Source organism: Watersipora subatra, chromosome 10, assembly GCF_963576615.1.
Source record: "Watersipora subatra chromosome 10, tzWatSuba1.1, whole genome shotgun sequence".
NCBI classification, from domain to species: Eukaryota; Metazoa; Bryozoa; class Gymnolaemata; order Cheilostomatida; family Watersiporidae; genus Watersipora; species Watersipora subatra.
In genome coordinates, this window is record NC_088717.1 from 40270427 (window position 1) to 40339666 (window position 69240).

General features: G+C 36.4%; 2 protein-coding genes and 1 long non-coding RNA gene across 5 annotated transcripts; 1 reads left to right on the plus strand and 2 right to left on the minus strand.

Moving 5' to 3' along the window:
* Positions 1–16042: 16042 nt before the first annotated feature.
* On the plus strand, positions 16043–50874 carry LOC137405603 (F-box/WD repeat-containing protein 7-like). Of its 2 annotated transcripts, XM_068091919.1 has the most exons (15): positions 16043–16100; positions 20922–21064; positions 31095–31273; positions 33166–33357; positions 38650–38809; positions 40130–40290; positions 43892–44090; positions 44421–44556; positions 44999–45189; positions 45899–46012; positions 47108–47289; positions 47463–47583; positions 48012–48116; positions 48374–48584; positions 50010–50874. In XM_068091919.1, exons 1-15 carry the CDS (start codon positions 16094–16096, stop codon positions 50345–50347), a joined length of 2439 nt encoding a protein of 812 aa, XP_067948020.1. In that variant the 5' UTR covers positions 16043–16093; the 3' UTR covers positions 50348–50874. The 2 variants fall into 2 exon arrangements, with proteins under 2 accessions (XP_067948020.1, XP_067948021.1); XM_068091920.1 differs by lacking the exons at positions 16043–16100; positions 20922–21064 and adding an exon at positions 23394–23414.
* A 3706-nt stretch (positions 50875–54580) lies between these two features.
* Positions 54581–60394, minus strand: LOC137406634 (turripeptide Lol9.1-like). Of its 2 annotated transcripts, XM_068093244.1 has the most exons (4): positions 60322–60388; positions 59243–59362; positions 55015–55137; positions 54581–54728 (listed from the first exon to the last, which is right to left on the minus strand). In XM_068093244.1, exons 1-4 carry the CDS (start codon positions 60380–60382, stop codon positions 54643–54645), a joined length of 390 nt encoding a protein of 129 aa, XP_067949345.1. In that variant the 5' UTR covers positions 60383–60388; the 3' UTR covers positions 54581–54642. The 2 variants fall into 2 exon arrangements, 1 of the variants encoding a protein (XP_067949345.1); XR_010979924.1 differs by lacking the exons at positions 54581–54728; positions 55015–55137 and adding an exon at positions 57552–57695 and having other exon boundaries at positions 60322–60394.
* Positions 60395–64536: 4142 nt separating this feature from the next.
* LOC137405564 (uncharacterized) lies at positions 64537–67754 on the minus strand. The gene is made up of 3 exons (XR_010979781.1): positions 67715–67754; positions 66559–66681; positions 64537–64672 (listed from the first exon to the last, which is right to left on the minus strand). It is a non-coding gene; the product is annotated as an uncharacterized lncRNA (long non-coding RNA).
* Between the last annotated feature and the right edge of the window lie 1486 nt (positions 67755–69240).

The window sequence follows — 69240 nt, forward strand, 5'->3', positions numbered from 1 at the left end:
CTTATTAACGTGTAGTCAAAGTATCAGCCAGTGATATTGCTTACAAGTTTGATGAAGAGAGCTACTTAGCTAAAGTTAAAACAATAGCTGGTTTATAGCTGAGAAATACCTGCATCAGCTGATAATGTTTTGTTAGTTTATGTTAGTGGTCAAATTTTAAGTTTTAAAATATGTTAAGTGTTCCTTTTTAAAGAGCTCAGGCTATTTGGCAAGTCCTAATACGCGTGAAATTTTATATTATGAACTCTTTTAGAGGTTTGTGGACATTAGTCTTGAGTCAGCTGAAGAGATCTCTGTGTTTATAAGCTCGCTATACCGAGCAATGATTATCTAAATAATCTAATAGTAGTAATAAGCAGGCATCTAGTTACTTGCTAGATACTGAGAGAGTTAGTTTAAGAGCTCAGGCTTCCCTCAAGTACTGCTTAGGAGCAAGTATTGTACTAGAAGAAGCTCATGTACATAAAAGTGTCATTAGTGTTTGACATCTTGTTGCCATATCAATATTTTTCATGCAGTGATTCTTTAATATAATGTACTAGCTGTGCTTCCCGGCGTTGCCCGGGCATTAAAAATTAGCTTATAAACAATGAGAATTAATGAGAGTTGCCTGCTACTTGCTATTAGCCTGGCATATTGCCAATGGAAATTTTGAGTACACATACTAATGAGAGCTATTAGTCTACGTGGCATTACGCAATCACTCTGCGTATTACGCAAAGCCGTTGGGTATTTGCTCCCATATAGCGACATATATCGGCCAGTGAAGAAATCTATCTCTGTGGCTTAATTGGTATGGCTTTGGACTGACAAATGGGAGCGTCCGAGATCAAATCTTCGTCGGTATGGATTATTTATTTTATGATTTTGATAGCTATAGCCGGAATGCAGACAGACATACATTGTACATACTTTGAGAAATATATACAGTATATAGAATATAGATATATAGATATAGATTAAAAATTATTTATCATTAGTCTGCATCAACTGTCTGCCATAAATATGAAACATTGAAAAGTTTAAGTGAAAGCCAGAATAATTGCTGACCTTTGACCTGTTAGAGCCATAATAATTGCTTTCATGGCACACTAGATGGCCAGGGTACTAACAACCAATAACTTTGAAGTGAAAAAGTATTGCTAACAACTAATAATAACATATTGTTTGACCAACTGCAGTGTCAGCTGCAACTCGTTCACGTAACCCTTACTTATTCTAAAATCAAACCTACATGTTATTCACAAAATCACAACTTCACCACGGTTCTTTGAGCTACAGCACAGAATTCTATGGAGTTGTTCTTCTAATCCGCACAATTACTAAATGCGTACACAGAAAAATTTCTGTAAGTAAGCTTTTGTTTTTCACGCAACAAACTGAATATTCAGAAAGATTAAAACAATGGCTAGAATAGCTAATAGGAATAAGCTTTAGTATTTTGGTGCATATTGTGTAATCGAGAAATTAAAAACAGCAAAAATGCATCAAGTAATAGGCTAGACTTTAACAAATTAACAACTTTCGCCAAATGGCAAGTGTGAGCAAGTTCTTCTACGTAGCCATTGATCAAGCTAGTTAAATATAGATACCGGTACGTAGTCAATCATTAAATAAAAAAATAATGTAAGAATGCAACAAAAGTATCACAATAAATAAGTTTAATTCTGTCAGTATAACAAATTGAAATCACTCACAAATTAAGCACTTTTCTCACAAATATTTATATAGCGTATCTAATAACTATAAACTAATAACTATTTACTGTCTGTAGATCATAAGTAATGTTTACTAAGAGTTGCATAAGTAATACTATATAGCAGTTGTGTGATGTCACCTGCAGTACAAAACTTAACTTTTACTGAATTTGATGATATTCCAGCAGCCGCAGAAGCAGTGGCATGCAGATAAACACTATAGCTGCGTTGGACGTAAGTTTTTATTTCCTAAGTCATCTAAAAAAATTTGTTGTTGCCTTTCAACTTAAGTATATACAGTGTACCTACTTCTTAGGTTCTGTTTAGCTTTGTTTACTTTTCTGATCGCATGAAGCTTTGGGGTTGCAGTATCTGGGTTTTAATTCTCTGGAGCACAATCTAGTATGTGATTCTGTTTTTATGTCAGTTTTATTCGTTACTTCGCCTTGAATTATGTTTTTGGTAATGCACTTGTTGTATAATAGCCATTTGTCTTTCTGTCACATTTTCATATACAATGTATATATATATATACATATATATATATATATATATATATATATATATATATATATATATATATATATATACATTGTATATGAAAATGTGACAGAAAGACAAATGGCTATTATACAACAAGTGCATTACCAAAAACATAATTCAAGGCGAAGTAACGAATAAAACTGACATAAAAACAGAATCACATACTAGATTGTGCTCCAGAGAATTAAAACCCAGATACTGCAACCCCAAAGCTTCATGCGATCAGAAAAGTAAACAAAGCTAAACAGAACCTAAGAAGTAGGTACACTGTATATACTTAAGTTGAAAGGCAACAACAAATTTTTTTAGATGACTTAGGAAATTTTTATCTTTAAATTATTCTACATGTATATGCACTGCCTTTACGGCATTGAGCACTTTTTTAGTCAGAAGATTTCCACTAGATATTTTAGTATGTATATATACATATATATATATATATATATATATATATATATATATATATATATATATACATACTAAAATATCTAGTGGAAATCTTCTGACTAAAAAAGTGCTCAATGCCGTAAAGGCAGTGCATATACATGTAGAATAATTTAAAGATAAAAATTTTGACTATTGTATTAGCACTAGTAATAGTTTCGTGTTAAAAAACACTCATCAGGTGACATTCATCAGGCAGACAAAACTTCTAATTTTTATAGAATAAATACACAACAATACCAAACCCCACTCCAAAACACCATTACAAATGACTATGAAAAATCCAACAAAGAGACTGTAAACAACATCATCAAAAGCGAGAAGCACATTGCACAATCCCTCCAACTAGACGACAGAATAGACGTTATAGCCCAGAAGAACGCGTTTATAACATTGAAAGATCACAAACAAAACTATGAAAACAGACCTACTTGCCGCTTGATCAACCCAGCTAAGACTGAAACAGGAAGAATGAGTAAAACTATACTCGAGATCAACAATAAAATCGTCGCAACAACCAACATCAACCAGTGGGAAAACACCAGAGCAGTCATAGAATGGTTTAATGGTGTGACGAACAAGAATTCGCACCATTTTATCACTTTTGATGTGGTAAGTTTTTACCCATCAATAACCGAAGACCTGCTCAACAAAGCATTGGACTTTGCTGAAACGTACACCAACATAACTGAAGAACAACGCAGTATAATCATTAACACTAAAAAATCACTATTATTCCATAATCAACAACCCTGGAAGAACAAATCACATAACAACACCTTCGACGTGACAATGGGCTCTTACGATGGAACTGAAACTTGTGAACTAGTTGGCAGTTACTTACTAAACCTGCTGACTAACAAATATGGCAACAACATCAGCCTTTACAGAGACGGCGGCTTGGCAGTATTTAATGAAACAGGACGACAAATTGACAATACCAAGAAAGATATATGCCGTATATTTAAAGAGCATAAACTTAATGTGACCAATGAAGCCAATATGAAAGTAGTTAACTACTTGGACATAACACTAGACCTCAAGTACAGGAAAATACCACCCATATTCAAAACCCGGCAACATACCCGTATACATGCACCAACAATCTAACCACCCACCGTGCATCCTAAAAGCTATCTCTGAGAGCATAAACAATAGACTATCAGAACTGTCCGCTGATGAAGCTTCATTCAACAAGCACATCAAACCATACCAAGAAGCAATAAACAAAAGTGGATATAGCCACCAACTGATATATAGAAAGAATAACACCAATAAGCAAAAAACAAGAAAACGAAACATCACTTGGTATAACCCTCCGTTTAATAAAGAAGTCAGAACTGACATAGGGGGACGATTTCTCAAACTAATAGCAACATACTTTCCTCTAACGAGCAACTTACACAAGGTCTTTAACAAAAACACTGTGAAGATTAGTTAAAGTTGCATGAAAAGCGTTAAAGGTATTATTAACAACTATAATAGCAAGAAAATACCATCAACCAAGACCGGGAACAATATAAACCCATGCTGTAATTGCAGACAACCTACCAAGTGTCCATTAATGGTCAATGCCTTACTAAGCAAATTATATATCAAGCTAAAATAAGCGCAAATAATAATAAAGAGATTTACATCGGATTAACCGAAAATACGTTTAAGAAGAGGTACGCCAACCACAAGTGTTCCTTCACCAATACCAACAAAAGATCAGCAACCAGGTTAAGCGAACATGTATGGTCTCTCAAAGAGAAAACATCATGCATACCATCAAATGGAATATTATCCACAGATTAGCAGCTTACAATAATGCTGCCAAGAAGTGCGAACTGTGCCTGTGGGAAAAATTCTACATTATGTACAAGCCACATATGGCGACACTGAACAAGAAATCCGAAATGGTATCTGAGTGTAGACACTCAAGTAAACTTTTGCTAATAAACTGTTAATAGATTAGCTTTTCTCACCCCATTTTTATTGTTTAGAATTTTAGTACTTAGCCTTCGCACTTTTACTACTGCCATCAATTTGCGAATTTACAGTGCTTGCATGCCTCATTATAAGATCACTGCCTAGCTTGTATGTTCCTACGTGTATATAAGCTTCTGAGCATAAATGAATGTCACCTGATGAGTGTTTTTAACATGAAACTATTAGTAGTGTGAATATAATTGTCAAAACTCTTATCTTCTTTTAAATTATATATATATACATGTATATGTGCAACACACACGCATGCACGCACACGCGTGTGTAAATATATATATGCTTCATATAGATCAGTTTATAAACAGTGAGAGGGAATGTAGTGCCATTAGCCTGGCATATAGCTAATGGCTAGTTTGAGTAAGCTTAGCTTACTAATAAAAGCTGTGAGAGCAAGCATAACATTATTCCACGCCGTGACGAAGAGCGGTAGCATATTTTCACCTACATAGCAATATATATCGCCCAATGAATCCATCAATCTCGTGTAGCTTAATTGTGAAAGGATTTGCCTGGCGAACGGGAGGGTTCGAAATCAAATTTTCGGCGATATGGATTTTTCATTTCTAAATTTTAATAGCTTTGGTTGAAAAACCGAACTACCCACAGACCCGCATACAAACCTTGAAATGAATATATATATAGAATTTCGAAAGAAAAGCCATGTCAGATTCCAGCAAGCTAAGAAATGTCGACAACCATCGATGAAGCTGCAATAGTTTTAGATAGATTAATTTGAGAATTGCATTTACTCTGAGCAAAGGCTCAGAACTCACAGTGGAAGAGCTCCACCTCACCCAGACTAAAAAACTTGGATATTCATATCAGATATCAAGACTATGATTGCGACTTTCTTCAATTCTGAGGATCTAGTGCGCAAGCAATGGTTTCCTCAAGATCAGACTATTACCGAAGATGTGTTTTGAGAGCACTGCGCCGTTCGATAATGCTAAAGCAGCCAAAAAAATTGAGAAAAAAGTTCATTCTGCATAACAACAACACACCAGCACACACTGCCATCAAAGCTACTGAATTTCTGGCTCAAAACAGTATTCCTGTAGCTCTCCACCCTATTTGCCAGACATGGCACCAAATAACTTTTTTTTGTTCTCCTGACTCAAACACGTGTTGAAAGGAAAACGATTCGAGACACTAGAGACTGTGAAAAAGGCATGTTTGGCACGACTTGATGGCATACCAAAAAATGAGTTTCTCCGGAGTATGGAAGCCTGCAAATGTCATTTCCAGCAGTGTACCGCAAGCAAAAAATGAGTATTTTGAAGGATACTATCACTAAAATGTGGTGAGTCAAATATTTTTCAAAATATTGAACCTGTCTTAGAACTTTTGTATCATACCCTCATATACATTGAAAAATTTTACAAGAAATATTGTGATAGCATCAAATGCATGGGTGGGCGCCCAAGAATACATAGGCCAACTAGTAATTGTTCTCTCTCTTTAGTCTTCCAAGTTCACCATTTCTATTAGGAGGAGGTAACTCAGACTCACCAGCTCATGTTAGCAGCAAGTCAATAAGTAGTGCATTTCTTTGCTAATCACGACAAAAGCAGGTAACCCTTAAGAAAGCTTGGGAGATTATATGCTAGGAATTCTACATAAACTAGTGATGTCACAGAGTTTGCTAACATTACCTATACCTGTCTGCAAACCCTTGCTGTTGCCTATGATAAGATTACAGTCAATACTCTCTTTTAATTGTCTTATTTGCCGCTTCTCTGTGACTTTTGCATAACTTAACTGTAAGTATTGCCAAGTTACTCTTTTAAAGAAACTGATTGAAATGTCTCAGGTAACAAACTCCTAACTTTGTTAAAAATGACGCTGACAAAATAAACAACAAATAGGACTCGATTGGTTTTCTTTTTGGTATATATTTATATTATATACATGTACTAGCTGTGCCACTCGGCATTGCCCAGGTAATAGAAGAGTCTTTGGACAGAAAATTGATTTGTATTTAACATATAACAACATTTGCCATTCTAACTTTCAAACTACATATCATAAGAAAAGTGTTTTGTCTTATAAACAATGAGAAGTAGTGAGAGTTGCTCGCTATTAGCCAGTTTAATAACGTGAGCGAACAGCTTCCCGTGACGTTATGCTACATGTATGACCCGCATCATACGCAAAGCAGTTAGGTATTTGCACTCATATAATGACTTATATTGGCAAGCTAGCAAGTCGATTTCTGTAGTCTAGTGGGTAAGGCATCAGACTGGTGAATGGTAGGGTCCGAGGTCGAATCTTCTTTGGTATGGAATATCTATTTTAAGATCTATAGCCGGACAATCAATCCTACAAACGACAAACTCTGAGAAATATATGGAATAAGAATATGCAACTACATGTATGTTGTCTTCACATTGCAGAGCACAATGTCAATACTAACAAATAGCCCAACAAATTTGGAAGAAACTTTGGTGACACCAAACATTAGTGTTATTTACTTCACAAATGCTACTCGTAGCTTGTGATTAACTGAATTATATAATTTGTGCGCGACCGCTTATTAACAGTAATAAATCGAAACTTATACAATTTTGATAAAGAAAACCTCTTTTTATAGATAGAACTAGAATACTAACCTCGCTTCATACTGCTCCAGAAAACAAAAAGCTCTTAACTACTGAGCGGTACTGCTGATATTTATAAAGTTTTGGTCTTTTTGGTTTTGACTAACTTTATATATGATAGAATATTCTTCTAGTAGTGATCTCATAAGGTAAATAGATCAAGCTGATAAGCTTCCTTCTGGCGCAGTAATCTTAGTATGGTGGCTCGTTTTCTCTTTTCTTCAAAAATGAAATCTTAATAGCTAATTTATTTAATGTTTGATTCCCTTAATTTTAAAGCACTCCATTTTAATCTAAGACTTCTTTTTATAGCCCGCACTGTAATTTACCTGTTATCAAAATCTCCATCAATCTTGACACATAACTTTTATAGTTTTAATTCATGATTCACAGCAAAATAACTAATTACAAATAAATGCAAAACAGCAGAGATCTTCCACAATGTGTTGCACTACATATTAATCACTTGAAACCATGTACAGAGGAACCAATACACTACCATATTTTCTTGATAGATGACCTTGAAGAAATGACGCCGAGCACATCACAAATATCCCTAAGTTCTTCTCTATCCTCATCGCCAACTTTCTATTTATCATTTTCAAATCCACCACCCATGGCAGGGTTCAGTCCGCTAACAATATATCGTGAATATGCTAACGAAAACGGTTTCTGACCTTGCATCTTAACAAGATGGCACCAAATTCTGTTCACCAATTCTATTAAGCCTAGACATCAACGACTAGACTTGTGGAACAAAACTACACAAGCAAACTTTATTAGAATGACTGCTGACAAATACAATGCTGAATACGACTGACCATGAAACGATGGCTGACATAGAGACAATCGACCTCCCTACATTTAAAGACTGGGCGAGTGTCAAGAGTCATTCTAATACTAATGAAGTTCACCTGTGTTATTTCATTCCACAAATCCAGTCATCAAGGTCTAGTGTAAGTACAATTGTCAAGCAAAGTAGTTTGTCATCTTGGTGAGATGTAAGTTCAGAAACCTTCTTCGTGGGTAATCACGTTAGTCTGTCAGAAGACTGGGCCTTGCCAGTGGTGGTGGATTTGGCAATGAAGAAGATGCAATTGACATTGAAGAATTGGATTTGACAATGAACAAGTTAACGAAGAGGATGGAAAAAACTCCTGAAATGTTGGGAGCTACTAGGTCTCATCTCTTCAAGGTAACTCAAGAAGGAAATATGGTAGTGTTTTGGTGTTGGTATACAGTCAAACCTCGACATATGAGTGCCCCAACATATTAGAAAATCAAGGATCAAATAGAAGTTCGAGCAAGTTACTGCCTTGAGATACGAGAAACCTTTACAATACAAGCATTCGAGCCGGTTCTCAATGGCCAAGTATGCGAGAGGCCGCTTTTGAGAACAGCATCAATCGGTCTTTCTCGCCGCACCAGTTTGAAAACAGTTTCAATAAGGTCGGCTAAAAGTTATAGTGAAAGCAAGGGATAAAGCTTCAAGGCGGAAACAAATAATAAAAAATTAAGACAGAAAAAATTAAAGTTAGGTTTAGTAAAAGATTCGAAGTTACCTTTAAGTGTATTAAGTGAGCTAAATTTATTTAAATTAAATTTGAAGTTTATTTTATGTTACGACGCATCACAAACAGTCTAGTGTATTGAACCCATTGCTGTCAAGTCTCTCTCCCACCACCATTAACCACTATGTTTGTTTCAAAGGTAACAACTCCAGACTGTATATAGTAGTGTTACAATTTATTGCAGATCATAATCATTAAATAGGTAATTGTTTGGCGAATTTGTGAGTGCAGGTACTGAATTACAACAAATAAAAACCCATTTCACCATCGTAATATCCTGATTTTAGGTCTGTTTTTCATAGAAAGACAACAGACTAATATGCATTTGGTTACTTTGTATAGGAAATATTGCATTGACATATGAACAAATTGACATTCAAGCTCAATTCTAGAACAAATTAAGCTAAAGGTCAATTATGTCGAGGTATGACTGTAGTCCTACAGGGTTTCATAAAAATAATAATATTCAATGGAACGCATTATGGAAGCTCTTGACTGCTTTAAAATTAGTTGATTAGTTATTTTGCTGGAAATCATGAGCTAAAATTGGAAAAGCAGTGTGTCAAGATTGATGAAGATGTTGATAACAGGTAAACTGCAGGAGAGGCTACAAAAAGAAGTTCTAGTTTAAAACAAAGTACGTTAGAATTAAGTAATTAAAATGTTTAATTAATTGGCTATTAATATTTTATTTTTGAAGAAAAGACGGAACACCAAGTTCACTGAGTAAGAAGAAATGTTAGGATCCAGCATTATCAGACTCTGATCTAGCTACCTTTTAAGATCACTACTAGAACAATATTCTATCATATCCAAAGTTAGTCAAAGCTCAAAAACTTTACAAATGTCAGCAGTACCGCTTAGTATTTAACAGTTTTTTTTGTATTCTAATTTCAAATTTTCCAAGTGTTTATTTATTAATGTGAATAAGCTGCCAAGCACTAACTGTGTTTTTTGAGGTATTTCCACTTTCGCTAGTTATTTGACAAAATCCTTTTAAATTAACCGCCATTTTCGCTTTCCGATAAATAGATATGTGACGGCAAAAGACATCTTCAGTATCAGGTCTCTGTTTTATTGTGAAAATTTGTTGAGGTTTCTAAAGTTTGGTGTTTTTATAACTACCTACATATCCGTGGTTCGTGGTTATTATTGGTAATTACCAACTGATGTTGTAGTTTGTCAGCGTTCGCAAAGCCTAGTTATATGACTGACCAGCCCTAAACTTTCCATATACGGTGTACAAGAAAGTTTTTCCAGTTGTGTCTTCACGCGCCTTTTCTCGTCTGCTAGTTACTGCGCATGTGCTGATTGTGTGGGATTATTACTGCTGGCAATATTCGTTTTCTAACCTGTTGTTTATCAGAATGTATGTAATAAGTTTCTAGTAACCAATAATACAACAGCTACCACATCCTGTAATATCAATTTTAGTTACTACATTATCTATGTTGTTGATATCATCTTTTCATTTTGCCTACAAATAGAGAATTTCTTCTATTCTATATATTGAAATATAATCATGCGCGACTATGAAAATCATATTATTTCCATATACATTGATATATGTCACTGCATTTTGGAGTGGTATTCTCATATTATTTTGGTCACGTCTATTAATGTCAAAACTATGATAGCTGTACCTCTTTTTTTTCTTTTCTCTTAGCTAACTTCCTGTAAATAGAGGGCAGTGATATACGCGTTTTTTTCTTGCAAGATAATTAATAGTAAATAATACAGTTAGATTCAGCATAACTATCGAGTGGCACATTCCTTCATTAATTTATCTGCTACACATATACTTCTAATAGGATAATGTCCTCAATGGCAGGATTTTGAAACCTATATATAATTCATCATTATAATTATAGAAGTTTAATTTTTAGTTAGATAAACTTGTTAGTTTAACATTAATAGTTTATGGTGCAAAGAGCCATCATTCACGATTGGTCAACAGTGCGGCTCTAACTACAACTGATTAACAAGCATCCGGCCAATCTTCAACTACTGATTAGCATTGCAGCATATTCATCCCTCACTCCAAAAGACATGCGAGTTGAAACTTGACGACCTTTTGTTGCGATACTTGAAAGCAATGAAATCAATTATTCCGTTATTGAAAAGCTAAAGACTATATTTTCATCATTCATTAAAGCTTTTTAATACTTATGCTTTTTCAAGCTATAAAACAAACAAATTGCTATATAAATGGAATCACATTCTGTACTCATCAGTCTGATCTGAAGTTACGAATAAACTAATAATGTTATTCAAACACTGGAAGGACTCATTCTTTCAAACCTTTGAAATATCAACATTATAAACTTCAAGTTATTGAGAAACATAACATACATGTAGGTTTATTGGCGACAAGGACTAAAACCTGCAAATCAAGCAGGAGTACTTGCTTACACTATATCATCCGATAATGGCAGAAGCAATTGACAAACTGATTAAGCTGATCCAGTTGCAGCAAGAAGAAACTCAACAAGCTAGGCAAGTACAAGAGCAAGCTAGACAAGAACAAGAGCAAGCTAGACAAAAACAGCTGAACAAAAATAGAAAATTAATAGAACTAATTCTGAAAGATGCTAAGGGGAAGAAAACATCGACATCATCTGTACCAAAATTTCATGAATTTAATCCAACAACAGAGTTACGAACACACTACATAGACAGATTCAACACCTTCATTGAAGCTAATTCAATTTCACCTGAGAAGGCGGCAGGGTTATTATAACCAATCAACGCCCAGCACTATATAAACAACTAAGCAACATGGCAGCACAGCTAGGTACACCTAAAGCTATCAATGATTTAAACATGGATGAAATAATTAAGTTTTTAAAAGAAAAATTTGACCCAGCACGACTCATAGTAAGAAAACGCTACCGATATTGGAGTGATAGGCAGCACAAACCAGGAGAGACAGTTCCAGAACTTGCAGCAAGAATACGCCAAGATGCTACAACTTGTGCTTTCTCAGACATCATAGATCCATTAAATGAAGCGCTGAGAACAAGATGCACATGTTCTGTCAACAATGAGGCAGGACTAAAATCATTTTTTAAGTCCAAGATGGGAAACTAACTTTTAATAAAGCCATTCAAATAGCTCAGGAGACAAAAGAAGCAGCCCAAGTTGCCAAGGAAACTGTTTATCGAAAGCAGCCAAGACTGAACAAAGTTTTGACCCAGAAGAAGAGCTATGCACCATCAACACAACAGCACAACAGACAGGAAGAAACTAGATCATTACAAAAGAAGCCATGCTACAGATGTGATAAAGTTGGACACCTGCCAGGAAACTGCCGGTTCAAATCCGTAACTTGCAATTTTTGTTACAAAATTGGACATATTAAGCCAGCATGTATTAAAAAAAGACAACTTCATAACCAGTGAAAATAATTGAAACTCTACACATGACAAAGCCTTTCCCTAATTCAGTACCAAGATTACATGAGGAAATAAAACTACAAGGACAAACTTTCACCATGGAACTTGACACAGGAGCCTGTACCAACTTCGTAACTCAACAGATTTGCAGAACAGCTAAGAAAACCTGACCTTCAACCTACACAAGTGGACTACAAATCGGCTTCACTACACATGATAAAGACTACAGGACAATGTAACATTGGAACCAAACTACCTCTAAAGGAACAGAAAAGTCTACAGTTTGTAGTAAGCACTGTCTAAGACCTCAATCTACTAGGAAGAACAGTTATCAAGCAATTAGAAATCTCCATTGATGACAAAACAAGAGAGAACACAATTTCTACAATCACCACAGACAAGCCAGACACATCATTACAGAAAAATCGCAAACAACTATATGAAGAATTTTCTGACCTTTTCAAGAACAAACTTGAATGTCTCAAATACTGCCAACTGGAGATAAACTTCAAAGCTACAGCTACAACCAAAGTTTTGCAGAGCGCGACCAATACCATTTGTAATATTTGACTTAAATAGAGCTTATGATGCAGGAATAGCCAAAGGAATTTGGTAGCCAGCACAATTTAATGATTATGGCACACCGGTGGTACCAGTCAGAAATCAGAAGCTACCAAGACACAACTCCGCAGACATTAGAGTATGTGGAGACTACTCCAAGAAATTTAACTAACAATTGAAGATCCACAGATAACTCATTCCCCTCCCAGATAACATAATTCAAAGACTAGAAGAAGGATATGGCTACAGAAAAATAGACTTAGCAGATGCATATATCCAAATAACCTTAAAACCAGAGAGCCAAAAAAGCTAGCATTATCTACACATAAAGGAGTTCTGATACAAAAAAAAACCCTTTTTTGGCATTAGTTCAGCACCAGGTCATTTTCAAGAAATTATGGAACAACTCCCAAAAGATGTACCAAGAGTTGCAGTCTACCTGGATGACATTTTGGTCAGTGGATCTGATGCTAACAGCCATCTACAGAATCTAAGAAAACTACTACAGAAGCTATCTGACAATGGACTGAGGCGCAAGTTGGAGAAATGTTGTTTTGCACAACCTACAGTTGAATATCTGGGACACAAGCTCACTCCTAATGAAATAACTAAAGGAGGGAAAGCAGAAGCAGTCATGCAGATGCCACCACCTACTAATGAGCCAGAGCTATGATCTTTCATAGGATATACACAGTTCTACAGCAGATTTCTAACTAACTCATCAACAATAATAGAGGCACTACACAGATGGACTCGAAAAGATGAAAAATGGAGTTGGGGCCCACAGCAACAGACAAGTTTTAACAAGATTAAAGAGATGCTTTCAACAGACCAAGTGTTAACCCATTTTGATCTAGAATTAGAAATCGGAATCTCCTGTGATGCTTCAAAAACCGGAATAGGAGCTGCACTATTTCACCAGTATGCTGATGGTAAAGAGAGACCAATTTCCAACATCTCAAAGACCCTAAGCAACACGCAAAAGAAGTATGGACAAGTTCAAAAGAGGCACTATCATATTTGCTCTAAAGAGATTTCACCATTTTCTATATGGTAGACGATTTATTCTAGTCACAGATGATAAGCCTCTTCTAGCCTTTTATGGATCAACAAAGGGAGTTCCAGCACTAGCAGCCAATCGATTGTCTAGATGGGCATTACTACTCAACCAATACAACTATACCATAGAACATAGATATGGCAAACAGCAGCAAAACGCTAATGCACTCAGTAGATTACCAGTAGGACCAGATGAGGAATTTGACAAGATGAAAGATAAAGAAGATGCCGATATTGTATGCACCATTCACACCATCAGCCGTCAGCTCAATCCTACTAATATATAGAAATATAATAGTATAGGAATAGTATCTCCAGAGACTTTCAAAGACCCAGTTCTAGCAGCAGTGATGAATTACACTACAGAAGAATGGCCTTATAACAAGGAGACAATAAGAGCAGCATACAAGAAGATGGCAGACTCGCTGTCAGTAACATGCATATGCATATTATATGGAGTATGCATATTATATGGAGTCAAATTGATCATTCTTTGGAGCCTTCAAAAGCAAGTTCTCCAGATTCTGTATATTGGACACTGGAATGGAGAGAATGAAGAAACTGGCTCGTACAGCAGTCTACTAGCCAAGAATTGATTCTGACATAAAAAATACCTGCCGACAATGTACATCATGAGAAGAACATCAACGCCTACCACAAAAGTAGGCAATTCACCCATGGATGCTTCCTGAAAAGCTATGGAGCTGACTTCAATTGGATCATGCTGTAAATTTCATGGGGAGCAACTGGCTAGTAATGATCGGTGCATATTCCAAGTACCCATCTATTCGCAAGACCTCTTCAACGTCTACCAAAGCAACAACTGACATATTAGCAGAAGAATTTGCTCACGTTGGATACCCACACACAATAGTGACTGACGACGCTGCTAGCTTCACTTCAGAGGAATTCCAAACTTGGTGTAGGGAGCGAGGTATAGTTCACTTAACAGGAGCATCTTATCATCCAGCAACCAATGGAGCAGCAGAAAGACTAGTACAGACATTCAAGCAAGCATTAAAGAAATCTGAACATTCACCAAAAGCAGCTCTACAACAGTTCCTAATGCAATACAGGAGAACACTGCTACCAACTAGATTCTCACCAAGCCAACTACTAAATGGAAGACAGATCAGATGCAAGATTGACACCCCACGTCCATCTCCAGCTCACTTGGCACAACAAGACCAGTCAAGAGTGCCAAACTAGGCAAACCAATCTACAGATCAATCTCGCAAGATAGCAGCAAAAAGACACATATAGGCTTACTCAGTAGGATATGCTTGCTATGCACGCTATTATGGACCAAGACAAGTAGGACAGCCTAAATGGGTTCCGGCTATAGTTACCAAACTCTATGGAACTCGCAGTATGAATGTGAACGTTGTTCCAAGAGGGCCTACCTGGAGACGACATGTGGAGCAGTTACCAAGAAGATACTCTACCGATGAAGATGGTAACCCTGGTGAGAAACATAAAATGTCCAAGGAGCCTCAACCATCAGTACCTGTACCACATCCAGCTGTACCAGATCCAGTTGTACCACAACCTATACCCCCTACCCAAAGAAGTCAGAGACGCAATTACAGACTCCCAGACGGAGATGAATATGGAGCACACAACCCTCGCAGATCTACACGAAACAGACAGACCTAATACACGAGTTTAGCTTAGTCAGAAGGTGTTGAGCTACTTGAAAGCAAATAAATCAATATTCAATTGTTGAAAAGCTAAAGGATATATTTTATCATTCATATGATAAATATGATATATATGACATATAGCTTTTTGATACTTATGCTTTTTCTAGCTATAAAGCAAACAAATTGCTATATAAATGAAATCACATTCTGTACTCATCAGTCTGATCTCAAGTAACCAATAAACTACTACTGTTATTCAAACACTGGAAGGATTAAGTATTTCAAACCTTTGAAATAACCACATTACGAAGTTTATACTTGAAACTTCAAGTACTCGAGAAACGACACCTTTTTAAACCAATGACGCTGAAAAAGCGATTCAATGATTAACATTATTCACAAGACATCCTAATTGAAACTAGACGATTAATGCATGACTTTCCTCAAGCTATGTATTCATAAATGACCTTGAACCTTTAACGTAATAGCATGGAACTCATTCGCTGCGATTGTGTTACAAATGTTCTTGGCAAGCTTGCTTTGTGTGCGTGATGGTCTTTAGACAAGCATTGCTCTAGCGTCACCAGCTCATCGATGGAAAGTAAGTTATGAAGATAGGAGAAAAATGAAACATCGAACACTATAACTTAGTTTTAGATGATTTCTTTAATCACTTTATATTTAGTATACTTCACTTGCAAATTGTTATCCATGTTGGTTTCTATATATAATTTATACTGTATTTTTTCTATTAGGTTTACGTTTTGCTTATAGTCCCATTTGTCTGTAAGTCACACAATGCAATGGAATAGTAAGTAGGATCATCAATCTCCTATATAGTTTGGCACTGCTGGCTAGTAAAAACGTAGTAATTGAGACCTCATAAGTTATATAGCTTGAAGTTTCTCTTCGCTGTCACTACCAAGTCGCTTTAGGAATGGCAAATCTTAAACACTTGCAGCGTAATGCTTTTACCTTATGTGAAAGTACTTTTGACTGGCTGTTTTACTCAATAGATTTTTCCTCAAGTTTTCAAACATAGTGCAAGTGTTACACGTTATTCGCATACGTTATTCTTCGAAAACCAGAAAAATTAGCTTTTGAAAAGCTGTAGATTGCAGTTTACTCGACACAAATGTGTTAGATTAATTTTTAAGTTTGATTAAGCTTTTTAGGTTTATATTTAGTGTACTAAGTATAAAGGCTCTGGCAAAAATAAACAAATAGTAGCGAATATTAGTAAACATGCTTTATGGACACGACTTACAAGCTCGATCCGGGATTCTTTAGGATATTAATATTTTTTTATATTGTGTTATTTATTTTATCACTTTGACGAATCACTTGTTGAGTCTGTAACATTAATTAACTGATCATCTTCATGGTATAGTAGGATGGAGTAGTAAGATACTCTAGATTTTGTATTACTGCGCATGTTGTCAGTTGTTGAACATATTAATGCTTTGCTATTTTCTACCTCTATTTATCTCAACACTGTTTGCAGTACAAAACCTACATTTTAGCTAAATGCGAGCGTCATCAGCATTATTGTTAGTTTTATTATCGGCAGTTGCATCATTTTATTCAAGTCATAATCGCTCTAAAATGTATTGTTACTCATTAAAAATAGTCCATCAATCTGCTACTAAAACTTTCAGAATGACTGCAAGTGAAAGATCAGTTTCTTTGGTAAGTTTTTTGTTTGTAGGCATTTATTAAATTAAGGCACTTGTATCGCTCTAAGACATTGATTCAAATATCCAGATAAAAATAAAGTAGAAGTAATAAGTAATACATTCTAGTAAGTTCTGTTCTTAGAAATCTTAAAAGAAGTTTTGTTGTGGAGTATAGGCCTACATAGTATTATCCAAAACAGCAAGGCATTTGGCGAAAAGCCAACTGACACAACTAAATAGTTTAAAGCAACTATTTCAATTAGTAGTACAGCGGAACCTCAGTTCTTGAACATGATCCGTTCCAAAAGGTTGTTCAAAAACCAAGTTTTTCGAGATCCGAAACAATTATTCCCATTATAATTAATGTATGTAAATTTTAATCCATTCCAAGCCAAGAAAACAACTTCGGTAAAATATTTTTAAACATTGCGCCATAAACTATACTGTATACTACATACTATAAATAAAAGTGGGTAGATATAGATCGTGTTTATTTTTAATAAAAGATGTTCTATCGATGATGATGAAAACAGAAAACAAAAAGTAAACATTTCGTATGCTTTGCTCTTAAAACATCGAAAACATTCTAGGTTAAGATACAATACCAAAAATTGCAGAAATTCATAATGAAACAGCAAAGAATACAACAAATCATTTACATCAAAAATTGTGTGAAAAAGAAAATATAAACAGCAATAGCACGCTTACTTCACATATTTGAAGGATAATCTTCCTCCAAAACAATTTAGAGTAACTCGACTGGGGGAGTTGTCTCCCTAGCAAATATCTTTGATAGAGGGACGTCATCTCAGATGGTTCCTTCCTTTTTGTAAAGAATTTATGAAGTGTAACTTGCTTCTCTCTTTGTTAACAAATGTTTCCATGCTGTTTCCGGCGCTGTTCCAAACATTTAATTCTAATTCGCATGCTCCGGTTTGGTCGAGAACCGAATTTATGAGATCCGAAACGAACAAATCTCAATTTTTTTGGTCAACAACCGATTTAGTCGAAAACCGAAGCGTTCGAGAACCAATGTACTGTATACCGTTTACCAGTTTACACGAAGTTTGGTAAATAACATATTTACTGGTGATGGATTTTACTACATACCGACATGTTTATAATTTGTTTGAAAAATATATTGTAGCCAGTCAAGCTGATGTTATGTTGTTATTTTTAAACATTAGCAGAGCAAACCTCCAGTATCAACCGCAGTCATGCATCTATCACTATGTTTGAGATCATTTTAGTTACCGCGTGATGAGTGCTTCAATGGATATTCGCGTAATGCTGTTTAATGCAAGCTCTTTGTTAGAAAATAAGGATTTCTACATTAGAGGTCTAAGTGCCGAATTCAAAACTTCACAAATCGAAATAATTACGACTGAAGTGTGGAAATGTTTAGATTGAAATGGTTTGCGTGGCATGTTCTTACGCTTCATTCCCAAGAGCCATTTCCATCTGTTGCAAGCATGAAACGTGGTAAAAATTTGCCAGGAACAAAACTTGATTGAACCTAGGGATTTCTCTGTTTCAATCAAGCGGATAGCGCAAACTTTGGGATTAACCGCGTCATGACAACATAGTGATAAAGTCTGACTTGGTTTACAGCTTTTAAAATGCTATCATTATTTAGTCTTATTTTAAATGGCCCGGGAAAACGAAAAGTGCCTATCTATATATATATATTTCTCAATGTTGGTCGTCCGTCGTTGTATATGTCCATCTATTATCTAGCTATTAAAATCTTGAAATAAAGAATCCATATCGTAGAAGATTTGACCTCGGACTATCCGGTTTGCCAGTCCTATGCCTTACCAACTCAGTCACATGAGCTTGATGGATTCACTAGGTGATATATGTCGCTATATGGGAGCAAATATGCTACCACTTTCCATCACGGCGCAAAGTGATGGCGTAACTTCATGAGAAGCGGTAGCTTTTATTAGTGAGCTTACTCAAATTATTCATTGGCAATGTGCCAGGCTAATAAAAAATGGTAGGCAACTCTCATTACCTCTCATTGTTTATAAGCTGTTTTTATACCTTAGCAACACTGTGTAGCACAGCTAGTATGATCCTATTCAAGTATTTTAAGAACATCCCAGAGCAACTAATAACCTGTCAATTTATCAGTAAAGATACAATACAACATATACAATGTACATACGAAAAATCATTACCATAGGAGGGCTTATTTAAAATATTAGACTCAGTTGCCACACACCCACAATTATACTGGCAGTGGGAGTATTCATAGTATTCGTAGGGAGTATATAATTCATGACTAATATTAATTAGGCTTTCATAAATAAAGTTGTACAAAAGCCATAGATGACGAAAATGATGTGGTGATATTCCATTGCTCATAGCATGGAATTTGTTGGTTAGCCTGTTAGGTAGTTGACTAAATAGCTATCATGGTAAAACTTTACGTTTCTCATTGACCTATGCTTCAGCTTATGTGCCGACATGGCAAACGCTTATAAATGTTTCAAGAGGAAATTATTCCCGATTAAAATGAAGGTGTTGTCACCTGAGTCATTATTTATTAATAATGTAGACTACAGTTGTCACGCGTCCTCTAAGGTTACTCAACATCAAGTATAGCAAAGGCTTACTAAGTTAACTTTTATTCGTACAATCTGGGTTGCACCTAATCGACTTCAGATCTATCCTATACCGTTGCATCTCTCTTCAGCGTTCAGCTTACTGTGCATATGGTACTGTTTGTGGTGCACATGTTCTCTCTTTGTTTGCAAATAGTTTTGTGAATGAAAATGTCACGTTGAACCTAATTTTGTCCCTTCAGTCATAATGAACTCCTTTGATGGATGTTCTTATGTATCAGCTCAGATACTATAAGTCTCTGAAAAATGTGTTCTGCCATCAATAGTCATGAATAGCCATAGAACAGGCTGTTGCAGTTATACTAGAGCGGTAAAATATGCATTCAGTGTCGGTGTTTGCTTGTAAATCAGCTGTGATGTACAACTGATAAAGTCACATAGCACATTTTGTAATTTGGTTACGTCTTGTAATGTAGTTTTTTTATAGATATCAGCTTTCACATGCTTGAACCTCGATTAAACTAACCTTGTTAAAGCAAATGTTAGGATAGTTGATGTTGTACAGTTCTGCTAACATTTTAATAAAAAATAAATGAGCTGTCAGCTGCTCATCATATTTCATGTGTCAACGCTAGCTGGCTGTTTCCTACATTTTGCATACTGGTTCACAAAAGTGCTTAAATGCTGTTTTAATGGCTCCTATTATCTCTTTGGAAAGTATTCTCGAGCATCTCACATGGCTGCTATTGTAACTCTTACCATAGCCAATTCTTCAATCAGCTGCATTTTCATAGATAGCCTAAGGAACAAAAACACTGTTGGGGAGGGGGTTTTAGGCACAAGATGATAATTGGCATGCATTGAGTAAAAATTACGGTTTGGTAAGAGATAGCTATCAGCATTACACTTCCACTCATGGAACATATATTTATTACTGTTTTTATGCAGAGGTTAAGTGAAGGTCAGATATGAGCAATATTTTGCATCTCGTGGGTTTTTGATGCATTCACTATCATTGACACGCTCTTCACACTGTCTATTCCCATTTATTCCAATGTCACGTCATTTTAAATTGCATAACCTCGAGAATATTTGGAGTGGCAAATTTCCAGGAACTTTGTGTCATGTCACCTGTAATCAATTGTAAGCTAGATAGATGTAACTTTGCTGATGCAGGTGCAGAGGAACGGGCAATGCATGATACAGCCCCTAATTCTGATCAAGAGGATGGGGCCGAGTCTGAGGTAGAAGCTGACAGTGCCCCTATTGTGGTCAACGAGATGAAGATGTCTGAGCCTATGGATGAGGTCCCTGACCAGGTCAGTTTATAAATTTGCGTTACCTACATGATTCCACCTCTACTAAAAGGAATTATATATTCTCGTGGCATCAGATTGTTGCTGATCTATAAAACCATCGTAAACTGGGCCTCGCACTAACGAAGCTGTTTATTTTCAAGACTTCTCTGTTTACTATTTAGTGCATGTTCAAAACTTTTGATGTTTGATACTACAACCTTCATCAGAGGCGCGTCAGCTGTCAAGTCCAAGCATTTTTTACGGATATTAGCATATATCTAAGGTTGACATTGTTGTATGCTCAGGAGGAGCTAATAGGGAAAGGTTTTATCTGCGAACTAGTAAGTCATCGGAATCTGTTAACCTTCTAAGAGTAATTGTTAAGCTTTTGTAAATCTAATCATATCAGGAAGTATGAAAAATACAGCAACTTTCTGGGCACATAGTTGTGTAGGTGTACATAATATGAATTCTCAGATTTCAATTGTCGATAATCAAATGGTACTAGATACAATATGTTTGGTTTGTCCTTGAACATTTATTTTTCCTAATGTAAATGTCACATATAGTCAGTGAGAGGTTGCACTGGTTGAGTCGATAATATGAAAGCATCAACTAACAGATAAGTATAAAACCATTACTGCGGTTTCATTGTGGTCCGTGTGGATTTATTACTGCGTGATCTAGGCTAGAGAGATCACATAAATCTCTTATAATCCTCATGCAAGACTGATGGTTTATGATTTACTTGCTGTGACAATTCTGGTCTAACTACTAACCCTCTACAGTTAGTTGATGGTAAGTTAGCTTATCGGTAGGGTGTGATATATCTGCAGTTGAATTTAGTAGGACAGAAAATCACTTCGTGCAAACTGCTGTCTATTATTTTCCTTTTATACGTAGATATGTGTTGTTTTATTTCTATTCTTATCTCTAGTATTGATTGTCTCACGCTGTGTTCTCACCAAATTGCCATCAAAAACTGTAATTATCTTTCCTTGCTTTATTTATCACACTTAACTGATTCAAGGGCAAATAACTCTTCATTTTCACATTTTTCATTAGTTCTTTTATTAGAGCCAACTCGTTGTGTATGAGAAAAATGGCTCTTTATCAAGTACTCTGTCACAACACTTTGTTGTCTGTCACAGGCTAAGCACGAAGAATCGGATGATTCTCAGCCATTGACACTTGGTGATAAGATAACACAATGAATCTGAGTGATTCAATGTTCTTGTTTGGGTTAAGTCTGAACAGACATCGGGGAGAGGGCACGCCGCGGTACAAACTGATTGATAGCAGTCCTCAACGATCAGTCCATGTATCATGATTTTGTATTTAAATTCGGCCCCCATAGTCGCAAATTACGAGCGACGACTGACCAAACAGTTTTTAACAACATTTTGTACAAACAACGAGACAAGAATTTTGAGCAACTTTTGTATCCTCGCTAGGGATTTTAATTCAATACACTCTAAACTATTTCAGGCCCTGTTCTGATGCAGTTAAAATGCCATACAATTCCTTCCTTTCTATCATACAATTTCTTCGAGCATTCGTAAAACACTATAAACAATATCATGTTTTCACTGGCCATATTTCTTTTTCTAAGCTGCCGTATCTTAAGTAACTTAACAGAGTCGAATTACCTCAATTGTTTATATATATTATTTGTGGGGTGTGCCACTGAGCATGCAACTCCAACATAAAACAATGATCTAGTATAAATATCATTGGTATGCTGGCCAGTCTTTACCAGGTGAATTTGCCTTAGTAGTTAGTTGTGTTAGCAATTCAATACTCGTTTGATTGCTTTGTGGGTTTAATTCGTCTTTATATGGCTCCGGTTAGATACAAAATTCCATGTAGAAAAAAATCGTTCTCATGCGACACTAGGTTGGATTGTTGAGATGAAGTTGTTTGCATGCGGCTGTCAGAGATACCTGAGTGTATTAGCTGAGAGCTGAGTATCCTCATATCTGCTGTGATTGCTTCGTTATCTGACGGTAAGACAAGCTAATGAGGAGGTCTTTCGCTTACATAATATTGCTAATAGATTGTCAATGGCTCTAGTGTTATTGTATTTATTCTATGGGAGAGGTTGGGAAATTGGCTTTACCATCCAATCATCTTTGATGCTTAAAGAATAGACGCATTTAATTGGCTGGCTACTCGCCTCTCCAGCTAGTGATCACTATCTCATCAATTGCTGGTCCAAATGCAGGCTTTATTCAATTTATTGCTTTTCCTTGTTGCACTATGACTTTGGTACAGAAGCTCTCGCAAAGTCGACTTTCTAGTTCGGTTCTTTTGTGCTGCTTGCAGTGACTTCTAGGATAATTAAAGACTTCGAGGGTCGCTGCTGTAGGAGGTTTGTTTATATATTGAAACAATTATACTCGCTTTATATTTCCGACTTGGCTCTTAATTGTGTTATACCTTTGGTATAATACTGTTATTCAGCTCGACCAACTTAACTGAGCATTTTGGGTAGCCTATCTTTATCAATATTATTTGTCATCGGAGGTAAAAAAAGTAACAAAAAAATTGCCTACAGCAAGCCTTTTCCTGATTTATCTAGTTGAATATTAGGTTTGTGTCTCTCAGTGAATCTAAATTGTGTGCTGACTTAATTCATGACTCAATTTTGCCGTTTTTATTAACGAGTAGTATAGGTACCAAATAATACAACAGGGTGTTTTATTGAGCCACATCCTTGTTGTTAAGTGTCAAGTCTCCATTCTCGTGTCATAGTGAAAGTGAATATTGGCTCAACAAGCAAAATCGTTGTCAAAAAACATCGTCACTGGCGAGATTGGACACTGGGATAGTTGTAGTGCAAAGGAGGCTGGCTTTGCCATTTTGATGTGAGTTCCATCGCTGTCAGCGTTTAATTCATGTACCGAGATGAAAAATACAAACTTTATTCCCTTTATTTGTCAGCAAATGTATTTGTATAACAAATGTATAAAACAAACGATTGGAAGCATTCATTTTACCGGAGTTTCCTTAGACCTTGTCCACTTGTGAACATTTATAATATTCGGATATTTGAAGATATTTCTCTGCATAAAATTTATCGTTATAAAGCATTTGCTGTTCAGATATCGAGTATTTGGTGTATTTCATGAAATTATATTCAGTACAAGTACTAGAAGGTTGTCTCCATGATCATGTCTGGCTACTGAAACATTATACGAGAGCACGGATGAAATCAATATTAATAATATTACTAATAATCTGCTGCCGGCAGCTCTACGCTTTTGGTACCGCTAAGATAATTTAAAATTGTAATCATATCCTTGCCTAGAATGAGCGTTGAACTAACGACCATATGGTTTGTATATTAGACATTAATAGAGTGTCAACAATACTGAAATTAATGCCAAAATGGCGAGCCAGTCGCCGCTTTTCCCGGTCGTTTTAACCCTCGTTTTCAGAAGCACTGATGTTCATTTTGGACTGATGTTCTCAGCAAATGTTGGTCTAGTTTATAGTCATTTGAACTGATGTTTACATCAATTCACTTTTACCTATTCTCTTGTCAGACGCTGAGCTGACATTCGCTATGTTTCCATGTGCGCAGTACTGCGAAGCAGTCCCCTCCGAAGTCGAGGGGATTGTACGTTTCCATACTGCGCAGTGGTTTTCAGCAAATACTGCAAATTAGCCAGAGAAGAGAACTTGTATAAATCGAATCGCCTGATGGAGAAATAGAATCGATCACGGATACCGAACGTCATAAACGGTCTTTTTATGATTCTGTGGTCATTATACTTTTATTTACAATACACATTCACAAGGTTTTACAAACCTTAACACACTTTTTACATAGTAATATATTTTTAATAAGTATTTTTAAGTAATATATTATTTAAACGTTAATTTAGGACTTGCCACCTATTTTTCGAAAAGTGTTGGCATCGATAACAAAGTCCAGGAAAGTAATTACCTCATCATCCTAGTGAATGCAGACCATAATTAAATTTAGGTGAAAAAAGATCGGAAGAATAGTAAAAAAACAAGATTAGCAGGACAACCTTTGTACTAGTTTATGGCCCTCGAAGAATCCGGCTCCACGGCATGAGAGCTATGCGCAGCCACTGTGCAGTCGCTGTTTCCTTGCTGCGAATTTGCACTGGCTTCGCACTGATCAGTGCGCAGTGATTTCAGTGCGAAGACGCCGTTTCTATGATTCGGAGATAGCGCAACTCCGAAGCACTGCGCATCATGGAAACATAGTGCTTTACAAGCATTTATAAATAGCTCAACATTTGGTAATTACATCGGTGACTTCTGAGATGAAATGTCTGAAACGTATAATAATGGACTTTCACCAGGACTTGTCTCTGAACTTCTTATCAAAATGAGAAGTTGTTCAAAGTATCATAAATGTGTTTCTTGATGATTTAGTTGGTGTTTTGTTTACTTCACAAGAATCGACCAAGCAATGTGGACTATAAGTTAGTACTTTCACTTACTGACAAGAATCAGTTATTTAGAGAAAAAGAAGTTTCATGCTGAGCTCTAAATTGCTCATACTTAAAAACAAGACATGGCCGAGTTCGCTTGCTGTTCATTCTAATTTCCTTGAAGTGAGAAGATTTTATATGGTGTTTCTTTGCATCGCTGCATTACAACGTTGTTGTTCAAAGATATTGATAAAACATAACACTGAGTCCGTAAGATATCTTTTGTTTGTCTCTCTCTTGTCCCTTTGACCCAGTCCATTTCTCCATAGATACTTGCAGTCTGCGGTCGCTATAAGATTTTCTCTGACGATTGTAAGTTTTCGCAATCTCCTTTATCTTGCTTGCCATGACAACCACCTCAACATATCTCCCTGGGAATTGTCCCTTTGAAAGTACGGTCAGATTTTTTATGCATATTTTTACAGGGAGGACACATTTAAAAAATAATCTATTGTTGAATGGGATATGATAAGCAATTGTTTAAGCCTACTCGTATGCTTTAACTTGGAGTTATTCTCTACTCACCGCTTTTGATCATATGTTATCAACAAGGTACTCATTCTATTGATTAGAAAATGAATTGTCAGCAAATACAAGAAAATTTGTCCAAACTTATCAGTTGTATGAAAAACAGTCGGTTATTGTACCCCGCAAATAATTAATAATCTACAAAAAATTCTGGTACAGCTTTTAACCTGCATCAGGAGGCATAGCTTACCCACAGCCAACATGCCACACCTGATTAGGTTATCACATGCTCTACAACATACTCCATACACATTCCTCAAGGTTTAGCCAATCCTAAAGCACCTTACTGGCTGCTGTGAACTAGTTTAAAAAGGATAGAATGATTTGGAAGAAAATGCTTTATTGCCAGGAAGTATCCAGCATCTGCTGCCACTTTACTAGTTGAAATGCTCATTTGTGCAGACCTTTGTCCCATCATGAACGCACCGCCATGTATGTTTGCGCCAGGAAACAGCCTACTTCAAACTCTAATTGATTTTATCTGTTTATATAACATCGTTTCTTTGTTATGGACTTTCCCATTGAAGTGGCTGATCGAGTGTTGTATTATTGGGCTGCCAGGCAATGCTGACACGTTTGCTGCTGAAGCCATCTGTCTCGCTCATGGCGGGTATTTAGGCTAGCTCCTTGGTGTTTAATTAATCAAGTCATTGCTCGGTGTATCATCAAATAAGTATTAACGCTTTATGGGTCGTCTGCCCTCGTTATTATCCCTCTACTCCCTTGGCTAATGTCTACTATATTACACATCTGACTGCATGCATAATGAATTACTTTCTTACTTACAGTTGTATTCCGTTTGCCGTTTTTGTTGCGCCACTCTTCAAGGGTGCACCGCAAATGCTTGCAAGTAGCTATTGTTCTCAAGAGTTGATCTAAGGTGATAGTAACAGTAGAAGTAGTTTTAGCAACAAATGGCTATATGTTGCCTGTTACACATGCTAGAAAAGTAAACATTTCTTTATTTTAATGAAATATCTGTTTAAACACCAATCGGTTTTTGTTGTAAATTAGCACAATTAGATGAATTCTTATAGCAAAGTAAAAATATAAACTGCATGGCTGTAAGCTATTTATAAACTGCATGGCTGTAAGCTATTTATAAACTGCATGGCTGTAAGCTATTTATAAACTGCATGGCTGTAAGCTATTTATAAACTGCATGGCTGTAAGCTATTTACTGCCACCAACTTTCTATTTAACATTGTTTAAATTATTTCTCTACAAGCAAAGTCCAATTTAAGTCTACAAAATTACCAACGCTTGCATTTTTGGCCATGTTATCGATTTAATTGTTTTTCTGCCAGATAGTCAGTCTCACCTTTACCTACACTGCTGATGCCATAATTCAGTTCTTACGTCTTTACAATATTTCTCATTGTGCAATTGATTAACAAGAAAACTTCTGCTTCGAACTATTTGAAATTTATTTTGGATCATACTAAAATATATATTTTATAAAACTGGCTTTCTACCTCGGAAGCAAAATAGCACACTGAAGTGTATTGTACAATCACATACAATTTATAAAAAATTCTTCTACACAAAGTGTTCATCTTTAATAACCACCTAAAATACAATTTGAATGTGTTTTATGTAATTTATAAACAAGCTACATGAACACAATTGCGTTGGGATTACAGTCGTAATTTCAAAGATTTATTTTCAAAAAAAGCCTTAACAATGTTTAAATGGCTTTCGTTAAACGGTAACTTCTCTGGTCACATGACACGAATAGCTGATGGGTAGATGGGAGATTTATGTGATTACCTTCTCAGATATTAATTTTATACTAAGATTTAACATTCAAACTTGTTCCTAACTCTGTAAAAGTATTTTCAACAAAAAATTAATTATTAACATTCTGCTAAAAGTTTCATTTTTCCTAGTCATTACCAACTGGTTAAAAATTTTCCAACTCGAGAATTGTATTTTAAACAGAAGCATTTGTCTCAAACTTCATGAGACTATTGATGAGATTCTTGGCACGCTAGTTTCTTAGGTTTAGTGTCCACCACATATAGTAAAACTTAGACCAAATATTCTTAGAATGGCACTTTAATCTTGTGTTTGAGTTTTACTGTGAACATATATCGCAGGCGTGTACTGGTTTTCAAAGTGTAGTGATTAAAATGAGAAGTTGAAAAGTGAGTGCGACCTCTTTTTACATACTTTTACTGGATTGGTCCAATGGCAATATGATTTCTCCATTGTGAAGCACTAGCTGGCAATTCTGACAAGGAGTTACAAGTAGAGGTAACTCTATACGTGAAGGCAGGCCTCTCAAGCTACTCAATTACTCATGATGTAATGCATTTTCATAATCTAGGCCGCTCAATTATAGACTGTCCATAGTGCTGCTGTCACGGAAATTCATACCAGAACAATGCTTCTCAAATAGTGCTGCATACGGATCTGTCAATGGGTGTGTTTGATCTCGGCAATCATGCTTTTTATTTTGTTTTTCACTGTAGTAGAAATAGAATATGAAGGAATAGAATAGGATTTACATCTCTAAATTAAGGCGCTCTCATTGTCAGGTAAAGATGTTGTCTTTCTAGCGGCATGACCAAGAATACTTGAGAAGCACTGCACTAGAGCAACACGCTTTGTATGCATGAAACACCTCGTAAGAAGACAGTTTGAGTAGCCGGGTTAAGAGCGCCTTGAACCATGTAATATTCATCTAATTAGCTGTCCGTGTGGTCAGACATCTGTTGTCTAGCGTGCCTCTGTGTTTCTCTACAACTGTAATAGTCCTTCAAACAAGCATGATATCAGCATGCACTGGGTGTTGACAAATTGATTATAAATTCATTATAATTTCCTTCTAAATTGCAAAATTGTTGTTGGATTTGTTAGTTGCACTGATGGTCGGTTTAGCTTAGTGTCTACCTGCACTGATGGTCTGTTTGTCTCTTTAAATTTGTTGTCTCCAAAAAACCTTTTTATAAGCAAACAAACCAACTTAAAGGTTGACATGCAACAAAATTCACATTACAGTTATTTAGTATCAAACGATTCACCATGTCTTACTCTGTTGTGTTGTAGGTGCAAAATATGTGGGAATGTGATTACAAGCTCATAAAAGCTCAAAAATGAACAGTTAATCGCAGCCACAGCCACATGAGGCCGCGTAGTTTGGATTCTCTTTCCAACACGGCTCAAATGGGACGGCTCAAATGGGACGTAGTTGTTACAAGATGGTTTCTGTTTACACTTTCATGCAACCTCATTCGTCGAAATATTTTCACAAGTATACTTCACGTATTCAATAAAACCATGTCTATTGTTCTTATGCGTCTATTTTATCGTCATTGTAATGCTGCCACTCTTAGCACTGATATCTTATAACTTAACGTAAAAATTCGTTTAATTTTTTAACCTTAGCTCGAAGGAGTGCATATCATTGTCTGATAAACATGACGGGCCTGTTGGTCACCTGTGATCATCGAAAAGTGCTGCAAAAAGTATTTGCGAAGTATTGGGTCACATGATCAGATTTCGGCTTGACAATTGGATCAAGCCGAAACAAAACTGTAAAGTAGCGAGCATCTATATTTGACACGGTGTTTTCGGTAAAACCCGAAGTGTTTGTCATAGACTAGTGCTACGATAAGTTTTATGTTGAGCTTTTTATTGGCTTTTCAATTCACGTGAGAACTTCACGTGACAAGACAATAACCAAACTGTAGTGACTACGTCAGAGAAATAAACAGATTCCAATCTACGGCGGCTTTTCATTTTTGAGCTTTTAAGAGCTTTTAATCACATTTCCACATATTTGGCACTTACAACACAACAGAGTAAGACATGGTGAATCTTTTGATACCAAATAACTGTAATGTGAATTTTGTTGCAAGTCAACCTTTAACGCCACGGCTCAAGTTACAAGTGCTCTTTATTACCAGACCGTGGTATTTTATTGCACTGCTAAGTAATATCTTTTACTTATGTAGCTAAGGCAATATGGTGCAGGTCTGCAAAATTTGTTACAGTTCTATGTTATAATTAACATCTATTTGTAGATAACCTAGAAAGTAAAAACAACTGTTCATTGCATGTGCATATATTAACTGTGTGTCTAGTCAGCATCTCCTAAATGTCTCCTGAAGTGAATGTGTTAATGAGCAGTTGTCTGCTCAAGGAAGACAAATCCCAATGCAAGGTTATTTGTAGTTAAAAATTATGCTCATATGCCATTCTTTTTCCTGTAAGAATTATCTGTAAAGGATTGAGTTCAGTTACTGCTCGCCTTCATCTGTTGTAGGCGGTGCTATTTGGTATATTAGCAGACCCCAGCCATTTCTCAGAGAGTAACTAAGTCTGTCTCATATGAATTTTCATGTGAAATAAGAATCCTTCTTGTCTATGACAAATACATTTTTTAGATAGGTAGTGTCTGCCACAAGTTGTCTTATCAATATTACAATGTGGTTACACCAAGGCTTACGAAGGTTACCAGTGCTAAAAAGGATGCTGGAGATGATGTACTCTAGAGTATTTGCATTTCATTGGTTAACACCTTGGTGGCTAGCCAGACCCTTTTCTTTTGTCTTTGTCATATGGTAGCTCCTGGCAATTAGCAACTGACTTTACCGAGCATTTCCAAACCAACAACGTCATTTGTACAACCTGCCGGTCTGCAAGTGTTATCCTGGGTACTTTTACAGCATTGGTTTGTTTTATCATCTCACATCAACCCTCACATCAAATAATCCTGAGAGCATGGTCGCAAGTCCTAAAAGAACTTCCTAGCAGTTTCAAAAGCTACAAAAGACACGGTTGCATTAGATAATCATATGTTCCTATGCTCCTATATACGACATTTTCGCCTGACGATCCCAACATCAGAACGAGTTATTATCATATGGCGAGGGTCCGCTGTATTGACCTTTCGCTCAATCAAATTTTGTTTCACCGTGTCTCGGTTCCTCCATCTGTTGCACTAGTTTTTCAATGTAAACAAACTGATTTACTCCACCATCAAGGAGGGTGATAGAGGCTTCTATAAAAAGTTTATTATTCATCATATCCTGTTACATTTACAGCTACTCGTGTTGGCCGATGAACCCGCCATTGGCTATGTAACAGAAGAGTCAGTGCAAGCCTCTGCTGGAGCCATTTCTGTCTCTGAAGAAATGCTCTGCTGTGGGAATATACGTATCAGCTCACCTAATTTCCTTTCTTCCACTAAAAGAAGGTTTTCCGGCGCAAGCAAGCATTCTAGGTATGCTGTGTACTTACCGAGAGAAGAATCTCTTGTTCTCTCATTGTCTGCTGCTAGCAGGGCTCAGTGGTAATGCAGTTCTGTAAGCTAGCTGGGATAAACTTTCCAAAGGGCTGTACTATGGTCACTTCCCCACTTATATTAGTTTGGGAATCATGTATAGATCAGAGCGAATGGAAAATGAAGGCTTTCTGTTATCCATTGTCCTGCTCTAATTCTCTTGGATGCACATGCAAGTGGCTAGCCAGGGCCACTTGAGCGGCTCACCAAGCAATCACCAGTTCGCACTAGTCAAACATCAAGTTTTTTTAATTGGGATTTTATTCACCATGCATTGAAATTAGTGACAAACTTCTACTTTTTCAATAATAGTTAGTCAGATAAAAACAAAAAACAAGTATTTTTGAAGGTAAACAAGTATTTTTGAAGGTTAACTAAGCGCGATCGCCATTGAAATTAAGAGGCATCATTTTAGGACAGTCATAAAATCAAAATATAGTACATCGCCTAAAGTTAAATGTCTGTTTTCTTACAGTCGGCTTTGGTTGTTAATCTATATAATATTTTTATTATTTGTTTTAAAGTGGGAAACTAACCTTTGATTGCCATGTTGATCCTTGGGTTTCGGCTATAATTATTTTCGTAAAGGTCAGAAACAGATCAAATCTTATAATGCTACTAGTGGAATGCTCGGCGTTGCACAGGTAGTAAAATCAGCTTATAAACAGTGACGTATTTTATAAACAGTAATGTAGTTGCTTGCCATTAGCCTGGCACATTGTCAATGTCTAACTGATCAAGCTAGTAAACTTACTTAGAAGAGCTGTGAGAGCAAACATAAAATGACGTTATGCCATAACGGAGAGCAGTATTCACATTTTCACCCACATAGCGACATATATTTTGCAATGAATCCATCAATCTCGTTTAGCTCAATTGGTAAGATATTTGCTTAGCAACCAGTAGATTCTGAGATCAAGTCCTTTGCGATACGGATTCTTCATTCCAATATTGCAATAGCTATAACTGGACTAATCGAAGTACACACAAACTTTGTGAGATATATATACAGTGTATATATATCTCACAAAGTATATATATATACAGTGTATATATATAGGCTCTATCTCACAATATATCTCACGGGATTTGTTTCCCTTGCCTGAGCTCTGAGCTGCACTTATGAGGCTTCAATAGCCGAAACAGTATTGTCTGTAGCATGAGTATATATATAACATATAAAAAAACTGTTTCTTCACCCCGGATACCCCGTATGGGTGGTAAATTCTGCTCTAACTCGGGTCTCCTACCAGAGACCTGGGAGTTTGAACACTCGCCTCAAGATCTTAGCTGTTCCCAATAGCGCACTTTTCTGCAACTCACCTGAGTTGATTGTTGTTGGTATTTGGGCAAGCCACATTTTATGCGCTGGTGTTATTGCGTATATATATATATATATATATATATATATATATATATATATATATATATATATGTTTGAACAAGCGATATTGAACCTTGCAGACTTTCACACTATTGCAGAGATGCTGCACTATTGTTGGTATCGGAGCTGCTTGTAACACACAAACTAGTTGATGAGCTGATAGCTGATAGCTAGAGAGCTGCATTCATAGCTAGAGAGCTGTAATTACAACAGTTTGTATATCTCATTGGCCTGCGCTGCTGCTTATGCAAAAGTACGCAGAACAATTATGAATAGTTTTGCAAAGGAGTTATTTATTATTGAAGTGCATGTCTCTCCGCAGGGATCTTCACCAACTGCTGAAAGTTTTTTTTTTGTCAAACTTTTTATAATAGATGTTTTTTCATTGGATAACAAATGGTATTAGGGAGATAAGCGGCGGAGCTACATAATTCTTGTGCCATTTCAGTTCAAGTAGCCTATCGTCAGCTGGAACAAGTCTGTGCTCTCAAAGCGCTACTTCTAGCCCTCTAGTCTTATCGTCTGTTGGCTCATCAGGTCCTGCACTGGTCGTTAGTAGTCATACATCACCATCTCACAGAGTCACCGCTGGTCTTACCGTAGACACGTCATTAATATCTTCAGAGACATCTCAGCAATCGTGAGTATCCAAAGTTATACGGATCAAATTGTCTGTAAAACCGTTATAAGGTGATGTAACAAAATAGATTAAAAAATCTATCATAATCTTATCCAGAACGCTATCATCTTACACCGGTAAAAGAGGAAGTACACTTGAGAAATATTGAACAAACTTGCTGGCAGCTAATGCTAGCACGGAACACCAGCTAATTTGCGTATGTGTGTAAGTAGTGCTCAATAGTTTTTCTTGTCACTTTGCCATGATTTACTAGGTAATTGTCGTAAAGTTTTGTCTCAAATGAAACCCAGCACGTACCAAAAGAAAGTAGCTTGGCTTATAAAGAAAACTCGTTTGATCAAAGACGTATAACACTATTCTGAGTTGAACTTGTTTTCAGAAAAAATTATTAAAAATTCATACTAAAAACATAATTTATATTTAAAGCGTCGCAATAACAATTGCTTTCTGTAAATGTTTAGGACAAATGATTTGGATTGTGTCTGAGGTCTCGCAACGCATTCGTTACGAGGCTGAAGCTGGTACTAGGCTTCAGCAATCAACGCCTCTTCCGCCTCCAGTGTGCTTCAGCTTTACGACCTTCAAAGGTCTATTCTGATCACATGGCTTTGCTTTTCACCAACAATTGAACATTTAACCTGCAGCCACTTTGCCACGCTAAGGAATAATCTATGTATATAAATCTCAATGTTTGTTTGTCTGTCTGTTTGTCTGTTCAGCTATAGCAATAAAGTTTTAGTGACAAAAAAATCCGCTGAACAGAGGATTTAATCTCACAACCTCCACATCTGGAGGTATCGAGCTTATCCATTAGTCTACAGCATTTAAACCATAACTGCCACGTACAACTTTTATTGTATTTTCTAGGTAAATCAGACACGTTGATTCCGATTTTGTACTTAAAATAAAGATTGGTCCACTAACTTTCAAAGTCATGGAGGCTTTTTTAAAGCGTTTCAATATCTGTCTCGAAAACGACACAATCGGCATAACAAGCTCCACCCATAAATATGTGACGTAGCCTAGCTTTTTTGGGAACAGAAGTTAGGAATGTTTAGTCCGATTTAGAATGATAGAGATGGGTGTCTTAAAACCCATTATTATCTAAATTCAGTCTTCAAAATAATGTCAGTTTTTTTTAAAGGTAGATAAGCTATTTAACATTGCGTTTTTAAAAATGAGCTCAAAAAAGCGCGATAACAACGCTAGCTTGTTATAAAAACTTTTCTGAGCTCATTTTTTTCTGCATTCAGCCTAGTAAACATCCTTTAACAAGCTACTAGCAATTTTAAATAGTTTATCTACTTTTCATAAAAGACGGAGAAGATTTTGCAGGCTGAATTTAGAAAATAGTCGGTTTTAAGACACCCATCTCTATCATTCTAAATCGGACTAAACATCCCTAACTTCCGTTCCTAAAAAGCTAGGCTACGTCAAATATTTATGGGCGGAGCTTGTTGTGCTGATTGTGTTGCTTTCAAGACGGTTATTGAAACGGTGTAAAAAAGCTTTATTACTTTGAAAGTTAGTGGATCAATCTTTATTTAGAGTACAAAATCGGAATCAGTGTGTCTGATTTACCTAGAAAATACGATAAAATTTGTACGTGGCAGTTATGGTTTAACTAAGTACAGTGATCAATAACGGTGAAGATATTCATTACATGGGTAAAATACACATAAAGACGGTGTGTCACACATAACGATTAGCGGCTGGCCTCACTATGTGAATGCTTGGCGTTGCACAGTTAATAAAAACAGCTTATTAACAGTTGCAGGTAATATAGTGTAAAGGTAATGTGATAGGTAAGGTAATGTAATGTTTATAACCTGTTTTCATTACCCAGGCAATGCAGGGCATTGAACTAGTTGTGCATATAATCATTGCACATCATTATCATGTCACACTGGACTGCAAGCATGCTATTTGAACCAATTGCTATTAGCTGGACATCCGCATGCTATTAACTGGACATACAACTTTTATCGTCTGTGTGCTATTCGACTTTCATGACCTTCATTTGTATTTCTTATAAATATAATTTTACTAGCAGAATGCCCGGCGTTGCACAAGTATTAAAAAATGAGAAAATAATATGTTTATGTAATGAGGTAATGTAGTTGTCTGCCACTTGCTATCAGCCTGGCACATTGCCAATGGATAATTTGAGTAAGCTTACTAATAAGAGCTAACTACTTAACTAACAGCTCTCCATGATGCTGCGTCGTAACGGAGAGCGGTAGTGTATTTGCTCCCATATAGAGACATATATCACCTTATGAACTCACCAAGCTCGTGTGGCTGAATTGGTAAGGCACTGGACTGGTGAATGGGAGGGTCTGAGATCGAATATTCTGTGATACGAGTTCTTTATTCCAAGATTTTAATAGCTATAGCTGAACAAACACAAACAGACCAACTTTGAGAAATATATAATTTGATATGATTTATAAACTTGTATGTTCAAAAACTACAACATAAGTTTGAAACAGTAACTTATTTAATATTCAGTAAAACAAAACAGCTGTGATCCTGTGCGTGAGCGGAAATTTCCGCAAATAGTTTGCCATTAGAAAAGTTGTTTAATTTTTGTTACTGTTTTAAAAAAATTTTCTGTTTATAAAAGATTTTTCACTTGCTAGTTATTTTTAAATATGTATAGTATAGAGTATATAGTGCAATGTGTATAGTATAGAGTATATAGTGCGATGTGTATAGTATAGAGTATATAGTGCGATGTGTATAGTATAGAGTATATAGTGCGATGTGTATAGTATAGAGTATATAGTGCGATGTGTATAGAGTATATAGTGCGATGTGTATAGTATAGAGTATATAGTGCGGTGTGTATAGTATAGAGTATATAGTGTGGTGTGTATAGTATAGAGTATATAGTGCGATGTGTATAGTATAGAGTATATAGTGCGGTGTGTATAGTATAGAGTATATAGTGCGATGTGTATAGAGTATATAGTGCGATGTGTATAGTATAGAGTATATAGTGCGGTGTGTATAGTATAGAGTATATAGTGTGGTGTGTATAGTATAGAGTATATAGTGCGATGTGTATAGTATAGAGTATATAGTGCGATGTGTATAGTATAGAGTATATAGTGCGATGTGTATAGTATAGAGTATATAGTGCGGTGTGTATAGTATAGAGTATATAGTGCGATGTGTATAGTATAGAGTATATCGTGCGATGTGTATAGTATAGAGTATATAGTGCGATGTGTATAACCCTTATGCGATTTTCGCTGTGTATATAGGCCTATATTATAGACACATCGTCTAAACCAGAGCTTACAACTCTTATCAGTCTATATTAATGACAGTCGACTGTAGTTATGCGCTGTGTGTTTCCTGGTCAGACCTTCATAATCCACACAACAACTGATAAACAACTGATAATCAAATGATAATCAACTGATAATCACAGAAGTTTCTAACTGGCAGAGAATAGCTCTAAAACCTAAACGTACAGAGTAACAGTTTTGTTCATTGTGAATTTCGGCCTAGTCTTTAACATAGTACAAGATAGGATTAAAATATGGCAGGTAAGTATTATTATTATTATTTGACTAAGATTCGAGATTGAAAAATAATGATAAGCATAAAAATACTCGTTTAAACCAATCATTTTTTCAGATACGGACATGAGGCAGCTTTCTGATTCTAAAGGTTCAAGTAATATACTTTGGTTGTGAACGAGCAGTTATGCTGTTCCCTTTCAGGATTTAAAGTATGGTCATGCAGTCATGCTGCATTTCTTAGTTCTCTGCTGACTATATTTAGTACTTGATATTTCCTCTCAGTAGGGTGCAATATAGATGGTATACAACTTGTAGCTTTTACGTTTCATGTTACATATTTTACCAGGGTTAAATAAATAAAACCACAAGACTATGTCTGACCACCTACAGTTACAATTTAATCAGCAGACACAATGCGGGCTTTTGACTGCCAAAGTACGGTCATATAAGTTTTCATATTATAAATTGAATTGTAGAATTTTTATTCACCTTTTATGCCATTTCAAATCAAGAGGCCACAATGCTGAAGGAGATAGTTGAAGTACCATTCCAGCCCCAACATGGCTGTGAATAGATACACTTTTCAGATTCAAGGAAATGTCAAACAGACTTGGTTTATAAGAATCTGTCTGAGGCAAAGGCTTTTGCTTAGACTGCCTGCTATGAATAGCTCAGTGCAAAGAAAATTGGAAATAATTAATAACCTTGAATTACTGCCTGTTTTTAGTCGAGCTCGTACGTGTATACACTGTATAACGTTGATGAAGCTCTGTTTATTGCTTCCATAGACTACGAATAGAATTTGCTAACAAATTATATTCGTAGTCTATAAGAGTAGACGTTTTCAAAAAAATCAGTCACTCCAAGGGTTATTATTTATTGGAATAAAAGTCCGTTACAAGACCTAAAATTTAGTTTTTTGTTTTATAATAATAACAATGATTTTGATGATTCTCCTAAATCCCAATTCTATCTTAAGACTTATCAGACTATAGCGTCATATGTCGGTGTTATCCTATCGGCGATTGTTCGTCAACTATTTGCACTGTAAACCGATGACATCGTCGAGGCAAGGCAGGTATCTCGGGAAAGGTTGCAGCTGTCAAACTTTCCGATAGTTCGCCGAGCGTCAATAGCAGATTGTGCAATGTGGACACTTCATCGATGATGGTTTGCTGTCACAGATTGCTTGATATATATTTTTTGGCGTGACAGTTGCTGCGGGACTAGTATTTTATCGTTTTTGTGACCGCTGATGTGAATGCGCAAGGGTTTGTGATAGAGTGAACAATGTTATCACAGATGATCGCCCATGTACTGTGTGATTACCACCGACACACAGATATATAGGGAACCCACCTTTAGACAGACCTCATTGTTACCGTTAAAACCTGTGGTACAATGTGGTAAAATTATGTCTGCAAACATATTCTTGTATATTATATATTAAAAGAAGGCAGTTCAAATGCTAATAAATTTAGTTTTCAAAGTTGAAAATGAAGTGCTTGTTACAATTTGGTTGTGAGTTGGGTGTTTCACCAGAAGATCTCCTTTATCGTTGGCATGAGCAATGACCTACTAAAATGTTTCAAATTAGTATGTATAGTTGTTTGCTACATCAGGCTTGTTGCCAAGTCATAAGGCTGAATAGCCTTGTAAGGAGCAAGCAGTTCACTGTTCTTTCTCTCTATAAGGCTGCTGCAAGAGCATTCAGCTTTTCTGTATTATCAATTTCCAACGGTTATTGCCCTTATTGCAGACATCTCACATCTCGGGGCGACATCATTAGTGCCCGCTCCTCTGCATCCAGTATTAGTAGTTGCGAGGAGACAACTCCGCGTAAGCTTTCACTCAATTGTCTGAGCAGGCAGTTCCAGTCGCCATCTGATAATGACCTATCTGCATCTAGTGAGCACCTGGTGAGCTTTGCGTCTCTTCTAAATGCTCATTGTGACCTTGTTCATTAACACTGTGTGTCCATGCTTCGAATTGGTTCGGAGTTGCTTCCATTCCGAGTCATAGAAATGGTATAATCCAAATGCCTTTGACGCTTAAATTTTATTTCACTAAATTTTTGCGAAAGCATTCGCTGTGATCAAGTAAGTCTACTTTACCAAGTTTTGTTTTGAGGGATGCATCATGAATCTTGGAAAGATGTATATATATATATATATATATATATATAGCCTATGGTAACTCGGAATCGTTGAAATGATAGGGTGTGTATTCGTTTGCAATGAGCAACTAGGAACTAATTTGAAGCATGGGAACACAGTGTAAGTGTGTTTTTATACTATTCTTCAGTTTGTCTTTTATGTCAGTATTTCAGCACCATGAAAGGCTCTCATCCATCAGAACAGTACTCGCCCATCTCATTGCGTGTAGCTAATTAGGCAATAGGTTAATCATATGGTGCACTGTCAGCTATTCCGAGCACTGCCCTCCGCCTCGATTGCTTACATTTGCTCTTAACTTTTCTCCGAGTCACTGATCAGCCGCTGCCAGTCACTGATCAGCCGCTGCCAGTCACTGATCAGCCGCTGCCAGTCACTGATCAGCCGCTGCCAGTCACTGATCAGCCGCTGCCAGTCACTGATCAGCCGCTGCCAGTCACTGATCAGCCGCTGTCAGTCACTGATCAGCCGCTGCCAGTCACTGATCAGCCGCTGCCAGTCACTGATCAGCCGCTGCCAGTCACTGATCAGCCGCTGCCAGTCACTGATCAGCCGCTGCCAGTCACTCTGCAGTTAATGCTTACAGTGCTCTTGAAGATGAACTTGCACAAAATCTTGGTAGATTTTATTAAGAAGTAGCGATATTTTTGTAATTTTTGCGATTTTGTTTATTTTTGAATTAATCCGACTGCTTCGATGTTTTGAGATTAAAATCAACAAAACTTATTCGAGGCTAAAATGCTCAGATCAAGCGAAAGTGTGATTATTTTTATAGTTGTAAAGAAACTGACAGAATAGAGACACGGAATGCTGTAAATTGAACGTAATAGCCGATATCAACTTTTGCAACGATAACAACTTGTGACGCCATTTTGCACATATTTTTCTTCTGAGTATTTTAACTATGATAAAGTTTTGTCGACTTTAATCTTAAACCATCCCCGCAGTCAGATCACCTCAAACATCAAAAATAATCACAAATGGTAGAAAAATTTAGATACTTTTTAATAAAATTCACTTAAATTTGGTGCAAGTTCATCTTCATCTTTTTGCTAATCATTACAGTGTCACAAAAGGAAGTCAGACCTAGAAAGGGAGTTGTCATCACCTGGCAAGAGAGTTAGAGGAATGTCCGACTCTAATGCCAGCCTTTTATTGCATATGCAGTCATTCCAGAGTCCCACAAGTTACGGACACATCCCAGTTTCTCCACAAACTCCTTCTAAGTAAGCCATGTGTTAGGTTGCTATGTTTTCATCAACAAGGTAGCATGTAGGTGGCATTAAACTGAATGAGGTCTGAAAAGCCATACATTAGGCTGGTGTAGACGCTGGCTAGATAAACCTGTACTAGGTACATAGCTGTAAGTCTCATCCGTGTCAGCATTCAGCACGATGATGGAGGTTTGTGGGCAGCGAAGTTTGAAGTAAGAGTTGTTTTTCCTTGGATATTTGTTTGAAGAAGGCCATAACTGCTCATACTATTGTAACTTAGGCATATTTAGGCATATTTAATACTTTACAATTGTAGGTGACAATAAAATGGAGTTCAAAGATATGCTCCATTAATTACATGTAAAATGATCTAAAAAAACAAGTGTATGAAGTAGTTGAACGAACGCTATTGGTCTAGCCTGTCTTGACAAACTGTTGTTTTTGCGGAATTGTCACCCGTCGAGCGGGGCGAGCAAAACAACAGCTTGTCACGATAGGCACTGCACCTGATGCATCAGCTGCACTGAAAGGGAGTTGTTCTCTTCCGTCTATGCGACTTGGCTGCGATGTTATGTCGGTCGCTTCATTGGTAATCATAACGGATTTAGCGCAAAAATTTATGTAGAACAAAATAAAACAAAAAGTTTAACCAGAGACCCGTCTCTGCGGTAAACTTTAGTAGAGCTTCAGAACTTAGGCAACAACAGCGACTAAACATGGTGTTATTTGTGCGCTCAGTCAGTTTTATTTCTATTTTTGTATCAGTCAGTTTTATTTCTATTTTTGTATCAGTCAGTTTTATTTCTATTTTTGTATCAGTCAGTTTTATTTGTTCTTATTGATTTTATTTTTGATTTATTTTATTCTAAAGTTTTACTAAAGTTTACCACACAGACTGGTCTCTGGTTAACCGCTTTTATTTTATTTTTTCTACATAAATTTTTGCGCTAAATTCGTTATGATTACCAATGGAGCGACCGACATAACATCGCATAGACGGAAGAGAACAACTCCCTTTCAGTGCAGCTGATGCATCAGATGCAGTGTGTATTGTGACAAGCTGTTGTTTTGCTCGCTCCCGCCCGCTTTGCCACTCCCGCCCGCCGGGAGACAACTTTGCAAAATCAACAGTTTGTCAAGACAGGCTTACTATTGGTCATAAGGAAGATAAATGGTTGTGCAGTAATCCTTTGCTAATTCTCTCTCATATTTCACAGCTTCTGTACATCACAAATTTTTCAATAGTCGCAGCTTGATTGTACGAGACAAGGAGTGAGGTCATGAAATCAACATAAATTCAAGAATAGCTTGAACAAACGACAATATCAGCCATTAGCTTAAGAACTTGTTAACTTTACAATAAGATTCACGAAACAAACCTTTCTGGACTAGCTTGTCATTTTCTCATGCTTACATAAATGAAGGTTATGTATTAGCTTGTTTTAATTATTCGTAATTAGCTATGTATATATTCTAGTAGTGTAATGTATCCATAGAGGCAATTAGCTATGTATATATTCTAGTAATATAATGTACCCTAGGTCACTTATATTTCGCTAGTATTTAGTTTCGTGAGTAGCCCACAGAGTAAAATTTCGCTGCAACTTAATTTCGCAGCTCTGATGAGTGCGAAAATATAGTGATGTGAAAATAAATACAGTGGAACAAACAAATTAGATTCCTCAGGTCCGGTCCTCTAGTAAAAAAAGTTTTTATATTTGCGACTAGTTTGTATTTGTAACCCGCAGGTATAAATGTATGGCAGAAATCGATAATTCAACGTGATCGCTTGCTGCCATTTGTGTCTTGGACTATCAATGACGTCTCGGTCCTTTCCGTCCTGACCAATATGGTACCAATATTAGATCTCAAGTATTTATAGCAAGCGATGGCCATGGCACGTTTTGAGTTCACAATATTTCAAATTAAACAAAAATCAAATACAGTAAATGTCTCATAAAAAAGAAAATAGATAACAACCAACATCACAACCAGAATTGTATAACGTGGTTGGACCTGGTGAGGGTTGTTATCGTTTTTGGTTGGCAGTAAAATTCATCACTACAATAAGTATTATTTAATTGTATGACTTCACCTACCAGACTTTCATCTTCATCAGTTACCAATTCGGTGACTAAACTGATATCATCATCTTCTTCGTTTGCCTTGGCTTTTCCAAAAAAACTAGTTATCTTAATTTGCTTTGCCATGCTGCTCATTCGGTGTATTAACGAATTTACTAGAAATTTCCCAATGAGCTCAATCATACACAAAATTATCTGCATTTCTAATATCACGATTTTGTTGTGGATATCAATGAACTACAGGGCCGTATTCCCTTAGACAGCTGGCCGGCTAAGACGCCCCAACTTTTTAGGAATTTCATAGTCCAACGGCTATAGAAAGGTTTTTATCGCTGTAGAATATCACTTTATTCGAAGCCATAGATACAAACATCAACTTTTAGTAGTTCTTAGGCGTCATTATTATCTTCATCAGCGGCAAAATATTCTTGTTAACGACTTTTATAAAGGTTTGCAAAATATCAAGTTTTAGCAAACATCTGCTTGCCCATATCCTACTTAATGAACTTGAAATAAAATCGGCAAAAATGATATTTGTTAAAACGCTTAAAAGAAAAAGATGTCTTCTTTCTGAGCTTTTTAACTGCATACAAGTTTTGCCTGTTTTAATTTTAAAACGTTTTGTCAGTCACATCAGCTAAAACAAAGCAAATCTCAAAAAATAGAAAAATGTTGATACATGCCAATAAATTTTTTAAAACTTCACGTGAGAGGCCCGGCTGAGGCCCTACATAAGAGAAACCTGTTGGGAGCTTACAGCACCCCCCCTCCTCCTCCACACCCCAGATGTTCATAACTAGTCGTCTAACATTAGCCCCCCAACTTGCAACCAGTGAATACAGGCCTGTGTAGAACATAGCTATTTAATTTCGAATTTTCGCTAGTTCGTTATGATAGTTTAGTTTCGCGCATGAATTTTTCGCGTGATGATGACTCCGCGAAAACGCGAAAGTTAGATGCCGCGAATACTTAAGTGTCCTAGGGTACCCACAGAGGTAATTAGCTCTGTATACATTCTAATACTATAATGTATCCATAGAGGTAATTAGCTCTGTATATATTCTAGTAGTATAATGTATCCATTGAGGTAATTAGCTCTGTATATATTCTAATAGTATAATGTATCCATAGAGGTAATTAGCTCTGTATATATTCTAGTAGTATAATGTATTCATAGAGGTAATTAGCTCTGTATGTATTCTAGCAGTATAATGTATCCATAGAGGTAATTAGCTCTGTATATATTCTAGTAATATAACATATCCATAGAGGTAATTAGCCTTTTATGTAATCTAGTAATAAAATATATCCATAGAAGTAATTAGATCTGTATGTATTCTAGTAATATAATGTATCCATAGAGCTCTGTAATATGTCCTGTCTAACCATAGGATTAGTAAAGTTTTTATTTCCTGTCCATATGATGATGGCCTGGTTGCTCTATAAGTCCTCGGCTACATTCATTCATTAGCTAGTAAGTCATGAAAGCTACATTGGGTAAAAGCAGTAATTTAAAGTTGCCTGTTTAGGAGGAGGAGTTCTTGTAAGGGTAGAGTGCCTAAGAATCTTGAGATGTGGCTGCAGATGTTCATGTCTTGGGACGGAGCAGAGAAAACACAGGCTTTGAATCAGCTTATAGACTCTTGCGACGCGCCTCACGTGCGACACATTATGGCCATCATAGAGCCTCAGTTTCAGCGAGACTTCATCTCGTTGCTCCCCAAGGAGGTATATGTGTAGATTTTAGACTGTTTGGGCCCATTCGTAACACTGATGGATTTGTTGTACCATTCCTTGTATCCGTCGCACTCTCTCTGCTAGTTAACCATGCTTCTAGTAATACCGAAGGGTGATAGTGGTTCATGCATTAGTATTTTATAAAAGCAGCCTTTTTATTACTATCTCGTTAGTAAATTATATTCGTGTTTGGTAATGTCGGTGCTGATCATGTATTGAAAAGGACAAAATATATTTTACGTTGGGAATCCTGAGCTTGCTAGTAGTATGTCATACCGTGTTGTTCCCTGCAGTGAAACACTCGATGTGTGTGTGTTACAGTTAGCGCTGTACGTGCTCTCATTTCTCACGCCAAAGGATCTGTTGAGGGCAGGACAAACCTGCCAGTACTGGAGGATGCTGACGGAGGATACGTTACTTTGGAGAGCCAAGTGCAAGGAGAGTGGCGCTGACCTAGGTTAATATGTCATGTTATTCTAAGTCACTTCTAAACCGTTCGCTGTTCTTTTGTATAAAATAGTCAGGTTGCGCTAGTGTCTCCATGGCTAGCAAAGATATTTACCTCTTAGACTGTGTCTTGGACTTATCGATTGACGACCCAGTTAGAAAATTTTTTGTATATTATTCCTTTCAAAGTTTTAATAAGGAAGGGGGACATAACTTCAATGACGCCGTAATTTACACCTGACCTTGATGACGCAAAGTCAATACATGGCGTGAAAACATTTATTCGATCTACATCGGCATGTTAATCCAGCATCATAACAATTAGCATCGAGACGCTATCATATGCGAAATCTTCATGCAGGATTAGTTATTGAGGCAAAGCAGGGGTTTGTCACTCGGTTCCTCGCAGCTACTATCAGCGCTGACTGTAGAGGCATTGTGTTTATTTGCAGGACTGATGTACAAGACCTTACCTCTTCTCCAATCTTCTAGCTCAGCATCGTCCAACATGACCACGAATGATGCCGCACCTGTTATGTTCGATGATACAGAAACGGATGAGAACATAGACTGGAAGTCTATATACCTCCGAGCGCATACAATAGAGCACCACTGGAGGTGTGGGGAGGTAAAACCTCCAAAGGTGAGTTTCCCTGTTTGCCCTCTGGTTGTTTGAAATACACAACTGTTGTCTAAAAATCATAGTATTTCAGTCTATTAAAAAGGCTCTTTTTTCTCCTTGCTGTTTAATTAGAGCTTGACGATTTCAAAAAATGACAAGATGATTTGATATTGCAAGATCAAAGCGCGATATATCACGAATCGTTCATTTATAGAAGAATCGCGATATAATTATGTAATATGTTAATATTTGTTTGTAGATTTTAAAATTGAAAACTTTAAAAAATTAATTTCAAGAAGGCCTGTGTAAGTTGAAGGCCATGGAATAAGCTTATTATAAGACTAGAAGGCCTGTGTGTTTTAGTTCCAGTATCCCTCACTCTGAAAATTGTCAAGTGTGAGATAGATTGCTATTGCACGGTTATAGCTTTTACGGTTGGCCGAATCTCTTTAAATGTTGGCGATTTTCGAATTGTCTACCTTCAAAATCGCCAGCAAACAATCAAATCACCATATCACGAAGCGCTAGTATTAATGCAGTCATTGATTTGTTGGAGAAAAATGTTAAGCTGTTAGATGAGATCCACTCTAACAACTACTTCAAAGCTGCCATAAAATATCACGCAGTACTTCCTGCAGAGAGATAATTTTTTGGATTTGTCTTCTCTTCACCGATAATTTTGGTTCATTGCCATTGCACAGCCTACTTTGACTAAGTTTCATTGTTATAGATCCTGAGAGGACATGATGATCATGTGATAACCTGTTTAGAGTTTTCAGGCAACAGGATAGTCAGCGGATCAGATGACAACACTCTCAAGGTTTGGGACGTGGAGACCGCTCAGGTGAGTCCTTAGTTTTACCACTGATTACCATAGCAGTTAATAAACAATTCTGGTCAAGTGAAAAGGTTGTTTGATTGAAACCACCTTTCCACTTGACAAACTTATTAGCAAGGTGTTAGCTAGTAAGTTTAAGTTAGTCCATATCAGTTCCTAAGTTGAGTGTAACTTGTCTGGTTGCTGACTCTAGTTTTTATCACTCTACGCAATATATACATATGTATTACTTTATTGATATTACTTTATTGACAATAATTTCATTTCAAATAAGAAAAAATTTCAAGTCATGCCATACAACCATAATAAACCAAAATACAGTTAGCCACTAAAATCAAATAAACAGTTTGACAAAAAGTGTTTTAAATGCCATTCTCTGTTAAGAGAATGGGTATTAGGTGGAAGGTTGTTAAAGCAGCTAGTAATAATATTTTCAAAATAATTATTAGATATTGTATGCAGTTTGTTCATATCACATAAGTTGAAATTAGTTGACCTGTGAAAAAGAAGATTTCTAAAAATACTATATTTCATTCTGAAGGTTGTCGTTGGTAAGGAGCATGCATGATGTATAAACAGTAGCTATTACAAGCTGGTAGTTGTAGAGAGACATTCAGTGAATTGATTTCGTAGGAATATCAAGCAGTTATAGCATAGTTGATGTAGGGTTGGTAATAATACCGATGACAGGAGACAAGTAGTTGTCTTGCCTAGCAACAATAGAGGAGTTGTGTAACAGCAACAGCAGGTTAAAGGGATATCAACCTTGGGAGTTGTTTATCCATTCTCTGTTTCATTTTATTTTAACTGTTAAGCTTTAGATCAAATGTTTTATATCGGAGTAAAGATAAATTTGTTAAATTGAACACAAGATAAACTCGTTTAAATTAAAATATTTTGTTCTTTCGATTGGCAAGTCTACCAACATTGATGTTGAACCTTACAAGAGCTCATGCAATGACCTTATTTATTACTTCCTGCATCTCAATAAACTGTCAATGCTCGGCCACTGTCAGTCTAGTCATGATCAATACCACTGGCTATCTATTGGAGAGGGTCATAATATAGTGTGGGTCTGTTATCTATCATTTATTCCTGCAGTGCCTGCGCACTCTTGTTGGGCATACCGGGGGAGTCTGGTCATCACAGATGAGGGACAACATAGTAATAAGTGGTTCAACTGACAGAACGTTGCGTGTTTGGGACACAGAAACAGGTGAATGTATGCATACACTGCATGGCCACACGTCGACAGTCCGATGCATGCACCTCCATAAGAACATGTGAGCCTCTAATATCTTCCTCATCAGCTTCTCCCATGTGCACCTCAACTCTTATTAGTGCCCGGCTTTTGAAATGGAATGTTCTAGGAGTTTAGCTGCTGAACCAGTCAGACGCTACTATATCCTTGTTCATGTAGCATCTACTTATTGATAACAGCTTCATAATATTGTAGAGTGGTGTCCGGGTCTCGGGACGCTACATTACGTATGTGGGACATCAGCAATGGCGAGTGCGTACATGTGCTCATCGGGCACGTTGCGGCTGTACGCTGCGTGCAGTATGATGGAAAGAAGGTTGGTAGTCGCAGTGTTCTCTTTCTTGGATTATCAAATATCGGTGACCTTTACGGTTTTTCTGTATTTAATTGTTGTTTATGCTAAAATTCGCTGTCAATTTATGAATTGAATAAATTGTTGTACCTGTTTAGGATTATTTTAGTTGGTCCCGCAGTAGTCTTGAAAAGACTTGCTGGATGCTTGAAGAAGTCGAACCACTGCACCAAATTGATAACAGTATTTCTATTTTGTAACGTGTGTGACTTGTTTTATCTTCAGGTCTAACAAAGTGTTCTAGAAAGTTCCTCTTCAACTCATATATGAAGCTCTTGCTAGTTTATTATCTGGTCATAAAGTCTGAATTGTGGCTAGTATTTACTGATTAACCCGTCTGTTTACCATGTCGACTTTGTCTCTCAGTTTAATTGTGCTAGTAAATTGTTCAGGTTGTGAGTGGAGCCTATGACTATACAGTAAGAGTGTGGGATCCGATCACCCAAGCCTGCATTCATATATTGCAAGGTCATACAAATAGAGTCTACTCTCTCCAGGTTTGTACATTGTGTTCTCACTGACAATTACCAAAACTTGGCTAGCGAAAGGCGAAGAATGTTCCCTGCTGAAAAGCTGTAGTCTCACTGATTAAAAATTGATATAAAAATTCAATTCGGCACTTTTGCTAATTTTTAACATGTTATCCAGATACTCATTGCTCAAAAGGTATGACAACTACCGATCTTTTTTGTAACTGATTTTCTTTTGCTAAAGAACTTCAACCATTGAGAGCGGTCTCTTTTATCTCTTTCAGTTTGATGGCAAGCACATTGTCAGTGGGTCTCTAGACACATCCATCAGAGTATGGGATGTAGACAGCGGCACATGTCTTCACACCCTTACAGGTCATCAGAGTCTCACGAGCGGCATGGAGATACAAGATGGCCTTCTTGTGTCTGGCAATGCTGATTCCACTGTCAAAGTTTGGGATATAAACACAGGCACATGTCTTCAGACGCTAACAGGTAAAACTCTTAAATAATGCTTACTAGCGTCTGCATAGAGCTGTTCATTATGTTGCATAGTCTGTATAGAGCATATGAGTTACTGTTGGTCTGCTCTATTATTATTAGTTATTATTATTGGTGAACTGCAGGATGATTATCGTATTTTCCACCCATTAAGTTGCACCGAAGTAAAGGTCATGCCAGCCATGAAATGCATCGTAAAAATATATATACATTGCTCTAGAGTATACATCAACTTTTTTGGGGTAATTTATTTGATAAAATCCAACACCAAGAACAGACATGTTATTTAAAATTTAGACGATGGTCAGTTTAACATAGAATAAATTCCTGGTATGTTAACATAACATGTTAACATACCACAACTGTTAACATATTATGTTAACATAACATGTTAAGAGTTATTCTAATAACTATATCATAGATAACACACTAAAGAAGTTTATTAATTATTACTGGTACACCAGTAATAATACATTAATAACTTCTCACATAAGCAACTCCAGATTGTAAGGCACATCCTTGGCCAAACGATGAAAATAACTGTGACTTGTGGTCCGGAAGTACAGCAGATACACATGGCCAACAGAATTCATTCTACAATGTCTTTAATACTACTTTACGAGCTATTATGGCAAGAAGTTCTTGTAAATCTGTTTGATCACACTACAGCATCGCAGAGAACAACACATTTGGTATACGAGTTTGAGTAGACTGCACTACCAGAATTTTGAATGCTGTGATAGTGATGAACAATATTATAATTACAGTCGGGCACTCCCTACATATTTATTTATTCTGAGGCCCACTTGGTCACTTGGTATGTTAAAGTCTTCATATGTAGGTTCATATACACCTATGGGAATACATGTAATTTGTTTCAAACCTACAGTGAGCTTTTAACAATTTTTGCAGATACTTACACGTTGCTATAAATAGATGTATTGCAGCGAGTTGTTAAAAATAGATTATCAAACGAATAAAAGGAAAGGTAGGAATGAAAGTGCTAGAGACAGAATGCTGGAGACAGTGCAGGGTTGGGGAGATAATAAAAATATAATGTGTAACTTACTCTGGTTTATAGTAAAAGTTTCAACTATCATAGGTTCTTTTTTATTATTTTTTGCTGTTTTGTTTTCTCTTTGATTTTCCCCTTAATTGTCTTCATTTTACTTATGAAATTGAGATGTTTCAAAAAGCTTGTAACGTCGTTTGTTGAACATCATTTCTGATGTTGAGTCAAACGATAGCTTGAATTTCACATCATAATTTGGCAGTTCGTATTTTCATTATTGTATGTAGAAGCAAGACTGTATGTTGGTCATTGTAAATGTTATTTTGTGCAGCAAGATGCATAGGTTGATGGCTGGTTGCATCACTGATTGAGAAAAAGGTCTTATTAGTTATCACGCTTTATTTTAGGCACACACAAACACCAGGGGGCTGTCACTTGTTTGCAATTCACACGCAAGTTTGTGGTTACATCCTCCGATGATGGAACAGTAAAATTATGGTCCTTACAAACCGGGGAGTTCATACGAAATTTAGTTTCTCTGGAGAGCAGCGGCTCGGGGGGCGTCGTCTGGAGGGTCAAGGCTGACAACACTCTTCTCGTCTGCGCGTCAGGTAGCCGGAATGGAACCGAGGACACAAAATTAATAGTATTAGACTTTGGGCTAAAGGAAAGCCAACAGGAGTTGTTAGCGGATGGCCAACTCTCAGCCTCTCACTACAGACTTGACTTAGATTCACATTCCTGATAACAGCCTTTGACGTAGCACCAACATTTTGCATGACGGTTATAGCTCTATTTATTGAATATCCACTGAGCAGGAGTTTACCGACCTACAGAATTTTATAGCTTTAACAATTCTGTATAATAGCCTACCTAGGTTTTCGATACATTTAATGTTGAATATTCCTTCTTGAGTCTGTCTTATAAAACTGGTGCTAGCATTTGTATACGGATATGACAACTCCTATATGCATTCTTGCTGAATCCTCATCCTGCCTTGGAGAGCATAATATTCCCGTTTTTCATGAAAAATAGGTTAGTGACTTCTACACTTTAGGCTTATTCTTCATGAAACATTACGATATTTTATAAACATGCCAGTGTTGTGTTACAGAGCAAAATCACTCTTTGATTCTCCTTTAAGGCAGATGATCAGCCAGCTTCAATCTTTTATTCAAAATAGGTGACATGGAATGTTTTAGTTTTTTGTACAAAACCCATTTTACCATTCACTGTTGTTTAGTTTCAATAAACTGACCATTTGTATGTTTAGATCTGATAGCAATATGTGTAATAGCCAAGCCATGCTGCACTCGATATGGGTTATGTTATATCCTAAGGAGCCAGGCCTTGCTGCACTCGATATGGGTTATGTTATATCCTAAAGAGCTAGGCGATGCTGCTCTCGATATGGGTTATGTTATATCCTAAGGAGCCAGGCCATGCTGCACTCGATATGGCTTATGTTATATCCTAAGGAGCCAGGCCATGTTGCACTCGAAATGGGTTATGTTATATACTAAGGAGCCGGGCCATGCTGCACTCGAAATGGCTTATGTTATATCCTAAGGAGCCAGGCCATGCTGCACTCGATATGGGTTATGTTATATCCTAAGGAGCCGGGCCTTCTGCACTCGATATGGCTTATGTTATATCCTAAGGAGCCGGGCCTTCTGCACTCGATATGGCTTATGTTATATCCTAAGGAGCCGGGCCTTGCTGCACTCGATATGGCTTATGTTATATCCTAAGGAGCCAGGCCATGCTGCACTCGAAATGGCTTATGTTATATCCTAAGGAGCCGGGCCATGCTGCACTCGATATGGGTTATGTTATATCCTAAGGAGCAAGGCCATGCTGCACTCGATATGGGTTATGTTATATCCTAAGGAGCCAGGCCATGCTGCACTCGATATGGGTTATGTTATATCCTAAGGAGCCAGGCCATGCTGCACTCGATATGGGTTATGTTATATCCTAAGGAATGTCCAAACCAAAACGGCATAAGATTAAAAGCAAACATGTAGCAAACATTTTGAAGGGGTGACTAAATACTAATAGGCGATTGGTTGACCTCCATACATACTGTAGAGTTTACTAAATACAAATAGATTATAGTCGTCCTTGAGAAATTTAGGAGGGGTTGCGGAAGGCACATTTATGTGCGTCATGAACTTTCCACAAGGAATGGGATTAGAGATTATGCAACGCAAGTAGGTCATGAACTTCCCAAAGGAATGTGGTATGGGATTACAGAAGGCAAGCAGATCATAGACTTATCAAAGGAATATGGTACTGGGTTACAGAAGGCAAGCAGGTCATGAACTTTCCAAAGGAATGTGGTATGGGATTACAGAAGGCAAGCAGGTCATAGACTTATCAAAGGAATATGGTACAGGGTTACTGAAGGCAAGCAGGTCATGAACTTTCCAAAGGAATATGGTATGGGATTACAGAAGGCAAGCAGGTCATGAACTTTCCAAAGGAATATGGTATGGGATTACAGAAGGCAAGCAGGTCATGAATTTTCCAAAGGAATGTGGTATGGGATTACAGAAGGCAAGCATGTCATAGACTTATCAAAGGAATATGGTATTGGATTACAGAAGGCAAGCAGGTCATGAACTTTCCAAAGGAATGTGGTATGGGATTACAGAAGGCAAGCAGGTCATGAACTTTCCAAAGGAATATGGTATGGGATTACAGAAGGCAAGCAGGTCATGAACTTTTCAAAGGAATGTGGTATGGGATTACAGAAGGCAAGCATGTCATAGACTTATCAAAGGAATATGGTATTGGATTACAGAAGGCAAGCAGGTCATGAACTTTCCAAAGGAATATGGTATGGGATTACAGAAGGCAAGCAGGTCATGAACTTTTCAAAGGAATGTGGTATGGGATTACAGAAGGCAAGCATGTCATAGACTTATCAAAGGAATATGGTATTGGATTACAGAAGGCAAGCAGGTCATGAACTTTCCAAAGGAATATGGTATGGGATTACAGAAGGCAAGCAGGTCATGAACTTTCCAAAGGAATATGGTATTGGATTACAGAAGGCAAGCAGGTCATAGACTTATCAAAGGAATATGGTATGGGATTACAGAAGGCAAGCAGGTCATGAACTTTCCAAAGGAATATGGTATGGGATTACAGAACGCAAGCAGATCATAGACTTCCCAAAGGAATATGGTATGGGATTACAGAAGGCAAGCAGGTCATGAACGTTCCAAAGGAATATGGTACGGGATTACAGAAGGCAAGCAGATCATAGACTTCCCGAAGGAATATGGTATGGGATTACAGAAGGCAAGCAGGTCATGAACTTTCCAAAGGAATATGGTATTGGATTACAGAAGGCAAGCAGGTCATAGACTTATCAAAGGAATATGGTACGGGATTACAGAAGGCAAGCAGATCATAGACTTCCCAAAAGAATATGGTATGGGATTACAGAAGGCAAGCAGATCATAGACTTCCCAAAGGAATATGGTATGGGATTACAGAAGGCAAGCAGGTCATAGACTTTCCGAAGGATTATGGTATGGGATTACAGAAGGCAAGCAGATCATAGACTTATCAAATGAATATGGTACGGGATTACAGAAGGCAAGCAGGATATGAACTTCTCAAAGGAATATGGTATGGGATTACAGAAGGCAAGCAGATCATAGACTTATCAAATGAATATGGTACAGGATTACAGAAGGCAAGCAGGTCATGAACTTTCCAAAGGAATATGGTATGGAATTACAGAAGGCAAGCAGGTCATGAACTTTCCAAAGGATTATGGTATTGGATTACAGAAGGCAAGCAGGTCATAGACTTATCAAAGGAATATGGTATGGGATTACAGAAGGCAAGCAGGTCATGAACTTTCCAAAGGAATATGGTATGGGATTACAGAAGGCAAGCAGATCATAGACTTCCCAAAAGAATATGGTATGGGATTACAGAAGGCAAGCCAATCATAAACTTTCCAAAGGAATGTGGTACGGGATTACAGAAGGCAAGCAAGTCATGAACTTTCCAAATGAATATGGTATGGGATTACAGAAGGCAAGCAGGTCATAGACTTATCAAAGGAATATGGTACGGGATTACAGAAGGCAAGCAGGTCATGAACTTTCCAAAGGAATATGGTACGGGATTACAGAAGGCAAGCAAATCATAGACTTTCCAAAGAAATACGGTATAAGATTACAGAAGGCAAGTAGAGCATAGACTTATCAAAGGAATATGGTATGGGATTATGGAAGGCAAGCAGATCATAGACTTTCCCAAAGGAATATGGTATGGGATTACAGAAGGCAAGCAGGTCATAGACTTTCCACAGGAATATGGTATGGGATTACAGAAGGCAAGCAGGTCATGAACTTCCCAAAGGAATGTGGTATGGGATTACAGAAGGTAAGCAGGTCATGAAATTTCCAAAGGGATATGGTATTGGATTACAGAAGGCAAGCAGGTCATGAACTTCCCAAAGGAATGTGGTATGGGATTACAGAAGGTAAGCAGGTCATGAAATTTCCAAAGGGATATGGTATTGGATTACAGAAGGCAAGCAGGTCATGAACTTCCCAAAGGAATGTGGTATGGGATTACAGAAGGCAAGCAGGTCATGAACTTTCCAAAGGAATATGGTATGGGATTACAGAAGGCAAGCAGGTCATAGACTTATCAAAGGAATATGGTATGGGATCACAGAAGGCAAGTAAGTAATGAACTTCTCAAAGGAATGTGGTATGGGATTATGGAAGGCCTAGGTATAGGACTGTCCAAAGGAATTTGTAAGGTATGAAATAAAGAATGATTAATAAAAGTTTGAGCTACATAAACTGAACACACTCATAAGATCAATAATCAATACATAATAAAATATCCAAATATTTGTCGAGCATGTGCGGACAAGACGTTCCCATGATAAATAGTGGTAGATAAGCATTCTTTATTCACAGCTCAGAAAAGGATACATTGGCTGGTTTTTAAATGCCTATTACAACATGACTAAATTAAATAGTGTAATTTATGCATTCTCTTTCAGCATTCTCCAGCCTTTGTAACCGAGAGACGAGTTCCTCGGTTTCTTGCGAGGCAGGCATATATGTCATAAAAGCAGCTGTTACCTGTGAATACATCCAAAACAAGTCAGTGCATGTTGAACCTGCATACTGGATACTCAAGCTTATGCTTTCTGAGACAGCAAAATCATAGAGTTTTTGGTATTTGTATTGTACATGTAGATAGATTGGACAACTCTTAGTGTCAATGACCCACATACAGTATATAACTTGTTTACTGACCAGTTACTACTTATTGCAATGATATAAAGTGTACAGTATTATTATGATAAATAGTCAATCATGTGAACCATGTGTTCATTGTTAGTTCAAATTTTTTAGATTGTCTCACCATAGGTTTTACCATCTGATCCACACAGTGGACTATAATAATCTCGCTCACAATCTCTGATGCAGTTGTCTGTTATTGGTTTACATTCTATCGCAGAAAACAGCATGAGCACCGCAGCCAGGACTAAAAAAATCCATACAAATATCTTTTAAGTGCTACACGGTGTATCTGGTTTCACACAAAAACACCTATAAATGCTGTCAGTTGTTAAAAGCACAATAATCCAACAAAAGCACAATAATCCCTTTGTGTTAACTACTCACAAATATGTAAGAAATTGTATTTCGTGGTTCTTGTTCAATCTATTTATGAAGTTCACAAATGGACTAAAAAAACAATGCATTACCGTGGGTAATCTGTTATGAAAACTTTGTAACATCTCTCAAAAAGTTATTAGTCGTTATCCACTCTTGCGGTTGCTGGGTAGGAAGAGGCCTGTCATTTATCTATATCTTTCATATGAATGTTTGCGAGTGTGCTATGTTTTAGCTTTCACAGTAACTTTGAATTCTATTTTATTGCATTTGAAGCTTTTTAATGAAAGTTAATATAATACAAAGTATCGAAGTCGATCGCAATTCTATCAACTGACTAATGCTAAAGAATGGCTTTGAGACAGTTCAAGTCAGGATATTTTTTATTATTTATAATCAGTGCAAAAAGTGAGCGAATGAAATAAAAGAAATTAAATGGTTATGTGATGCGTTTACTTAGCAGCCCTCACCTCTCATTGGTCAGTTTAATGACTGCCAGCAATTAGGATTGAAAAGAAGAATCTCTCTAAAGAAAATAAGGTTTAAAGTTTAGATCATTTTTAAAGCATTAACCAAAATGCGTATTTGAAAATTAGTTTTCAAATTTTATCAAGAGCTTTAAAGTAGAAGTATGTTGAATTATCAAAAATAACAAATAACCCAACACTTACATGTTTGAATCAGTAAGTGGAGTTGTCTGACATTGTAAATGCACAAGCAAACTTTGATTCATAGATTATTTATTATCCATAAAATAGCTAAAGTTTACACAATGTAATGAGAGCAGACAACTCTATAATCGGACTACCGTCTTAGCTGAAATCGCTCGGCACCCACCACGAAGCCGAGTCATAAAAAGGGTGGGCCTATGCCGCCCTGAAAATACTAGTCAAGAAAAGGAGGCAAAACCCGTTTGCGCCCACTTGTGTTCACGTGTACCCATTTATAACAAGTGAAGCAAATATACTACTGATACTCAAACATATTGCGTTGTTTATTGTGCGGGCGTGGAGTTAGTAAAGGAGCCCAGCAGGCATCCTTTATAATAATAAAGTGGTACAAATTGAAAAATCTGCTGACAGACAGGCAGTGCCAGTAAAAGAGAGAGACATCTACACATAGGTTAGTCAAATTCACATGATTTCTATCCTTTACCTTACCTTTACTCTAATTGTTGGCCACGCTAAAACTTAATCAACTAAAGTAGACATTGTATTTTTCTATATGCACCTTTACTAGAGATAAAATTGTCAACACAAAATTTACAACTTATGAAGTACTAAAATCCTGCTGAACTTACATTTTAATCGCTAAAAGGTTGAAAAATTTAAATCTGTTCAGCATTTATTTGATGCTGTAATTTATCTGCTGACCCACATTGGCGCATATTAACATAAAAACCTCACGAGCCAAAAGTGTCAAAAGTCTTGATTTGTCTAATAACTTGCAGTACATACGTAGATAGAAAATTATTAATGATATCATTACGGTTTTTTATTTTCTTGCCGTATAACAACAAATCCCTTGTACTTACAATTTCTAACAATCAGAATCAGGTGAATACATTGCTCATTCTTTGTTAAACTGTTTGTTTCTTCATTAAGACATTGAGGGTATATAGTGCTTTTACTTCTCATGCAATAGTATAATAGCAGACTTACTTATGACAATCTTCATCACTGCATGTAAGAGTGATAGAGTTGAGACAAATGACAAGACACCTGCTATTCATGTGACTCAACATATGCTGTAGTTGGCAATTGATCAAGAGGCTCTTCTATTATCATTACTTTGCCAATATGCATTTAACAAAATGACACAAATAACTTCAGAAGAAAGAAATTATAGTTTTTGGTCTACACCACAGATATACATGTATGTAGGCCATCAACATCACACGGATTCAGTTCGCTCATAAGAAGTTCACTATTTGATGTTTAGTGTCAATAAAATGAAAACTGCACATTTAGTGAGCAAGTTTTGTGCACCTTAGACTACAAAAATAATTATTAATTTTATACTTGCTTACATCCACTTCAACACAAAGATAACTTCCCATAGCTGAAGCTTCTCTCAAATATGACAACAATTTACTACAGAAGTCAGCATAGGAGATCTAGTTGGAGTTACCTTCTCATACTAACGAAAACTCGTGTCACCATGTTCAGAATATTTCCAGACAACCGTAGTGGCCTTTGTTTGTGACTGAAAGAGCTGATTGGTGAGTTCTACTTGCTTATGAAGTGAGTGCGGAAGCATTGAACTTTAAAGGTGTAATAAGCTGCCATGATTTTATTACAGCAAACATTGTAACAAACAAAATAGACTATTTGATTTTTTGTCAGCATCTTCCTGATTTGGTGGCTGAAAGACGAACTCCTTTCGTGCGTGCCTGGCAGACACCGATGTCAAACATGCAGCTGTTTCCTAAAAATGTAGAAGTTGTGCTTAAGTTAGCTTGGTCTAAGCTAACATCTTAGCTTGGTATGTATATAAATTATTATGGTTGCTAGTACTAGTTTTATTATCTTTAGTATCGTTGTTATGTGTTCTGTAGCAGAACCAAGTGTCAATGTTAAGTGAGTTATTTATGAAAGCCAGATGGCTATCATTGTGCCCTTGTTAGTTATGTAGTCATACTAGCATATATTACATAGCGGTCATTAATAATGATCGCTATTAAGATCATTATTATGATAATTTTTATCATCATGTGGGAATCAAATATTTTCAGCAAAACTGCTTACTCCTTGAGTTCAAGGGAGTGTTTAATTTTACGACAAATACAATGTGTTGCTCCTTCGTCTTTTAGATTCAATACCTGAAGCTCTCTAACAAAGTTATGCTGCCTCAATTTATAAATAATTTTTCCCTACTGTATGAAAAGGCAACAATCTTTTTTTGATGATTCCAAATGTTTCATTAACAATTGAGACATCTGTTGTTCTCATATTCTATGTGTTTTTCAATTTTGTTGCAAGATAATAATACTATTGTTATTATTATTATTACAGTAAGCACTGCTGCCTATACAAAATCACTAGACTTAGACAGCGCCTTTGTTAGAATATTTACTAAACTCAATAGAGCCATTTGTTGCATGTTCATTTTGTTATTATCATTAACTTCATAATTATTGTTATTATTGACTGCATATAAAATTAGTGGCTAATTAAAACTTTATTTGTTTTTTTAAATAGCTTTCAATGTCTGTGAATGCTATGAATGTCTATGCCTTTGATGTCTATAGTCGGAATGAAAAATCTCAAGCTGTAGCAAAAGTAATCCGCAAAGGCTAGAGGCAGCTTACATGTGATAAACAGTTATTCTACAGCAATATTTCATTATCTCATGTGGGCGGCAAGCAGTTAGTAAAGTTGTATCAAGTAGGTCATACAGTCTCATTGTAATATATTGCTATTTGGTCAAAAAGTTATCATATTATGTGTTGTTCTTCCATTTATACCAATGATGAATTTGAGAAATCTTTTTGCGATGGTTCGCTGCAATACCAAAATACTCAAATAATACACATTGTACAAAAAGATTGAAAAACCATGTTTCGCTATACCATTTGGGATGACAAAGTTGCATTGCTGTATTTTATCTAATCACTTTAGAGGTCAAAGTTTGACCCCTTAAATTTGTACCAATAAAGAGGCTACTTTAAAAGTCATACAATATAAATGAGACAAATTATTATTTGTGTACTGCGGCCTTCTACAATATATCAACTATTGATAAGTGTGTCTGACACTTTCAATTTAAAAACTGTAACAATAAATATTACATCAGTTAAAAAATTACAAAATAATTCAGCAAATATTTCACTCAAGTGTGATGCAGGGGCATTTGCAGCTCGATGAGTGGCATAACGTGTACTCATTTCCTCAAAATAGTTCTGATATTGATCCATGGTTTCAACAAACATTTGCTTGTTGTGATAAAATATAATGGTACTTGGTCTGCCTTACCATAAGTCTTGTGATCCGAACCACAGATTGGGTTGTATATCTTAGAACAAGCTCGCATGCAAGGGTCAAACTCTGAAGCACATTCTGCTGTTGTAAACAGCATTACAGCCACCACCAAAACTGAAAAGGAAATCGATGTATATACTTGATAGCAAAACATCGAAAACCCCCAAAATACTGTAGTCTGCTTGACAAACAAAATATGACCAACAGTTTGCAAAAAAGGATGAAGTTTTCTTTAAAAAAAAACTGTGTTAGCATTTTGGTAAATTGCACAGAATTCAGAAATGAGCAGAAGGGTAATGTTTCTTATATAATATTCTATGATGATTGCAAATTAATTCTCGTGTAAATAATTTGCTTCTTGCAACAAGATTGTAGATTCACAGCATTAAACTGTTGATTTATACATACTTTATCTGACTCTCAGTCTTATTTCTACTACTACTAGTACTGATACTAATATTACTGTTACTACTACTACTGCTGCTGCTACTACTACTACCGCTGTTACTACTATTATTACTACTACTGCTAATACTACTACTATTACCACCACCACTACTACTACTACTTGTACAATAACTATTACTACTGATACTAATACTACTAGTACTATTACTACTGTTACAACTACTACTGATAATAATAATGCTATTATTATCACCACTACTACTACTTACTATTATAGCCAATACCTCAACTTGTACTATAACTATTGCTATTATTGATTTACTAAAATTACTGCTGCAACTAATGATGCTAATGCTACTACTACTGCTATGCTCTAACGACACTAACTATCACTAGCACTATTACTACTGTTAGTACTAACCCTACTACTATTAAAGCTGCTCCTGTCGCTGCTGCCACAGCTAATACTAAAGGTAATTATTAATATATTTGAGAACTAATTAGTTACAATACTTACAAAATTATATTCATGAAATGATCAATGATAAAACGCATATCAATACCGAGGATTAGAGGTCATATTCTAAAATTGACCTTACCAAGTATATTGCTAGGTAATGTATGTTAATTCATTGAATACTTATTATGTATGTTACCAGGCTTACCAATGTAAAGTTTCATGTCTGCTAATTGCTTGGACAGAGCTAAGGAAAATGGCCGCAGCATGCACTCTCCGCCGCATGTGAACTAGCATATGGTAAAACTAGCACGCACCATGACCATGTAGTGTAATCAATAAATTTCACCTGGAGAAATAAGGTCAAGAGCGCAAAAATCCTAAAATGAAATGGCCTCCCGTCCATGGCTGACATCCTGATGAAAAAGGCCTAATATGACCAGGACATGTGCGCAGGATGGGTCATTGGGTCATAGGTGATTACCAAGACAACTCTCATATTCACAGCTCTACAAAGGAAAGAAGAATCAGGGTAGGCTCAGACCATGATACAAAGATGTAGCAAAACGTAACATGAAGTTGAGAGAACTAGACACACATAGATGGCAAAAGAAGTTAAAAACCAAAGCTACACGGGAGTTAGTGACTAAGTCTAAACCATACAACAAAAAGAGGAGAGAGGAGAAAAGGGGGGAGAAAAAAAGGAGGGAGAAAAAAAGGAGGGGGAGGAGAATATAGGGGGGTATTAGTATATTATAACTCCTGCAATCGTTGAGAACTTTTCTTTTGCTTATATACAATGAATTTCTGTAGCTTTCCATAACATTATATTCAGAAAGCATGACACTGCACTGGCAACATAGTTCTATGTGTTTTTAGCTACAAAAATCTTTCATCTGGATGTGATGAGTCGGAAACCTTGTATAATCTTGAGAATGTGAGGTTTTGCTATAGCATGTCTGAAATCAATTAGGCATAAACTCCATATTGAACAGGACTTCCGATTCTATAATTTTTACACAGACTTGTTACAAAGCAATGATGACTGCTTCTCATTGTAGTAAATGCTTTAACCACAAACCTAGATGACAACCTTTTCAACTTGGGAGGCGCAAGACTTGCACCTGACATTTCTTTCACAGCAACACATGGTGTCAATGTAGAAAAAATGTGAGCACAATGTAGCCTATTGTATAGCCACCTGATATGTCGTGGCATCTCAACATAGACCATTTTACTAAAGACCATTTACAGCATAGACTGTGTACTACATACGCAATATCCTACATAAATCATATTTAGTATAGAGCATAATTATACCGTATAATCCATATGTAGCATTGTTCAAATATAATATAGATCATTTACTATATAGGTCAAACTCAACGTAGACTCTTTTTACTATCAATCATAACACATCACAGCTTATAAATAAACATACATGTAAATGTATATAGATATCTTCTTTCTTTGTCTTTCTTCTATATATATAAATTTGTTTGTTTGTCGTTCGTATGTCCAATTATAGCGATAAAGTTTTGGAATGAAAATGCCGATAGAATTGAACGTGAAAGCATCAGTTCTGCAAATAAGCATACGATCCGCTTGGCTACGCGGCCTCCTTGCCACACTATAGAATAACTATGCACATACTTATTATACCTGCCAGGCAGAAAAACAGAAAAAAGAAAGAAAGGCCTTGAAAGACAGACCCACGCTTCATGTTTCAGCTAGCAGACTTAAACTAATTTACTAGACAAAAATTTATTAGGAAAAAAATACATGACCAGAATTTCCCGAAATGTTATAAATGTACATATAGCATCAACTTAATTAAAGTTATAGTTCTAGTTTATTGACCCTGACCCACTGACTCAAGCATTAGTATGTTTAAAATGTCGTAACATGTTGCAACAAGTATGTTTATGATATGCCATAAATAAACCAATTATTAAATATATATTATATATACCTAAAATAAAAACTAAAACTCACATGTAAATATGTGAATTATAGATACTTACATTTATATACCATAAAAACTCTAATTAAACGCCATGGCGCTCTATCTTTCAACCCTTCTTCTCTAGTGACGGTCAATTAGAGGTGGCGTTCAAATCAAGGCTGGCATTGTATTTTTTAAATGGCTCGTTAGAATTTAGGGTAGTTTAGCCCTTTTATGGGCGAAGCGAATGTCACCTATATTTTGTCCTCTTTTTTCCAGGGAGCGATATTCAACCTTTTGGATGCAATAAATCTGCTAACTCATCTCCAACTTATCAAAGCTTTTTTAATAAATATCCATTGAGAAACCGAAAAATATCTTTACCATTTGATACCTATTGCTTGTAATTACTCTCCAATGATATTATAGCCTGCGTCCTGCGTTGCAGGTTGTTGGCATTTTCAGTTTTTTATTTCATTCTAAATTGGAAAACATTTTTACTTTATATTTACCAATGTTTTATTAAAGCTCATTGCACTCATTAATATGTTTACTACAGTATGCAGCCAAAACTAGCTTTTTATGTGCAATAGAAGAGGAGTTACGAGAATCGATCAATTGTAAGTTTAGATTACCGCAATGATGCTATCAAATAATATGCTATAAATCTGTAAATTTGTAAGTTGTATAATGATAATTGATCAAATGCTACAAATATATATTCATGAATCAGTGACATAAACAAACCGTACTTATATTACATGCAGAAATAAAAATTCACGTTTTAAAACAAAAATATTTGCATTGTTTGCTCAGATAGCTGCATTCTGATTGTTGCTTTCAATGGAACGAGCTTCTTCTGGTTGTCCAATACTTTCCACAATGTCTTCTGACATCAAATTTTTTTTGCACCGCTGAACTAGTCGATATTAGCGTCCGAACAATTTTTTGGCAGAGCAAAACGTTTACGCGTTGCATTTAGCACAAATGCAACGGGTAAAAGTTTTGCTTGTTAAACGTAATCTTTGGCCTAAAACTAGTTGTTCATGTACTATCATAAATGTAAACAGTTTTTTATATACATGTATTTCAAAGTATCAAGACGGCGTTAATTATGAAACTGCTATTAGCCTGAGACAGTTATTAATTATTTTTTGATGCTACTTTCAAAGTTTTAACGAAAAAAAACAAACAAAAAGCTTTGGAGTTGGACAACGAGAGAATTGATTGTTATTGATGTAAATGATTCATTATTAATACACTCTTCCGGACACTTCATTACTGATTACTTGGTATAATGGATTCGTAAAGATTAAAGATTGTCAAAGTGGTGTTCAAATAAAGGGGGTGTTCAATTAGAGGTTTTACAGTAAATGTAAGTACTGGTACAATAGACCAATTTAGGGCTTGTCCAACTACGTATAAAGAATTGGCTATAAAAAGCCGAAAGTTTGATGTTTGATTTCATCATGTCATCAATATTATCAATATATACATCATAATACATGTATATATCAATATATCAATATTCCTCAAAATATTACAACGTTTTTTTAGAAACTTGACCACATTTCAACCAATCTTCTAAGCCTCCTGTTATATCCCTTTTTTGTTAGGCATAGAACATTACTTGTGCAGTAAATTGTATTACTCTTATTGGATGTTATATTATTGTGACTATTGTGACTCAGTTGTGACTATTGTGGCTCAGTTGTGACTATTGTGACTCAGTTGTGACTATTGTGACTCAGTTGTGACTATTGTGGCTCAGTTGTGACTATTGTGACTCAGTTGTGACTATTGTGACTCAGTTGTGACTATTGTGACTCAGTTGTGACTATTGTGGCTCAGTTGTGACTATTGTGACTCAGTTGTGACTATTGTGACTCAGTTGTGACTATTGTGACTCAGTTGTGACTATTGTGACTCAGTTGTGACTATTGTGACTCAGTTGTGACTATTGTGACTCAGTTGTGACTATTGTGGCTCAGTTGTGACTATTGTGACTCAGTTGTGACTATTGTGACTCAGTTGTGACTATTGTGACTCAGTTGTGACTATTGTGACTCAGTTGTGACTATTGTGACTCAGTTGTGACTATTGTGACTCAGTTGTGATGCTCAGTTGTGATATCGGATGACATTAAAATTTGTTATTGTCCTCCAATATTATGAGCAGTAGGTCCAGCGATTAAAGCGATTCCTTTCAATTTTAATCAGATAGCCCATAGCTGGAGCTACTGAACTAGAGTTTTAAAACCAAATAATTTTGGCAAACTGGTAGAAGGCATGGGGCATATGCATGTCAAGTTTAAACAAAAGGTTTGGACACCGACATTCGCATGGACCAACACAAAACGTACACACACCACATCACAAAATGACAATGAGACTTATTAATAAAGATAACATATTATTATTGCCAATATCTAAAGCATAAGAATGAGTCTCATGTTCTAACTTTTCATGTAGGTATGGATTTATTTGTCATATAATCTAGCAAGTGAATACAGGTAATCGATCAGCGTATTAGCATCCTCCAACCTTTATTACTCTGAGAGAAATGCCATTCTTCTGCGCTTCACAGACAGCCTGGTCGAAGAGGCAAAGGTTTGCTGTAATTAAAGTTAGTAAAGGTAGGAAAGTTTCGCAAGCAGCAATTGAGAACAAGCTAGCCGATTGTACACTATAACAATCCTACTGATTAGACATGACAGGTAGGTTGATAGATTACATGTTCCATGTCATGATTACATCAGAATCTCTAGCCACCTTGAAAGGAGATTTAATAAGTTTCTGCAAAACCTCGCCGTGGTTTATCAGTAATTCTATTTAAATAGATTTTTTTTTAATTTTCAGTATGACGGTTACATACCTAAATTAAAATCACTGTTCATAAAATTCGTGTTTTATAATTTATAAATCCTTCAACTGCACAATAATGTGTGATTTTAGAATAACACTAACAATGAGAAACACGGATACCCTATTTTCATATTAACATAACTGTTGTTATTGTTATTTTCATTATTCAATTATTATTACTATCAATACTATTTCTTGTAAGGTATAAGTAAACATTCTTAAAGTTGAATAAGCATTTTATTTTTCATTGCTATTCTTATTAATATTTGAGCTTCTATAAATGTTGTTTGATAGTGTTTATAAGAAGATACCAATAAACCTATTATTATTATTGTGGTTATTATTTTAGTTATTACTATTTTATATATGTGCTTCAAAGTATTTTGTTATACATGTAGCTCAGATTTCTTCACTTGAAGGCATGGAGTTGTGGCACCTTGCAAAAGATCTGCTGTAACTATAACCTAGCTCCAAGTCCAGCCTTATTATTGGTACTACTGTTTTTTATGCGAAAGTATAGGAGAAAGTAGATCAGAGTATGACTAACCGTTATGCAGACACTTTAATTGCACTATTATTATTTCTATAATCATTTTTGTTTTTATAATTGAAATGGTTGGGATTATTATTTCTATTGTAAATATTGCTATTTCATGTGTTCTGTATATCATTGCATTTGTTTTTATTTGTAACATTCTTATCGGTGTCATTAGTATTAATTCAAATGTTATAACTTTTACTCAACTTTTTATTGTTACTACCACTAATACTGTTACTACTACTACTGCTGCTACTACTACTTTTACTACTACTACTATTACTACTACTATTACTACTACTACTATTTCTACTACTACTACTATTACTACTACTATTACTACTACTATTACTACTACTACTGCTGCTACTGCTACTACTATTACTAATGCTATTACTACTACCATTATTGTTATTGTTTCTGCACATGCAAAGTTACTAGTTTGTCTGTGACTAATTAGTTTCCGCTAAACAAATAACTTGTTAACTAGCCATTCAGAATAATAAATGTTTCCTAACCCTCAACAGAGTTGAGTACTACCGGTATGTTGTTCAAGCTTGTGTGATGCTATTAGGATTCTGAGAGGTTGGTATTAACACTTTCAGATATCAAAAACTCTTACAGGCCTCTCAATGCTCATTAAACTGAGGCAGATGTTTGATCAGTGATCATTATATCTGTGCAAGGTACCACAAAACTAATTTCTGCTATGAATGTAACTGGCTCACTAGATAAAAGGTTTAAACTGACGTTATTTATTTTATTCAAAGATCAAATATTGACTCTAAAGATGTTAACTCATTTATTATCTGTCTGAGGTCTTATGAGAGCCTTACGAGAGCTTTATGAGAGCCTTATGAGAGCCTTACGAGAGCCTTACGAGAGCTTTACGAGAGCCTTACGAGAGCTTTACGAGAGCTTTACGAGATATAACATGAAATACACATGAGGCCAGAACAAGAACTTGGTGTATTTGATTATCATATCACAGTTTATCTGCTACTATGTAATCTCTTACTATCTACACTTTACATGTATGTACATTAATTAACATAAATTTTGTCTCTGTTTATGAACTACAAGAATTTTTAGCATTACCATAAAGTTTTTTATCCGTTCCACAAACAGGAAACACAGTATTCTCGCAGTTCCTCTCACAAGAGTCGGTTGTCGGTGCACTCTCTGTTAACACAGCAAACAGTAGCACGGCTGCAGCCAAAACTAGAAAGATCCAAAAATATTTGATAATAAAACAAATTTGCAGCAAAATCATCAGGTTCTGTTGCTTACCTTGAGAGGGAAGTAAAATAATTGTTGTTTGTGCTATATCGTTATGTCGCTGGTATTGAGCAAAACAGAGAAACAGATACTGTCATCAAGGTGCCAGTTTCTTCAAAATATATGAGCATAAACTTACCAGAAGCGCTTTAGTTAACAGGTAGTCAGCTTTTTCAGACTACAGGTAGTCAGCTTTCTCACACTACAGGTAGTCAGCTTTCTCAGACTACAGGTAGTCAGCTTTCTCAGACTACAGGTAGTCTGAGAAAGCTGACTACTTGTAGTCTGAGAAAGCAGTCTCAAGACTGCTTAAAAGCACATCTTTTAAGCAGTCTTGTCTGTTGCCAGCTTTCTACACCAGTTTAGACAGTTCTACTATTATTGACTGCCTTAGAGCTTACCTTCTTCAAGCGATAAAAGATTTCGTAGTCCAAGAAGATTGGCGTAATGAGCAGAAATATAATCAAGATATGGCTGGAACCATTTTTGGCTTTGAACTTCTATTGTATTGTACATTCAATTCTAATGAAAGGTTACATTTTATGTCTGTTGTTATTATTCTTTATAAATGACTCAAAATCTCTTACTCTTGCATGTCTTGAGTATTCTTAATGACTTGCTAGAACCTTAAACATTGGACTACTACGTATGTGATATTCTTGGCAACCTTTGACATAATGATAAGGTATATCAGCCCACCGGCAGGTGGGTGAGTCTGGCTACCACGACAAAACCATAGACACAACCAAAACTCTTCAACAGGAAGGAGCACATAGTACAGTATATAACAGAACAGCTGTCTCGAGAGCTGAGATCTAATATCAAAGTATATTTTGGTGTGTTATGACTGCAGCTGATCCTAAACTTTGCTATCAGTAACTGTATTTGGTCAATTTCGAGTTCTTTAGCAACATAAAGCTTTTATCCATGTAGTGTAACTGGTTAGAATACTTCAACAATGAAGTGCAATACTCACATATATGAATCTTCATGGCTTCTGGCTATGTCAGAAGAACTCAGCAAAATGGTTACATTAACCATTCATGGGAAGCAGCACATGGTAAAGTTAGTTAAGATAAGGGGTGAAATATATATAGACAAAACTTGTTTGTCTGTATCGAAGCTAAATGTATTGACCAAACATTGAATATAGATAGTCCAGCTATATAGCTTGGGTGCATGCTAAATGTACATAACCTGACCTGTTAGTTTTCAACTAGTCAGATGAGTAGACCAGAAGGAAATAGCTACATGGCTTACGTAAGCTAACTGAAAGACGGCGAGCAAATGTCTAGTTGGTAATGTAGCCATTCCACCTTTCCAATGACGTCTAGGTCAAGTGGTTTAATAGTGAACGACACTAGTGACAGGTGCTTGAAGCGCCTGTCAACAAATCTTCAATAATTCCCAAAAACTCCTTTTAGAAAAGATGTCTGTTGCAATCTTTTCTGGCCGCAACATCTGTGTCATCCCTTAGATCTTTCTTGGACATATTTATGGTAGAGTTTTGCCAAGCAAGCTAAGTATAGTAAATTGTACCCTGTGGTCCACGGTGTGATCTTTCATGAATAACATTTGTATTTTGTATTTTACTTACAAATGCCAGTCATAAGGCAGTCATGCTAGACGTTTTATACTACTAAATATATGTAAATAGTGTCAGAAAAGTTCAGTGTTTTTTGACCAAGATGTTTACAATAGCTGGGAAAAGTATCTTCACACTTTTTATTGATCCATAATAACCCACCACTATCAATCAGAGAATAGCACTCATTCGCAAGTTGTAAACATGTGAAAAAAAAACTATTGTATAAATACTGACACAACACAATGCATGGCAAAAACTGATTTAAATATGGATACAGTTAAAAAGAACATCAAACATTTATCTTCGTAATAAAGGATCTATCTAGCAGGCTGATATCTAATGAGAGGTGTAAACTTGAATGCCTTTTGTGTAATCTGCACCAGCAGAAGTAAAAGCATAGTCGACATATTGAAGCGTTCAGTCATGTGCAGAATACAAACGTCACTTCAAACTCCTAGCCTATGTCTGTAATTCACACACTGCACAAGGTATGATACGTCCTTCAAAGGGTCCATCAATTCGCTGAGAGGATCTGGTAGTGAACTGTTTGCTTTTTGCTGATAAAGGGGTGCACTTAAAATTTTCTTGCGATGCCGTCACGATTCCCTGATAGAGTCGAGTAGCAGCGTGTGAGCATACCTTCTCACCCCAGCGAACATAGGTGGTTCTGCCTGACAGCTCAGCCATGTCTACATTAAAAATTAAAGAAATTTTCAGAGCAGCAGACTGAGCGACGACAACAAGTTCTTCACACCTCCCTGCGGGTTATGTCAGTGTTTCTGACTGAGGAAAGGGTTTATGACAGAAGTACCTATCTTGATCGATTGCTCTTATACCCTAATACTAGCATGCGTATATCAAGGTACTAAAGTTGACGTACTAATCATTACTATAATAAGACCCGTGTCCGTCCA

What these genes read in the sequence shown, in the direction of transcription:
- LOC137405603 (XM_068091919.1), top strand. An exon ending in TCAGAGACATCTCAGCAATC is followed by an intron (nt 33,358 to 38,649) that starts GTGAGTATCCAA and finishes CCCTTATTGCAG; the next exon opens with ACATCTCACATCTCGGGGCG. An exon ending in GGGAGGTAAAACCTCCAAAG is followed by an intron (nt 45,190 to 45,898) that starts GTGAGTTTCCCT and finishes TCATTGTTATAG; the next exon opens with ATCCTGAGAGGACATGATGA.
- LOC137406634 (XM_068093244.1), bottom strand. Translation starts at nt 60,382, where the DNA reads ATGCTGCGGCCATTTTCCTTAGCTCTGTCCAAGCAATTAGCAGACATG. An exon ending in AGACATGAAACTTTACATTG is followed by an intron (nt 59,363 to 60,321) that starts GTAAGCCTGGTA and finishes TTTCCTTTTCAG; the next exon opens with TTTTGGTGGTGGCTGTAATG. An exon ending in ATCAGATGGTAAAACCTATG is followed by an intron (nt 54,729 to 55,014) that starts GTGAGACAATCT and finishes ATGTATTCACAG; the next exon opens with GTAACAGCTGCTTTTATGAC.